The 70,524-nt window shown below is 33.6% G+C and overlaps 9 protein-coding genes across 13 annotated transcripts in view; 3 read left to right on the forward strand and 6 right to left on the reverse strand.

Annotated features, from left to right (window-relative positions):
- LOC125223919 (lysophospholipid acyltransferase LPEAT2) overlaps positions 1-4,499 on the forward strand; it is a 6,110-nt gene extending 1,611 nt beyond the window's left edge. The window contains exons 5-14 of the mRNA XM_048127229.1: positions 1-55; positions 351-419; positions 777-872; positions 1,504-1,548; positions 2,235-2,305; positions 2,692-2,758; positions 2,974-3,024; positions 3,443-3,553; positions 3,649-3,696; positions 4,181-4,499. The exon at positions 1-55 is cut by the window's left edge and continues 9 nt beyond it. Of these exons, the coding sequence (XP_047983186.1) occupies positions 1-55; positions 351-419; positions 777-872; positions 1,504-1,548; positions 2,235-2,305; positions 2,692-2,758; positions 2,974-3,024; positions 3,443-3,553; positions 3,649-3,696; positions 4,181-4,354 (787 nt within the window). The 3' untranslated portion in view covers positions 4,355-4,499. The remainder of the gene's footprint in view (positions 56-350; positions 420-776; positions 873-1,503; positions 1,549-2,234; positions 2,306-2,691; positions 2,759-2,973; positions 3,025-3,442; positions 3,554-3,648; positions 3,697-4,180) is intronic.
- A 5,701-nt stretch (positions 4,500-10,200) lies between these two features.
- On the forward strand, positions 10,201-14,425 carry LOC125224411 (MADS-box protein SOC1). 3 transcript variants are annotated; one of them, XM_048127807.1, is made up of 8 exons: positions 10,201-10,507; positions 10,695-10,885; positions 13,102-13,183; positions 13,272-13,333; positions 13,427-13,526; positions 13,608-13,649; positions 13,764-13,805; positions 14,019-14,425. In XM_048127807.1, the coding sequence occupies exons 2-8, from the start codon at positions 10,704-10,706 to the stop codon at positions 14,181-14,183; spliced, it is 675 nt and encodes a 224-aa protein (XP_047983764.1). In that variant the 5' UTR covers positions 10,201-10,507; positions 10,695-10,703; the 3' UTR covers positions 14,184-14,425. The 3 variants fall into 3 exon arrangements, with proteins under 3 accessions (XP_047983764.1, XP_047983766.1, XP_047983765.1); XM_048127809.1 differs by having other exon boundaries at positions 10,223-10,507; positions 14,028-14,425; XM_048127808.1 differs by having other exon boundaries at positions 10,471-10,589.
- A 4,060-nt stretch (positions 14,426-18,485) lies between these two features.
- LOC125223738 (agamous-like MADS-box protein MADS3) lies at positions 18,486-21,723 on the reverse strand. 3 transcript variants are annotated; one of them, XM_048127020.1, is made up of 8 exons: positions 21,457-21,723; positions 20,183-20,258; positions 20,018-20,067; positions 19,824-19,923; positions 19,554-19,595; positions 19,324-19,386; positions 18,854-19,002; positions 18,486-18,781 (listed from the first exon to the last, which is right to left on the reverse strand). In XM_048127020.1, exons 1-8 carry the CDS (start codon positions 21,636-21,638, stop codon positions 18,706-18,708), a joined length of 738 nt encoding a protein of 245 aa, XP_047982977.1. In that variant the 5' UTR covers positions 21,639-21,723; the 3' UTR covers positions 18,486-18,705. The 3 variants fall into 3 exon arrangements, with proteins under 3 accessions (XP_047982977.1, XP_047982976.1, XP_047982978.1); XM_048127019.1 differs by having other exon boundaries at positions 20,018-20,079; XM_048127021.1 differs by lacking the exon at positions 19,554-19,595 and having other exon boundaries at positions 20,018-20,079.
- Positions 21,724-27,397: 5,674 nt separating this feature from the next.
- LOC125222403 (UTP:RNA uridylyltransferase 1) lies at positions 27,398-31,655 on the reverse strand. Its single transcript, XM_048124983.1, has 6 exons — positions 30,595-31,655; positions 29,192-29,560; positions 28,755-28,978; positions 28,608-28,671; positions 28,022-28,218; positions 27,398-27,785 (listed from the first exon to the last, which is right to left on the reverse strand). Exons 1-6 carry the CDS (start codon positions 31,600-31,602, stop codon positions 27,575-27,577), a joined length of 2,073 nt encoding a protein of 690 aa, XP_047980940.1. The 5' UTR covers positions 31,603-31,655; the 3' UTR covers positions 27,398-27,574.
- Positions 31,656-33,172: 1,517 nt separating this feature from the next.
- Positions 33,173-34,722, reverse strand: LOC125185371 (probable carboxylesterase 9). The gene is made up of 2 exons (XM_048081898.1): positions 34,057-34,722; positions 33,173-33,659 (listed from the first exon to the last, which is right to left on the reverse strand). The coding sequence occupies exons 1-2, from the start codon at positions 34,591-34,593 to the stop codon at positions 33,252-33,254; spliced, it is 945 nt and encodes a 314-aa protein (XP_047937855.1). The 5' UTR covers positions 34,594-34,722; the 3' UTR covers positions 33,173-33,251.
- A 2,033-nt stretch (positions 34,723-36,755) lies between these two features.
- LOC125219596 (probable carboxylesterase 8) lies at positions 36,756-37,943 on the reverse strand. Its single transcript, XM_048121612.1, has one exon. It carries the CDS (start codon positions 37,868-37,870, stop codon positions 36,872-36,874), a length of 999 nt encoding a protein of 332 aa, XP_047977569.1. The 5' UTR covers positions 37,871-37,943; the 3' UTR covers positions 36,756-36,871.
- A 1,862-nt stretch (positions 37,944-39,805) lies between these two features.
- On the reverse strand, positions 39,806-42,131 carry LOC125223787 (receptor-like serine/threonine-protein kinase At2g45590). Its single transcript, XM_048127081.1, has one exon. It carries the CDS (start codon positions 41,914-41,916, stop codon positions 39,952-39,954), a length of 1,965 nt encoding a protein of 654 aa, XP_047983038.1. The 5' UTR covers positions 41,917-42,131; the 3' UTR covers positions 39,806-39,951.
- Positions 42,132-50,528: 8,397 nt separating this feature from the next.
- LOC125222685 (calcium-dependent lipid-binding protein-like) lies at positions 50,529-56,194 on the reverse strand. The gene is made up of 11 exons (XM_048125435.1): positions 55,757-56,194; positions 55,377-55,478; positions 54,348-54,398; positions 53,459-53,579; positions 52,709-52,830; positions 52,509-52,607; positions 52,352-52,432; positions 52,177-52,262; positions 51,557-51,782; positions 51,209-51,373; positions 50,529-51,050 (listed from the first exon to the last, which is right to left on the reverse strand). Exons 1-11 carry the CDS (start codon positions 55,859-55,861, stop codon positions 50,694-50,696), a joined length of 1,515 nt encoding a protein of 504 aa, XP_047981392.1. The 5' UTR covers positions 55,862-56,194; the 3' UTR covers positions 50,529-50,693.
- A 5,415-nt stretch (positions 56,195-61,609) lies between these two features.
- Positions 61,610-63,767, forward strand: LOC125185595 (WAT1-related protein At3g30340-like). Its single transcript, XM_048082158.1, has 6 exons — positions 61,610-61,826; positions 61,978-62,040; positions 62,139-62,255; positions 62,523-62,913; positions 62,998-63,149; positions 63,513-63,767. The coding sequence occupies exons 1-6, from the start codon at positions 61,660-61,662 to the stop codon at positions 63,634-63,636; spliced, it is 1,014 nt and encodes a 337-aa protein (XP_047938115.1). The 5' UTR covers positions 61,610-61,659; the 3' UTR covers positions 63,637-63,767.
- The last annotated feature ends 6,757 nt before the right edge of the window (positions 63,768-70,524 follow it).

The raw sequence follows: 70,524 nt of genomic DNA on the forward strand, positions 1-70,524 counted from the left end.
CACACTTACAGCGTTAATGTTCAGAATGTTTACGCAGTTCCACAATTTCATGGAGGTAAGTTGTAGTATGTGATTTCATTCAGTATGCATTGATTGGTAAGATTGAACTACTAAACTTGACTACATGTATATATCCTATCATGGTCGAGCTGCTGTCACATTTATCATTAATAGGAAACTCAAATTATCATGTGAAATATAAAGGGAGTGTATATGGCATTTTGTTCATGTAACATTTTTTTCGTAATATAAGGAGCTTCCCTATCAACTGTGGAGTGATTTATACAGCATGTTTAAAGTTACTACAACATACTGATACTGTCATACCATTCTCTTGTCACTATTCACAGGTGGAATATCTTCCGCTTGCTTATCCTAATGAGTGTCGGAAGGAAAATGCAGTTCATTTTGCTCAGAGGGTGAGCTACGTCTTAATTTTTCTATATGGATATGCTACTTCTCATTTATGTTAAGAAGAAGTAACATTGAATCCTTTCTATTGCTCTAATTTCAATCATAACACACTCCAATGGCCTGCAATAAACTATCAATTTTGTTTTTCCAATCCTCTGAAACTTTGTGGATGTTTAATGTATGTCTATATACTAGAACACTCAGCATGACCCCCAATGTGCTTTTGACACAACAAAGGGTAGAAGTAGTAGTATTTAGTATGTAGCTAATTGATTACAATTATTTTAGATTTTAGGCAAATTTATTTGTAGCTCCTTTATCTTTACTTTTTCTTATTCTTAAGTTTGCTTGACCTAATGCAGACTGGTCGTGCCATTGCAAGTGCCCTCAATGTGGTACAGACAGCTTACTCATATGGAGACTTTATGCTTTTTGCCAAGGCAGCTGAATTAAAGCAGGTTGCATATTATTTTCAGTCGCCACTAAAATAGTTACAATCGTTTTTGTCTATGGCTTTTTCTATCACTATATTTTCCTTCATTTCTTCCTTATTATCATCTTATTTGTTAGATATGACTGAAGAAACAGTGTTAACCTGCTCATTGATCTAGTATATAAAACAAAGAACTTGTACCCATACCATATATAAAAGTTAGAAGCTCTTTGCTGGATCTTTTAATGTTCCTAAACTATGTTTGCCTTCAATTTAAAAGAGAATATGTTAGAACTTCAATAAGATTGTGTCACGTGTGCCCTTTGTTTCTTTGAATTCAGGATTGCTTGTAGAACTTGTGGTGCCTTAAATAATAAACATGTTTTAAGGGAAGTTGACCTGTAGCAATAATATGTTGTTCTGTGGTTTTGTTATATCTGGTTCAGGAGTCCAGGTTTCTGAATTTGTGTTTTGACCATTGATTTTTGGGCATTTGTGTTAATCAAATTTATTCTTCTGCCTTTACATGTATCATGTGTATTTATTATTCAATACATTTGTTCTTTTTGTTCTCCATCTAGTCTAATCATGATTGATCAAATGGAATGTATCCCCATATGGATGTTTGCTCACTTTATTCTATTTTCTTTTATCAGGAAAACCCGTCTCTGTACATGGTAGAACTGGGCTGGGTACAATCGGTAGGTTAAATTCTCTTTTACTAAAGTTTTAAAGAAATTTGAATATCCTTTGATGTCTCTTTTTGCTTGCTATAATTGTTTGACATATTGGGTCCACTCTCAGTGTCATCCCATTTAACAAAACACTTCTCACAATTAGTCAAATAGGTAATGATATATAGAGCTTGTTTGATTACTTAGAATCAAAGTTTTCATCATTGAATTTCTCTTGCTGTAATGCTGTTGTGTTTAAAGAAGGAATCTGGCATTTCACAATAATGGAGGCAATGTACGATTCCAATTATGCGTTTGATGAATGACTACTACATATTCATTTCAATGATTTTTCATAGAAGTTGGTTGCAGCATTTCCAAAACAGATGGAAACATTATCCTAAGTAATTAGAAAAGAACAAGAACTGAAAGAGGAATATAATTTATATGCCATTTTAGTAGATTGTTTTGAACTTTGATCAGCAAAGAATTGTCTCCAAATTGCAGAAGTCTCGTGACAATGTGTACTTGCTGTAGTGGTGGTTCTACACATGACCTTTTGTTTTGCTAAATGGCTTTGGTAAAGCTTAGTAACCATAAAACAGATATATCTGAGTTACAAAGTGAATTCTATTTACCTCAATATCTGGATCATGCAGAAATTTTGTTAAGTAAATGCAATTCTTTTGATTTATCGCATCACTTAACTGCAGTCATTGCGTCTGAGTGCTCTGGAAGCAGTTGAGTTTTTGGAGATATTTCTGTCAATGAATCCAGATCCAAGGTATTTTGAAATTTTGTTCTGTTGCATTAAATATACAATGTTAGAATTGCTTCAGTAAGACAAGTGATTTCTGGGTATACCCTCTAACAAACCTTGTAATGCACTAATCATGACTAAGAAACGATAAATCATTTTATTATTGTACCTAGCTTTCAAATCTGGCATTTGATATTGGGCTTAGTAACTAAGTCTTATCTATGCTGTACTTAAAATTCAAAACATAGGTCACTGTCTGGATAACCATTGATTTTTTCTGTACTCACTTACTAAAGAAGAGGGAATGATTTCTCATAAAGCTCAACCATTTGCATGTTCTAGTAAAATTAAGATGACCATGCAACATTTTAAAACTTGCTTCAGTTCTAATACAATTTCATTTATCTCAGTGGGCTTGTTGAATTCCATTATTTTCTCAGAGCTCTGAGACTGAAACCTTGTGGCCTTTCTGAGAAGGTTAGTTCTAATTGTTTCTGTGTTTCAATCTCCTTAATGAACTGTTTACCTCTTTCAATGGTGACTTGGTGTCTCTGAATGCATCCAAAATGATTATGACGGATGTCACAATTGTGTATGCAATTGCAATTACAGCTTGGGTGATACCTCCCGGAATTTCAGTTTTACCCAGATTCTCATGGATTTTACTGAACATTTTTCTTCTTATTCCGCAGATGTTTGAATTTATTGATGTGCAGAAGATGGGTAAAATATCATTTAAGCAGGTAAGTTTGTTATTCTGTATTAATATAATTCTATATAGATATTTGCAACACAACCAATACTAGAGGTTTTATCCAACCACATGTATCTCAAGACCTACTGGGGATTCATTCTGGATTCTAATATCATATGGTTAAATAATTCAAATATACTCATTTTGTAAAATCTTGTAGTATTATATTTTCAATCTCCTGATTTTCTTTTCCTTCCACTCTTATCTTTTGTGAGCCAATGCCTCCTTACTGACTCGGGCTTTCTAGTTGTACTGCTCAACAAGATGAAGTTAGGCCTTTTAACATTAGAAAGAAATAAGCATAATTCTGCTCTGTAGAATCTCAACCAGATGTGTGCTTTAGGGATGTTAATATGATATATCATGTTCAAGATGTTCCTCACAGTTGAAATGTTACGTCATTTCAGTTCTTGCTTGGTTCAGCCCACATTTTGAAGCAGCCTCTATTTCGACGCACATGTGATGCAGCATTTGGTGAATGCGATATTAATGGGAAAGGTCACATTTCGAAGCAAGAGGTTTATAACTATATCTGGCTCTTGATGCTGATTCTGAATATTGGCCGTGACTGTTAGTCTAAGATTCACCCCGCCCCCCCTTTTTTCTTTGACAGTTACAAGATGCAGTTTCGCTATCAATTCCAAGTTTAAATTCTGACGAGGTTAGTTCGCTAGTATCAACAAAATCTTCCACTTAATTTCTTACCTTATCTCCTAATCTGCCACTTAATTAACTCATCTTATCTGAGAGTTGAGAGTATTTTTAATATGGACAATATGCTGCTTAACTAGACACATTTCTTATAGTTTGTGGCATATGTTGATGCTCGATTATAATTTGCTCTCGTGGATTAAATAATTAGCTTGTACGAATTCATGTACACATGTACTGATGTACATATGATAAATTTTACATTAGATTTTAAAATTTATGTATGTGTACGTAGTATGTTTTCTGACTCGTGCAGTCTGTATAGCTGGATACCTGAAATGTTGTCATTAATGATCGTAGATGCTAATATCTGCTTCGAACACTTAGTTTCGTTTCGCTGTAATCTGTTAGGACCAAAGAATGCAGATGTATATCACATGTTTTACTTGCTTATTATCTTATTTTCTCAGACTTGTTTCTTGTGGTGTATACAGATTCACGGGCTCTTTAGTTTGTTTGATGTGGATAATGACAGTATGATCAGCTGCGACGATTTCATCTCCTGCTTGAGACGGCACCCTTTGCTCATAGCACTTTTTGCACCCATATTGTTCCACAGAGGTTTGTCCTTATTAGATGATCGAAATTTAGTAGAGGAAATCTTGTAACGATTCACCCCGACAGTAATGCTATTGTTTTATTAGATGTTACGATCTACATAGAAGGTTACTCCTCTTATAGTGCATTTTCCTAAAATTTTGTAACATTTACTTGTGAAAGCTATTTTGTTAGTATTTATTAGTGGGGGCATCATTGAGAGTGTTTGTATGTGAATTTGAATTTTGACATGTGCGCTATGGAATTTTAAGTTTATTTTGGTAAATTTGTAGAAAAAGATGGTAGTACAATTTAGGCCTTGGATCATTCATTGCAACGAAATGCCATCAATTATGTTTTGTCCAAAATGGACCTACTACCTATTTATATACCAAACCTATTTAATTTTATAGTACTATTATTGGCTGGGCCTATCGTCGTTTTTTGGGGTCAATATCAACAATGCTGTTTATTCAACGGAAAATTAATCCCGAATTATAGAGATGTGGCACAATTATACCCGGATGAACAAAGTTGACGCAAATTACATTAAATTTTACCAAGTGCTAAAATATCTTTTAGCTGACTCAATAATGTTAAAGGGATTATCGAGTTATGTTTTTCAAAAAATTTAAATGAGGATTGGTTCAATTATTATGAATCTATACTGTAGTATATGACTTAAATAACTGATTGTACTAAACGATGGGACTAAGTACAAGCGAAGCATTATCATTTCATAGTAAAAAAGTTACTTTTGTCATCAATTCTAATTTCATAAATAATACAATTAAGTGACTTGTGAATTCAGTATAAATTATTTGTAGATACAAAGCAACAATTGTTATATTTTTACATAACACTATTATTTGAACCTTATCATTTACATATTCTACTGTATTATCATAATTATAATCCCACTGAAATTGATTCCACTTAATTTTATCCAATGTGAAACTCATGATTATATTTATGACAAAAAAAAAATTCTTAGTGCACAATCCAATTTAAAAAAGAAAAAGAAAAAGAAAAAATGGATTGGGCAGATTTCACTTATTGGAATCACACACACTCACAACGTCCACGTAAGTATGCAATAATTGCGGCACTTCTAAACAAGGAAATATAACTAGGTAAGTTTGGTATGTACAAATCAAGGTTTCTACATTTGTTAATTCATCTTCATAAACTTTACCAAAACGGTATGAAAATGATCTCCAATCAAAATCTCCACGTAGAAAATTCACAAAATGTTGAATAATGATAGGTCAAGAGACGATCCTAAAGATCAAATTAATATCGAAATATTAAATTCTAGGAGTATTCAAGAAAATATAATAATTTGTTTAAGTGATTTGCTAGATCGACAAAATCCCAGATCTTGTGATGTAGCACAACAAACCCCATATTTAATAAGCATACAAAAAAACTTTTCAATATATTTGTACAGAATAGAGAAAAGAATTTAAATTGTTTATACGATAAAATTACAAGAAGTGTCAGAAAATTAACTAATATATCATGTTGTTAGTTTTTATATTTTGATATTTTGCTTGCACTCCTCTATCTACCAAATTGCCTAAGTTTTTTTTTTTTTTTTTTTTTTTTTTTTTTTTTTTTTTTTTTTTTTTTTTTTTTTTTTTTTTTTTTTCTCTGTCCACCAGATTACTCTCATTTCTATTTATAAAACTTACTTATTTACTAGTAGTACTTTTTTTTTTATTTGATCCATATTTACTCCTTTTCCTCAGCTAATAGTTTACCATTGAAATTTATGACATTCACAAATGAAGCTATTATTTTTATAAAAATGTTGTACTCCACATATGATGTTGCAGTTATCTATAGTTGATGTTATTTTTATTAGTATTATTAATGATTTAAACTGCAATTTCCGACAAACCTAGATTTGGAAAGTAAATAAGAGACGCATTTGCCACACCCTAAGAAGAGTGGTCCCCTCCCACGTAGAATGGCATACATTTTCTTAATATTTGTACCCAAAATTCTTAAAAATACCAAAAAGAGTTCGAAGAAACCTATAAACATCACACCCAACCCACTTGCCGACATGTGTCGGCACCACAACTTTTGGGTTTAGGGCATTTTAATATCACCTACTTTGATTATTATAACACTTTCTCAGAGTTTGAACTTAATTCTAGACTAGTTTTGAAGAATTGATTGAATGTGCATTAGTGGAATAATTAAGAGACTAAAAACAAGTTATTTGAATTTCATTTTTATATATTAGCTTTATAAAGAGCTTTATAAAGAGTTGTAAATAAAACGAATTAATAAATTGTGAGGTCTATTTTTCAATAATAGTAGTAAATATGGATTGGGACTTTTAAGTTAAATGAACTAAAATAACAAATTAAAACTTTTTATTTGAGATGAGAGAATAGTACCTTTTTTGGGGATTCCCATGTAAAATATTGTAATTACAATACTTATTGCAAATATCTCCACGAGAATCAACTCATCCACTTGTTCATGTCTTTGCCTCCACATTTCTTTCTCTCACCGGGACCATTCCCATTTTGTGAACCCTAAATCAAAAGTTCAATCTTTTTAGGTGGTGAGAAATATTATTTCCCATTAGTTAAGGTCTCTAAATCAAAATTATAAAGGTTTTAGTGGGATACAGATATCGATTAGTGTTTGATTTTGACTATTAATTAATCATATCGTCCGCGATTGGTGTGAAATGACACGCATAACGCTGTCGATATATGCATATTTTAATGTAAAAGGGTGACCACCATCATGTGCGATCATCATAGCTATCTGCATACATCTCACAGTTGTAGTGTTAAAATCGGGTATGACTTAGCATTATTAGTATGCATAAGGTACACATGAAGCATGGAATCCATCCTATCTTTAGTTTGCTACGATTATAGATGGAATATCAAATAAAATGTATTAAAAGGTAATCATTGATCTTAATTTATTTTAAAGTTAGATGACATTCTAGATTATTCATGTACTAATTATATATGGGATCTTTATTTACTATAAGTGGGAATAAATTACAAAGTCCACTTTTAGGAGGATGGATATATAGACACATCAAGTTAATTTATTTTATTTTATCACTATAGTGTATGTCAAATCATAGGGAGAAACTATTAAAGGGCTTAGGCGAGCTTTAGTTGGACTTAAATAGAAAATGGAATGTCTAATATTAGAAAGTGGGAACATAAAGAGGTAACAACAAAGTTAAGTTGCTTCTTTCATTTATCTTTAAAATAAAACGAGTGCCAATGGGAGCATTAGCATAAAAGGGGTAACAAAAAAAAAGTTAAGTTGTTTCTTATACTCCATTTATCTTCAAAATAAAACGAGTGCGATCATATCCGTTTGGTTTCTACCGTTACATGATGCAAAAGTAATTGTTTTTTTTTTGAATGTTGACTATTTACCTCATTTTTGTAATATGAAATTTTTTCCGAAAAAAATAAAGATTATAACCATCTAGCTAAACAAAACCTTGGACTTTGCGCAAATAGAGTTATATATATAGGTCCGTCATCTAATGGCGAATATTAATTAACAGAGTACGATATACAACTATAGATATTAATTGGACGTAGACTTGCCAACATTTTTGGTTAATTAGTTCGATATTTTTTTGTAGTGTAGTGATAGTATATATATACCATTGGTAACTTTATATTATGATGGAGTATTATATGCTAACGGTATCATTAATTTTTCATCTAATTATATTCTATTGTCAATATTAATTAACATAAATATTTGGATAATACCCAAATAGATAGCATAAATTATTTATTATGTTGAACAAATTAGAGTGATAAGGAATTACTAATAAAATAGTTTAATTTACTTTAAACAAATATTTGATTTATATGATTCCAACCGTATGAATGATTCGACCCACACTCTAATGATTCAATTGGACCCCAAAGTTAACTAGTATTATATATAGACTGTCTGATTTTATTGCTTAATAATACGAAATGCATTAATTTTATTTAAGGGTAACTCTAAGGTTTAGGTTGTTTTACAAACCTAACAAAAAAGTCTTCTTAAAATGTAAACACATGTTACATGTAATTTAAGAAAAATGTTGCCTAATTGATAGATGTGGTTTGAGTAAATAAAAAATATTATCAAGAATCCCTCTATATTTGACGAAATATGAATCTATGATAGGACTAGCTAGGCCATCGTCTAAATGGAAATTTACCATATTGTGGAATACGTACTTGTTTGAAAGATATACGAAACATACGTGGGGAACTCGCATATTGACTTATTGTCCAAGATACCATTACCATTTTGAAAGTAATTTTGTCGATTTATCAAACGAATATCACATTCCTTTTTATGGGTCATTCACTTAAAACTTATATTCTTGATTCATTGTTAACGGGGTATAGAAACACTTGAAGACGCAATACAATCTATAATATAAAAGAATTAGAAATTTATAAGAATCAAGCCAAGTTGAGGATGATCTCTTCTTGCAAATTGAGGTACAACTTGGTAATGCTCTCGATTTGCGTGTCATCTCAAAAGATGAAACAATTTTTTATCTATGGTGTAGGAGAACCACAGACAGATGAGCTCTGATGAACTGAAGGAGGCATGAAATGAGTTATGCGGTATGTAAAATAGCTTTCGACAATAGAAAACGATGCAAAGCTTTGTTGTATAATGAGTTATGTGGTATGTAAAATAGCTTTCGACAATAGAAAACGATGCAAAGCTTTGTTGTATAATGAGTTATGTGGTATGTAAAATTAATGGAATGACTACCTTAGTTATAGGCGTAGCCCATTGTAGAAAGAGACTATATGAATCAATGTTGCATGATACATATTCAAATGTTTCAGTTTGAATGGGCAGCTCCTTCGTATCACCTCATCATGGCTGTTGTAACAACCGTAGTTATAGACATGTGTTGACCAGGAGACGCACCTGGAAGACCTTATGTGCATACATGAGTCCAATGCATAAATTCACATGTGTCTAAATTGGTTTGTTACTGTCACAATGGGCACGATGCCCGACACCCGGCAAGACGTGTGGGTCAATCATTATATCCAACTAACTTTGGCTAAATTGGTATTTCCACAAATCTAAAATTAGTCTAAAATATCATAAACTTTATGTTTTGTTTATTATTTCTCACGGCGGGTCAATCACCACATCTGACCAACATACATGACCTTTTTAATTCTATTTAGTACTAATAAATCAACTTGACTTCTCATCCTACTTGCCACGAACTTAAAAACTTATCTAGAATATCATGAATGTTTCATGGTTGCCCACGAAGAATAAGTTTTTACCAAAAATATCTTATTAGGTCAGGTTGGAAAGTAAAAGTACTCCAATGTAAAGTTTGTGATACTTTAAAATAATTTTAAAATTCATAAGTGCCATAATTTGGCCAAATTCATATATCAACATCCCTGTTTTATAAGTCAAACTATACAAATAGAAATGGAAACGCTCTAAAGAAAAGTGTAGATGTGGGTTAAGTAAGTTACTATTATAGTAAAAGACACGTCCAAGAAATACATAGTACTAATATTAGTGGATAGTATTTGAAAATAATTTAGTGACAAATTAAGAAAGATTAGGCTAGAATAGAAAGGGCCCATTTTGTAGTGAGAGGGTCTCACACTGTCAGTTAATTCCATAATAAAAGTTTTTTGCGTTTTCGGCCTGTGATTGGCTGCTTTGTCTATCCTCACACACTACACATGTTGACGTTTTTCTTATTGTGTACGGACGCCTCCAATTTCCTCACCAAATAGAGAGATGACTCATTTTGCAATCTCTCTCTATTCTCTCTCTTCATTATTGGCTGTGTTTACTTTTGGTGTGGGGTATCCCCAAACTAGCAAGGATGAGGTTTTTGGTGATAAATTAGGATTCCCAGTTTCCTTTTCTTGCCTTGGTTTGAAGTGGAAAAAAAGAAGGGACTATTTTCTTTACCGTGTGAAACTATTTTTTGCCATTTTAATTTCCCCAATTTTGATTGATACATTTCCCATTCCCATAAAAGGGTTACTGTGAATATTACTCCTAGTACTACTACTACTATCCTCTCTGTAAAACCATTATTATTATTTTTCTCTCTCTCTCTCTCTCTCTCTCTCATAAACATAAACACACCATATTTGTTTCTTCCCTTTTTTAGAACCTCAAACCAAAAGTCTCTCTGGGTGTTTGCCATATTTGTAAGCATCCCTTCTTGTTTCCTCAAAAAACCCACTTATTTTTGGAAATTCTTTGCAAGACCTTTCTTTTTTGCAGAAGAGAGTAATCCAAATACTTTCTACATATTCACTCTCACACAGCAACATTCCTCTCAAAGATTTGATTTTTTTCCACTTGCTCTTCATAAAAATTTATTTCTTTGACAAGGGCTTGAAGATGGTGAGAGGGAAGACTCAGATGCGGCGTATTGAGAACGCCACAAGCAGGCAAGTGACCTTCTCCAAGAGGAGAAATGGGCTGCTCAAGAAGGCCTTTGAGCTCTCAGTTCTCTGCGATGCTGAGGTGGCCCTCATCATCTTCTCCCCTAGGGGCAAGCTCCATGAATTTGCAAGCTCAAGGTAATTCTTGATTTCACACGTGTGGGGGTGGTGGGTTTTGTGGGATCATGGATTCTTCTTGAGCAAGTTTAGGTTTTTACCTAGGCTTGCCCAGATCTTTCCATTTCTGGGAGGAATTGAAGGAGGGGTGATTTTGTCCGTACAGTCTGTTTCATGGCCAAAAAAAAATTCTCTTTCATTAATTGCTACTGATTTGATTGCCCTTTAAGAGCTGAATCCGTTCTTCAATTCTTTTGTTTATTGTGCATCAAATCTAGTGATTTATTCATTCTGTGGTTTTGCCTCTTGAATTTGAAGCGAATTGGGGTTTCAAAGATTGGATTTTTATCATAGTATGTGTGAGTTTCTATGTGTATACATGTATCTATCATTTCATTTAATGCTGCTTGTTTTTGGTTGAGGAAGAAATGAACTATGTTATCATATGTACGGAAAATTTTGGGAAAATTATGTGAAATTTTCAATTAAAATTTGGGGTTAATTTGTGTTACCACTATATGTAAACGGATTCAATGATTACAATCATAACATTCTTCTTTTTTCCTCTACGGAAAAGGTGTTTGATTTTTCGGTTGATTTCTGTTGGATAATTTCCTTAGCTTTTCATCAAATTATAGTAGTACTACATCATTTCTTGATTCAAAACAAACTAATACTAGTATCTTGTTTTTAGTTTCTTGATCGCATCAAATTTATTTAAAAGAAGTCGACTTTTTAGTTTTCTTGAATAAATACAAAGCCAAGTGTTATCATCTCATACAATTCTGAGCTTTAAATCTAGAGTAGCTAGCTAGAGACTAGAGTAGAGGGCTATATAATGAGATGCAAATCTTGATATAAAAATGTGATACATCTGCAAGTAAAGCTTAGAGATTGATTCCCACTAAGCATCATAGAAAAATGTGATGATGGCAAAGATAGAAAAGATAATAGAGTAGTACTAGCTAAATTGGTGTTTAGTGGAGCAGGAGTGATGGAGAGTGGTTATATGTACATTTAGTTTTTTGAAGGATAAATATGGAAAAGGCCAGTTGTCAAGATTGTAGTACACTCATATTGTTGCAAGAGCATCTATCTTGTCTTTGATGAAGAGGCCATGGTCTTGATATGTTCCCTTTACATCACACTCATGGAATCCTTTATTGTGCACCAAATGCTTGTACGGATTTCCATATACAATGTTGCAGATACCAATAACACTTGACACACATTTCTTTATTTAGCTATGCCACATCTCTTACCTCCTTTTTTAGTACTTAAATCACATAATGTGCTTAAAGATTCTCTCTTTACTAGCTCAGAGACATGCATATATACATATATGTGTGTATGTAATTGTGTTTGTGTAGTTTTATGCAGTCAGTCACACTCAAGTATCATCACATGCGTGTGTTGTGTGTGTATGCTTACAAGATTTACAATTGATATGATAAGATTAATTTTTGTAATGTTCAAAAAGAAGAAGAGAAAACCCTCTTTGGAGGTGAGTGAAATTGTTGAAATTGGTGATGAAAGGACATCAATTTATAAGAAATAGAGTCGAGAGTAAAAAAATGATTCCCTATTCACCTTGGTCATTGTTATGTCAATTAAAATAAGAGTAATGGCACTTGAAGAAAATTGTTACCACAATCAATGCAGCCTTGCATTCTACTAGAAACTACTTAAGTGTATTGGTGAGTACTTGATTTTTAGGGGATAATTTATTGGCTATGAAATTAGATGTATATGATATTCAAATATAAGTTTGCCATTGCTATATGTATCAATTTTCATATCACTATATTTAGTGGTGTCATACTTAAAGATTCTGACTAATGCTTAACAGAAGTAAATGCATGGGACCTCATTTCAAATGTGACTGTTTTTCACTAATATCTAGCCTTAACAAACTTGAAGATTTTGACATTGAAAATGCTTATGATTGATGATTTGTCATTGACTTGAATATAGTAGTTATCCAAAAGTTAGATATTGCTCTAGTTAATCTTCAAAATATCATGTAACTAAAAATCGAAGCATTTTGTTGCACTCATGTTATGTATGCACAATATCAATTTATATTTATTGAAAATTGATTAATTTTTTTCCAACACCACTTTATTAGAAATAACTTAGTTAAGTCAATTGCTAGCAGGGAATATCTCTAATCTCAAATTTTATGCTACCTATATGAATCAACCTGATTTATTTGATTTGATGTGTAAACTTGTTAGCATGCACGAGACGATCGAGCGTTACCAGAAGTATACTAAAGATAGCCAAGCCAACAATCCACCTTCGGAGCATAATATGCAGGTTTTTCATCAAATGTTTCTTGATTGTCAAAAATATTGCAAATTTCATTAGCCTTGTATTTATTGACAAGTTTCTCATCAAACTGCAGCAATTGAAGCACGAAGCTGCAAGCATGATCAAAAAAATCGAGCAGCTGGAATCATCAAAGCGGTTTGAGTTTCTTGATTCCAATATATATATATGTGTGTTGTCTACAAATTCTTAGAATAAATTTTGATTTATAGTTCACTTTTCCCTATCCAGGAGGCTACTTGGTGAAGGGTTAGGGCCGTGCACCATCGAGGAGCTGCAGCAGCTCGAGCAGCAGCTTGAGCGCAGTGTCACCACCATTCGTGCACGAAAGGTACTTATGATTTATACGTATATAGGGTTGCTTGCACAAGACCGGATATCTTATTTTTTTATTTTATTTTTATGTAAATAGATGCAAGTGTACAAGCAGCAGATCGAGCATTTAAAGGAAAAGGTACATCAATTAATCCTTACAAAAAAAATCATTTGATGTGCTTTTGTTAGTAAATTACTTGGTTTGAAAATTAAATAAAGAATTAATATATTTGCATGCATATTTTAAATATAGGAGAAAGCCCTAGCTGCTGAAAATGCAATGCTGTGTGAGAAGGTAATTTCAATTACTACTTTTATTATTATTATTATTATTATTATTATTATTATTAGTATTATTATTATTATTATTATTATTATTATTATTATTATTATGTGACACCCTCCAAAATCATAAGTATAATATGATCATGGATATAGTCTTATATCAATCAATGCCAATTTTGAGATGTTTTTGGAATTCTAAGACAAAATTGCAACTAATTATAAGGGGTTGCAGTTTGGACTTCAAACACAAGGTGGAGGGGGAGGAGGAGGATCGAACGAGGAGAGAGCAGTGGTGCCATCTGCGGAGATCAGTGAGGTGTCGGATGTGGAGACGGAGTTGTTCATAGGGCTGCCTGAGACGAGGCATAAGCGCCCCTACCAGAAATAGTATGTGAATAAAGTTAATTAAAGCTAGCCAACTTCCTAGCTTTAGTAACTTATGTCTGTTTATATACATATTATTGCTTATTTTATTTTTTATGTTTGCACCTAGAAACTGCAAATAATTCGTGCCTACTGCATCTGTTAAACCACATTTGTTTCGTTTTGGCTGTTGATGGAATGTGGTATTTTTCAGATCATGGTTCTGATGAATTATTTATTAACTAATGACAACTTTTTTATGCATTACTCATTTTATGTATATATAGGGATCGTTCGATTGTCGTGTCTATTTGTAACTAAAGGTCATATCTAATTTTGTCTCTTGTTCGGTTGTTTTTTTCTCACAAGCTCGGCCCATAACAACGTATCTTTTTCAGTTACTACAATGCCAAGTTCAAAGGCAAAGTTAAGTGGGAGAGTGGGGGGCCATGGTTCTCCCAACATTTTTAAATACACATATAAGGAGTAGTATAGTATTGTACTAAGACTATGTTTGCTGCATTACAAAGGCTAAATAATATGGCTTAGTTGATGCCTTATGAAGCCTTGCATGCTCTAGGTCATGAGTTTAAGACCTCATTTTCCAACAGTCCTATTTTTATTGCATTTTACTTAGTATTATATTGTTTTATTACCTCCATTTAGAGTGCTAACGTATATCCAATCTCGTGCTACCACGTGACACGAAAATGCAATATTGGAGTAAACACTAAATTGCAATATATATTTGTAAAGCGTGTAAAGCTGTATATGCATTTATGCAAATTGCATTTTAGTTATAGGCAAATTGCATTTTTATATTGTTGAGTTTTGTATTTTAACATAAATTGTGTAAATGCAAAATAAACTATATAAACGCAATCCGTCTATATATAAAATGCAAATTAAATAGTCTATATCTAAAATGCAAAACTCAACAATAAAAAATGAAATCTGTCGAAATTCATCTATCACTTTTACAAATATATAATGCATTTTAGTGTTTACAATATTGCATGTTTCGTGCTACGTGGCAACACGAGAACGAGATTGGATGTATGTTAGTACTTTAAAATTAGTTAGCATATTAGTATATCTCTAAATATATATTAGTACTTTTCATTTTCTCTCATTACTTTTCTATCTAATGCAAACCCTACAGAAAATGCTACAATTATTTTTGGCTACAACGAAAAATATCTCATAATTTTTAGTTATAGTTTGGGCCCTCCAATTTTAAATTTCCGGCTTCACCTCCAGTCAAAATTACATTGTATCTCATGATTATTCATCCCATCCTTACTCTTATGACTAATTTAGTCCTAGATAATCCTTGTTTTGGCTTGTCTCATATTGTCTCTTATAATAATATTCTCTAACGAATCGAACGGTACCATAAAAAATTATTTTGAGGCGTTGAATCTAAGTGGATCTAGCAGACAAGTAGTATAAGGAATAACTGAAGTTGCACAGTGTATAAACGAGATTGATGACAAATGAAAGATGATGGTAGTTTGTAGTAGCCAGTAGGCATGAGATCATTGGTAGTGATGTGCGTATAGCAAGGCATGACAGTGCTCAATATCTTGAGCACGTCGTTGCAGATGAAATAGCTCGCCCATGCGCATGCATAATTGTAGCATGCCATCGATGTTGTCAATTTTGATTTTCTTATTTGGTAATAATATTAAATTTTTATCTATAATACTCACTTATAATTTTATTCATCTTCCAAGTTTCTCTCTATATTTATTTCTATACATTATTGGATATATTACATATAAAAATTCATTAATGTAGTAATTTGAATTTTAGTAATCACATGCACGAATACAAACAAATAAAATCGAGTAGTTTTAATTAGGTAAGATTGTCAAGTGAGCCGGATCGGCCCATTTCAACTCGAGCCGTGTGAGGCCCATACAATAGCTAGGTCCAGACTCATGATTAAAGTGGGTAAGGTTGGGCTTTTTTTTATATCTGAGCCCAACCTACATTCATTTGGTAAATGCTGAATTGTGCATAAAATAATTTGTTTCATATATTTTTAAAATTTCTTATGTATATTTTGAAAAATAGTGACAATCTGAGGATTTTTATATAAGATTTTTATGAGCATTAGTTGGTTAGTTCTTACATGAAATTGTTGGATGGTTTTATAAGCATAGTATAATTATATTAGTTATTAAATAAATATGATTATTCAAGTTCATCGTATTGCAATTATTTGTTAGGAAATTCGTTTGAACAAGAGGAAATTTAAAGAATATAATGGATAGAACTAAATAGAGTAGAAACAATAAAAATTATATTTAGGATACAAATAATTACTAGTATGAGTCTTAATGGGTCAGTCTAAGGTGTGGCTGGGTTGGGCCCAAATTGGGCCTTTATTGAGAAAAAACTCAATTGGTGTCTGTTTTTTTTTTTAAAAAAAAAAGAAAAAGAAAAAGAAAAAGATATATGTAGATATTGAGATAGGTCTGTGTTAAAATGACAACACCTCTTAAAGTAACACCATACTATAATTCCTAGCCAATCATTTGTACACGTGGATGAATAATCAGCTGCCATGTGGCAATCATAAAAAATTCGCAAGGGTAAATTTACGCGGACTGCAACATCCAATACTGTAGACTGCAATATCCAATACTTTAGACTGCAAGGTGACGCGGCCTGCAATATCCAATACGCTAGACTGCAATCTATAGATTGTTGTAGATTGTTGTCTAGCGCTTATACTATTGCAGTCTATCATATATAATATTGCAGTCTAGCGTGATAGTGTCACAGTGTCATTTTAAGAGTGTTATCATTTTAACACACCCCAATTGAGATATCTTCTTAATATGGCAGGATCCATACTAGATCCAAGGCACATGCCAAATTATTTTAAATAGAATTTTTCCATGAAGAATTCTTTGGGTTACCTAGAAGTTATTTTTTTTTTTATAAATAAAATGCTTGAACCGTAATGACGAGCAAAAGTTCGTGATACGGAGCAACATGAATGACTACACAAGAGTAAAGTTTTAGCCTATGATAGTACTAGACTATAGTTTTAGCCTCTGATAGTATCTAAATTCTATTTAAAACAAATAATAAAACGTTACACAAATTTTATGCTGGTTATCTATCAAATAAGTCCCGTTGAGCCAAATATTTAATCCTTAGCAAAAATTACTCCTACTAGCCTAAGTGGGCCGAGGTTGCCTCAACTTATCATATTGGGCATAAATATAATTTACAACAGGCCCATGAATCTAATGTAGGCCCATAAATTTTACGATTCGGGGGAGTGATCAATTGCTAACTCATCATTTAATTGCTAACTACAGCTAATTTAAGGTCATAGGATTTTAGAAAACGTGTGGTCTACAATTTGCCACGTGTAATTTTCGTTTTTATTAATTAAATCGAAAAAGATAAAAAAAAACTCCAAATTAGGGTTTTGGATGAAAATGTCAATATAGTGTTCCGAAAATATCAACTCAATGCTTTGAGAATGTCAACACAATGTTTTAAGAATGTTAACCCATTGCTTATATTGACATTCTACATGTATTATATTGACAATTTTATTTAGTATGTTGACATTTCTTGCTTGTACGAAAAAATTAAAAATTTCGATTTTTTTTTCAAATTTTGACGTTGGAACATATGCATTGTGATATCGTTGGAATCCTTATGAAATTATCTTTAATTTGATATATGTTATATGAATTTTAAAGTTTTGGGATTTCTTTTAAAAGTTAGTTATAACTAAACATGTAGTTAATTGACATTAATACCCCTATTGATATTTTCTGGATTAATCCTATGGTCTTATTGACGTTTTTCGTTGATCGTATTGACATTTAGGGATTAATGATCTAAACCCTTAATTTGAATATCTAATGGCTATTATTTAGTTGTAGTTACCAATTATGTTATGAGTTAGCAATATAACACTCCCCTAGTAAAAGGTCCATCAAATAGGATTTTAAATTCCCAATTCAATTAAACTTAGGTGGCGTTCCGTTGCCATGACTTAGTATCATGAGACTATCCATCTAAGATTAAGTTGTGGAATTATTTTAGTTGGAGAGGGGAGACTATGACTAATTATCATGAGACTATCTATCTAGAATTAAGTTGTAGGGCTTAATCTTATAAACCAAACATGATACATATTTAATCATAAGATTTAGTCTTGACAACCGAACACCCCCTTAGTATAGATATCAGTCCGGACACAATGCAGACGTTGTTTAACAAATCAAAATTGGAGATTTCACTCCGGACTACATGGACAGGAAGCACTGATTACCATAAAAAAGATAATCAATTAGCAATAATTACTCACATAACGAAAAGGTTATTGAAACAAGTACAAACCCGAACTTAATCACATTATATCTCCCAATCTCACTTAGATTCATAAACATCTATCTTTCTCTCGCTATATATATATAATATTAATTGCATGACAAAAACACAAGCACATAAAAGTAATGTAACAACTAAACATTATATGGAAATGGAGATAGGAGTAGTTTGGAAGAAATTCAAAGAGTCCATCCTTGGATGAAATTAGTGTCCACAGCAGCAGATGAACCTTCTCCAACATTGTAGTGATTATACCTGCAATTTTACCAATTTAATTATCTACTCCATATATAATACATAGCTAGTGTGTGTGTAGTATATATATACCCTATCTGTAAAATAGGTTCTGGTTCAACTTCCGGAGGTGTTGCAAGGAGGGGAAAGCCACTGGTTCCAGCTGATGTGGCGGCGGCGGCGCCACCTTCGTTCCATGGCAGCGAAAGGGCTCCCGTACGTTGTTGGTCTTCTGCCTCTACCTGCATTATAGCAAAAATGCCATCTCTATTAAAATTAAGCAATTTAAGCATTATAGTAACAATATTTATTATTATCATTATTTAAAGTTTTAAGAAATAGTACTATCTTATTTTTAATTGTTTGGTTATGCATTTTTGTTTAAATAAAAATAGCTTATTAGTTATTAGTTACTACTAACATAGTTTCACAGTTAGACTAAAACAAAACCTTGTACTATTTCAAATAAAGAGTATATTACATTTAATAGTCTATGATTAGATACACAGTTTAATTTTAAAAGTTCATGAAAATTTTGGGACAAAATAAATAAATAAACCTACCGAGGACATTTCAAGTGACACTCTAATCTTGAGCTGCTTGTTCATGTCTCCTAGTTGCCTTTCCTGCCACCATATATTTAACCATCAAATTTCATCAACAAAATTAATCAATTTGACCTTTTTTTTCATATCGATCTCATAATATTTTAGTCTTTTCCACCCCAGGGCATTAATAATATGTATGAGATTGGTGTAATTAATTAATCTCCAAATGAATTTTAATGATTTACCTTTCTGCCTAACTCCAACATTTCTTCCATCAAAATATGTTTCTGAAATAACACGAGGGGGAAAAAAAAGGTTATCATTTGGAATTTTGTTATAATTTGAAATAACCGATTGAAGCATGTATGCAATGTATAATATCCAGTATATATTTTGCAAAGATTAAGATTAAACTAAAAAAGTCAAGGAATAAACACTTCATAATATATTCCAACGAAACAAGTAAAATATGTTGGGAAAATTAATTTCTTAAGAGTAAATTTGAAAACCAATACCTTCCTTTGCCTGGCTTGGACAAGAGCTCCTTCAAGTTGTTTTTCAAGATTTTGCAACTCCTTGGGGCTCAATGTTCCCAGATTTTCACCGAGCAGATGCCTTTAATATCCAAATATACTAAGATCTCTCCCAACCATTTATATATTATATATAATGTATTAAAACATAATTGAGATTGAATTGTGTGAATGACCTTTGAGTTCTTTGAAGAGATTCATACTTGGCCTTCAATTTTGAAAATTCCTGGTACCAACTCTATTTTGATACCACAAAAAAAACATATATTGTACTCCACTAAATATAACAAAATTATTTGTCACCCAAAATGAAAATATTACTCCATAAGAACTAATTAAACCTGTGTTTCTCCTTCCCCACTATTTTCTTGATGATTTAAAGAGCAACGATGGTAACGTTCAAGGGTCTCGGTCGTGCTGCAAAAATAGATACTCCTATTTTAAACTAATTGAATATACTACAATTTTAGTAGTAGTAATAAGTGAAGGGAGGCTAAACCATGTCATCATTAAATAAAAAGGTGTCACGCAGAAGAAGAAGAAATACTATGGCCTCCCCAATCAAATCCAAAAAGGTAAGATCTTAAGGGGGGAAAAGGGAAATTTCAATAAATAATTATTAAATTAATTCACAGTTAGTGCAAGGTACTACATAATTTCTAGCAGTAAACAGATCAATGAGAGCTAAAGTAATGGAAATTAATTTTATTTCAAATAAAAATCAACTATCCTTAATTAATTTCTCAGCTACCTAAAAATACTAATTATTCACTACTACTACAATATTTTGAAAACGAAATTGTTGACTGAAAGTGTGAGTGTTTGATTACTCAAGAACAAAAAAGTTTTCCCTAGAATATCCCACTGCCAAATAGGCCTACAAAAATTTGGAGAGGCTGCTACTTGTGTAGACTGCAAAAAATCAAGAGAGGGGGGGTAAAAAATGGGGGTAAAAACCAGTGAAAAACAGAGACCAGAAGATCTAAGAATGTGATGATGATTAAAACAGACAAAAGTTGAAGCTTTTTATCCTCACGGTCTGTGCTGTGCAGTTGCATCAAATTTTTTTGGTACCCCACTCAATATTAGTATCAAGCAAGCAAGAATATATGTGTGCATGTACACTCACAAATATATACATAGAGAGAGAGGGTTGAAGTAAAAAAAAAAAAAAAGGAGAGAAAACCCTAGATCTTGCACAGAGGTCCAAGAAGGGTCAACAAACCTAGTCAGTAATTCTTTCTTCTTTCATGACTCTCTTACAAATTATGAAACGTGTCGGCCCCTCTGTCCGAGTCATCAATTCTTAATCCAAATACAAAAGCATCATTCTTGAACCAATACAAATTTGATGGAAAAATTTATTAATTCCAGATTTCCAGTTTAGTATATAGCTGAGCTAAAGACCAAAAAATAAACTAATTGCAACTCAAATTATAGAAAAAGATATCTGTGTATCCTTTCCTAAAGCATGCCTGTAATAATTGTCTGAATTTTGTAAGATTTTTCAGGATAAGAATACAAGAAACAACAAATTCATACAGTATATAAAGATAGGGTTTCATTTGTGAAAATAAAAATTATACATGGATAATTAATTAAATAGTAGTAGTACCTAGTAGTAGCAAACTCATAGAGCTTGCCTCTGCTGGAGAAGATAATGAGGGCAACCTCAGCTTCACAAAGCACAGAAAGCTCATAAGCTTTCTTGAGAAGCCCATTTCTTCTCTTTGAAAATGTCACCTGTCTGTTTATCTTGTTCTCAATTCTCTTCAATTCCACTCTCCCTCTCCCCATTCTCTTCTTTTCTATTCTCTTCTTTTCAAGGTGTGTGTATATATCTATGAGAAAGAGAGGGAGAGAGAAGAGAGGCGTGGTGCAAATGAATAATTTTGTTGGGGGGGCCGCTCATACTGCAATGATCCTTGCCTTTATGAATGCGTACAAAACTAATTAGTTAAAATTCAATGAAAACGGTGGTTTGATCATTTGAATAATTCCCTCCTCTTTGCCTTTATTATTGCTATCTGTCATGTTTAATTTCTTACCATTTTCTGCTTTATTCGGCAACGTCTATGTGCCCTAATGTGGCTCTCCTCTTTGCACAACTCAATTCACTTTTCTCCTCATATCACTTCCAAATTTGGTTAGATGTTTCATCTAGGGTATAAGGAAATGTAAAGTATAAATAGATCAACTTAAATAAATCACTAATTAATGAAACCTTACTAGGTTTGGTCAGAAAGAAGTGATATAAAAATTCAAAAATTCGAATAGCTTTGTGAAGGCCCCTTATTCAGTCGGTTTGGTTATAAGCGAATCTGATTTGACATATGGACCATCGGTCCATTTATACTCCCTCCGTTCCATAGTAATGGAGACGTTTCTTTTCGGCACGAAGATTAAGAAAAAATGTGTTAGGTGAGTTAAGTAAATAGAGAATAAAGTGAAAAATGGAAAAGGTAGAATGATGAAGAGAGAGAAAAAGTAAGAGAGAGTAAAGTATGTGTGGAGAAATGTGTTGACTTTTACTAAAAAGGAAAAATGACTATATTATTATGGAACGTACCAAAATGGCAAAATGACTCTATTACTATGGAATAAATGGAGTATATAATTTTCTCTCTCCTCCTTTAAACAAATTGGTTAATAATTTTTTTTGGTTTAACTAGATCGCATCCGAAACTAATAACCAAAACCAAAAGAATAATATTTACAACTCAATTATCTAATCCATTTTGTTGCTAAATAATTGACGCATATTATTGTTCAGTTGTTTGAAATAAAACAAGGTTATTAATTTCCAATAATTATGTAGAAACAGTTGTAGATCCATCAAATTAATGGATCGATGTCCCAACTCCAATATCTTGCAAGTAAATGCAATAACCGGATAAAACATTTTTTTTCAAATAGAAGAACTTCTGTTTGCTACTGATAGTAACACCCTAACACAGGAGAGTAAACGTTTACTATTCAACTGACATATACTTTATTTACTGAAAAATAGTTATAATACTATTATAAAGTCTGCATTTGAATACATCTCAAGAACGTAATTACATAGAAAACCCTAGTGCGAATGAACACAAAATAAGTCTGACTCCACGTCCTTGTAATTATACATTATTGCCCTTAATCTTTTTATCCTTGAAATTGGGATCAATAATAATGGAAATAGCAGTGAAGCCCAATTTTCATTAGATGATGTAGTATGTAACAACTAACCGTCACATTTATAGAAGGCAAATATTACCCGAAAAAAATATAAAGTTTGATCAAATTCTGATCAATTTTGCAGATGAAAAAGTTCACTTTGTAACTTTCATATTTTTTCATTCGTCCCATTTATTTGTATTTGAAAGAAATTGTGTGTACCGTGGAAGCCGAAATCCATGAATTTTTTGCAATACTCACAAAAACCATTAGTTTTAGTAAGAAAATTATAAAATACTTCTATAAGATTAGGCTTGAGTATTTTGGCTTTCAAATCATACGTATATTATTTCCCCTCAAATCTAAATCAATGGTAAAATTGAGAAACTGTCAAATTTATGATATACTCCTATTTGGCTATTTTTGAAAATTGCATGATTGACCACAATTTGACAAAAAAATCATGATTTTTGTGGCAATTTTCTTCACAACAATACAACTATATATGTGCAATTATTTCTTCACAATAATACAACTAAGAATAAAAACAACCGCCTTATCATGAGAGAAATAAATACACTTAATTGCAATTTATATAATTGAGGGTCAGACTGGAGTAATTATGTTAAATCGCGATTCTTGATGTGAAATTGACTAATTGACGGAGTACTAGAATTAATGGTGTTTCCACATAAGGATATTCACGTGCATTTTTATAAATGTGCGTATTATAAATTTGTTTATATTTAATAAGGGGCATGTTAGGGTGTCACCACCCCTTAAAATAACACCATACCACCATTCCTAGCCAATCATTTGTACACGTGGATGAATAATAAGCTGACACGTGGCAAAAAAAACCCCAAAAAAGACGGGCAAAGAATATGCTGGCCTTTAAACAACAATTTTTTTCTTGAACAGCAATATCCAACACGTTAGACAGCAATCTATAAATTGCTGTCTAACGTGTTGGATATTGCTGTGTAACGTTTATAATATTGTTGTATAAGCGTTGTCACGTTGTCATGTTAAGAGGGGTTGTCATTTTAACACAAACCTATATAATAATGCATATATATATATATTATCTTGTGTACTATTACATCTTAAATTGTGCAAGTAATTAACTATAGACAACCAATTCGTATGTTTGCATGGCTAATTGCCTAATTATATTATCCAACTTTGTATAAGGTAAAAAAAATTAGTTTATTTATTCATTTCTTGTTTATTTTTGTGATAAGGACATGAGAGAAAAACATGTACATTTGTAGATAGGCATCGACATCAATCAACCTCTAATTGTTTCTTGTTAATTACTCCCGACATATTAAGTCGGAATGACCAAAATTCATATATAAATAAAATCTAGCAAGCTCAAACATGAACATGTGCAATCAATATTGCAATTTACATCACTTATAAATCAATGGCTTCTAATAAGTAGTTGGATTTATAAACCCATCAAAATACTACCTAAAAATCACGGTTTCCATGTAGAGTAATTACTTAGTAATCATGCTTCATAGACAATAAAAATTGGGACTATATATAAGCACATTAGACTAAGAATAAAAGGGAAATTTTAGTCTAATATAAACCCTAATATATTACCAAATGGGCTAGAATTGGCTCATTGAGTCCATTCTGATCATTTGACTTATGTCAACTATTTATCCTACATCAACTTCATTGTTATTACCATAAATACCATAGGAAAGATAAATTATGAAGGTACATTTCTCATGTACCTTCTCAAAAAGTACAAAATTTTAAGAGAAGACGGTAAATTTAAAAATGCAAAAAAGAAATAGCTAACTTTTTATCTTTTGTGGGAATAAAATGTAAAGATACCTTTTCGAAATTGAAGAAGATATAATACCTTCTCAAATACTCTTCCAATACAGAATAAATTTTCATAAAAAAAAATATACTATATGTTATTTATCTTTATTTTACCATTTACTTCTTCCCTTGGATATACTCAAACTAGATAAACAAGATTAATGGATTTGAAATATTGCACACTACCTAGCTAGTTAAAGATGTCAAAATCGTAATAAATCATTACAACAAATAATTCCTATGTCGGGCCCGCGGATCTAGGTGAGGTCGGATGGTTCGACTGACTCCACCTTCGGCCCATAGGGGCTGGAAAATGCTACTCCCTCCGTTCCACAATAATAGAGACATTTCATTTTCTGCAATCTTTTTGAAAAAATGATATTAAATAGTTAAAGTGGAGAGAGAGTAAAGTAAGAGAGAAAATAATATAGAGAAGAGTCTTATCTACAATATTCTCTCTCTTACTTTACTTTTTCTCCACTTAAACTATTTATAATTATTTTTTCAAAATGAGTGCGCAAAATGAAATGTCTCTATTACTGTGGAACAGAGGGAGTACTAAGTTCAGCATTTGGAGTTGTCGTCGACCTCACAGTGTGTCAAGTCCGGCCAATCCTTCAGGGATTGTGGATCACTCCATTTTCATTTGTTGGCAAAGGCTCCGCACATTGCCTCTGCTTTTTGACAGTGGTGACATATTTCTTTATTGTGTCTGACTCTAAGAGTTTCGTTTTCAGTATACGCCATCACTCTACCGTACGATCAAATGCAGCTAGCGGTGCCTGTTCAGGAGAATAAATAATGAGATTGGTAAGAAGTCTTTATCTTTGATCTAATAAAAGCCCCCAATAAAATAAATAGCCTAATAGCAATTAATAAAAACCTGCCCATAAGAGGAAGATTGGAAGTGGAAAGAAACAACAATTTAAATACTGTAATAAGTATAAAAACTGACCCACAAAAATATTTGGTGTGGTGGCATTTAATTTAAGTGTGGTGAGGTAGTTGGCACGACAATTGGGCCCTCTATCTCTCGTGTAAAAATTTGCAAGTTTTGGAATTTTTTGGTACATATTTAGAAATTTAAATCATACTACTCGTTTTTACTAAAAAATTGTCCCATTAATTGCCCTATCCGAATTTGAATTTGTTTCACCTTTTAAGCCTCTAATTATGAATTTTGAGGCCACATATATACGTGATTTTCTTCTCTTTATTTATTAATTTAAAAAAAAAATTATATATGTAGCATAGGATTGGAAGATATTCAGTGAGATAAAGGCAATTGTGGTGGTTAAAGCATACCATAAATGGAAAATAATGGGGTGGTCCAAGTTTGAAGGTTAGATTGGCCTTTTTACAATTTTAAGTAACCCTTCTTTATTAAATTGCTTTTACATTTTCAACAAACAAGATGCCCTAAATATTTTGTACTGCCCTATTACAATTAGGGTAGGGGACCAAAATCATCATCATCATTGAGTTGGATTGAAAAAAAAACACTGCGTCCTTTTTCCACTGTCACACACTATCATTTTATTTGCCATGAAACAAAATTGGTTGGTTCGGACACAAGAATAAATCTTCACTTACTTCGGAAGTCAGAGACATGCATCGACAGAAGTTTCCAGGAACTTATGATATGATGAATTCCACTCGGATCCACATATTTTTATATATATAATCACGTTTAAGAATTCTGATTTTGAACCAATTAACTAGTTCAAAAATCAAGGTACATGGTACTCCTATTCAGTTGTAATTGATTCAAAACTTTCAATTTGGAGATGTGATACATGATTTTAGCGACTTGAAATTTCAAAATTCGAAGTCGCTGGAAAAAAGGAGTCAACAGCTAATGTTTTTTAACTTTCTTTCTTCTCTTTATTTTACTCTCAATTAGCATATCCTTATTTATTTTCAAGTTTTTCTATTGATAATAGATTTTTGGCTTAACTTAATATGGCAAAAGCTTAAATGGCATGATAGAACTTTACTATAAATAGACTGACTATACCAAAATTAATTTATTTTTTACTATTAGTTTAAGGATATATAATTAGATGTATAATAAGTTCAAAAAGTATATATACAGTTATACAATAGTCAATAAATTTAAAGTTTCATTAGCTGTTAGTATACCAAGGAAATAAGCATATTGTTTGAGAATGTTGTTGTAAGAATAACTCGTATGAATTGAAATCAGAAGACAGATTTAATATGTTGTAATAATAGGTCGAGTAGCCTAAAGCAGGCAAGGGCACATGTAATATTGAAGACACATGCTTTGACAGACATGGAGATTTTGGTCTATTGCATAAATAGGAATATTGTACAGCTTTTAAAAGATTTTCAGAAAGGAATGAAATTTACAAGCAAGTGAACATGGTAGCACACTGCATTCAATAACCAAATATTAAATGCTGCGAGGGGGAAAAAGTAAATAATATGGTGGGAGTGATAAACTACACATTATATATTCAACAAATAATGCCAATTGAAACAAAATAATCATATAAATTAAAATCCTTGGACAAAAAAAAAATACAAAGGGCTGACAAAAAATGCATGATATACATACAGGAGGAAAGCATACATTTCTAAGGTCCACTGACAAAAGGAATAAATAAGCTTAGATACTGCACCTCATAAATATGAGGATATCTGAAGATAAGGAATTTACAACTTAACTGAACCATAAACTAAAGCAAATTCTACAAAACAATAGCACACTAGTTAGGATTATAAGGCTCAAACAAAGTTACACAAGGATTAGGATTGTATTGCATGATTTCTGCAGCACGTTCGAACTCCTCGCGCAGGACCCTAATACTGTGTTTGTCCACCACCCTGCCGAGATCATGAGACACCTCAAATGGATCCTCAATGCATATCAAGTGACGGTCGTTCCCAACCCTCCTAGTCCAGTCCTTGTCTCTCTTGCTGTAGTAATGCACAAAGTTATTTTCTTAGTTATTTAACTAACGAAAGTCGCTTACGTTGCCCAGCCCAGCCCAACCCCTCAAACTGTTTCCCTTCTAAAAAGCATAAGAAAGTAATACAGCTCTAGTATAAATCTAGTGATCAATGGATGTAAAAGATTACTTTACTCGAACGTGACAAGAAGAATAAATGATGCAGCCATCATGTGAGATATGTCGAGAGTGAATGTTTCTCACCTGATCATGCTTCCTGTGCGAACTGATATAACATCATTTGCATAATCATGACAATAAGCCCAGTAATGGAAAAAGCCCCATACTAGCTGAGCAACACTTTCCCGATTCTGTGCCCCGAAATTTTGAAGCTTCTCCACTTTGTCAAAATATGCACATTCCACGTCCTCCACTTTTACAGAATGTGTAACCTGCATTCTCTGTATAAGATGAAAAAGCAGAAGAAAATGAATTTTCAAATTTATTTATCCTCAAACGCAAAAGAAAATTAAGAGCGAATGCAATATCCAGAATAGACAAGTCATAGGTGTAAGCTGAGGCATGTTATCAAAGAGGGGGCCATTCAACAAAACAATACACATCCCATCCACAGTTGCATTGAGATTAAGAAAAAATTGATGTGGACCGTGTTAGTGTTTAGTGGGCTTATAGTCTCAAAATAACTATCTACAGACTACACAACATGCTAATGTCTGACACTGTCACATGCATGGGACAAAGGTTTTTATTTCCTAAATATATGTAACATAATAATTCAAAAGATGCAGGGAGCACAAGTGATAGTAATAGAAGCTTATTACTAAGTTACCTGCAAGCATGGAAGAATGGAAGGTCTGCGCTGTTGTAAGAAATGAATGCACATCAACACATACCTGTAAAACAAAGTTCGTATATTTAACAAGTAAAACTGAATTATATAAACCTGGAAATATGAGGGTTGTTTAAGATGACTCACGCATAACTCGAGAGTGTTCCTTGGTAAGTCACATTGACTCCTCGTGATTTAGCCCAGTGTTTCACAATGAATGCCAACTGACGAAGTCTTATATCTATCCGCGCATAATCATAAAGCAGCTTAGTATTTACAACAGCCAGCACGTTGTTTATACAAATGTCACAGGATAAACCCGTGACTGGTTCCATGAGCTTCACTATAGGAACTCTGGCACGTGTAAGTGCCTGAAAAAATCATTAAAAATGGAAAGAACTTAATTTATATTCCAGCAGGGACACCCAAAAAGCAAGAACAAAGAGGTAAATTATGTTGGAGTAATTCATTAAGTCTCCCAAATGTAATTCTTATGCCAACATGAATACTTAACTTACAAGTTACAACAGCTGAACAAAACTGAAATCAGTAAAATAAACAGCATAACCCGAGGCATCACTAACCTGTACATTCTGCAGATTGCCTGACTCGAATATTTTTGCCAGCTTTAGCAAGACCTCAGACTTTTCAAAATCCCCAAGATCCATTTGAAGGCAAACATCAACATCACTTTTTGGAAAACCAAATGAGTTGGCACATGATCCATAAAGGAACAAGCGGGCATTAGGCCACTCTTTGCAAACAAGGCTCTCCAATAGAGCTATCAATTGATTTTGCTTCAGCTTTTCTTCATCAGATGGGATCAAAGATTCAAACAATGCCAAAAGTGGAGCATTAAGCATGTTTATGTCATTTCGACAGGTTGTATGCCTTTTCTGAATCCTCACTCTCTGTGGCATTATCCACTTTCCTCTGTCATCAGATCGATAATCCTGATCATATGAGAAAATTGTGAGTCTCAAAATCCAAGTATTTGTAGAAACATTTTCAACATAATATGAATCTTAAAATACTCAAACAAGAATCAGAATCCAATACTTACTAGATTGAATCAAATGATATTTTTCTATACTAATATTACGAAAAAATACTACTAATTCTTAGGAAGGAAGCAATACAACTTTTGATATCAAATACTCAGAATCCAATACTTACTTGATTGGATGTCAATTGATATTTAACTTATGCAAAAATACTAATTCATAGAAAGGAAGCAATACGACTTCTGATATCAAATAAATAAGAGTATTAACCAACGTTCACATGAATGAGTACTAGAATGCCATCAAGGATTAATAAAGAGACTAAGCAGCCACACACAGCCAGCAAAAGGTAGATATACAACCAAAGGCACCTAACTGTTGAAGTTAGGTAATCCTAAACGTAATGAGTTTGATGACATATTTTCAGATGACAGGGGATTCAGTCTCATTTCTAATTTCACCTAATAGCAATCCTAAATGCAAAGAGTATAACACTCCAATAGATGCTGTATCAAATATTAGAGCATAAAGTACAGTGCAACAGAAAAGGATAATGAAATTGTTCTGTAATCACATATGTTATGCAACATAATGTTACTCTTTGTAGTCATTTATCCACATGCCCAAACCCAAAACAACAAGTTTTATCAGTTCTCAAATGCTACACGAATCCTCTGAAGAATTTGGGATATGATGTTTACACATAAACCATCTCTATCAGAGTTTTAGGAGCAGAACGTTGTAAAGTGGGAAGTGGATTACTTATTCCAGACGGGCGGGCATAAAGAATAGATACCAGGAAGAGAGTTAAATTTCTCCAACAAAACTAATAGGTTGCATATAAGATGCCATTGGTGGTGATTTGTTCTGTTTAAATCAAAAACAGATATAACGAGATTTAGAAAAGTGCAAAGCATATGAAACTACTTTTACATTCAATAGCCAATATCAAACGACACAAATGCGCAGAAAAAAGATGTTACCTTGTCACGGATATGCTTCTTTTTACCATTCTTCTCACTGGATTGATCTTCAATTCCTAAAGAATCCACTAGATCCTCCAAAACCTCTATCTCAGAACCATCGTTGTTAGCCTTATCCTCCCCACTGTGTCTAGATTCTTCACCATCCCCAGCACTGCGTTGCTTCATAGACTCCTCGATATCGAAATTCGAGGCAGAGTGGAGGCTGCTGCCCGCTGGCAAACCAGGCGAATCGAGCTGATTGATTAACCTATCAGTCTTATAGGAATGAGCAGCATTACCCTTACCCTTATCCCCATTCAGATCAAGAGCCCTCCTCCCATAACCATGCTCCATCGGCCTCACATTTTTGAAATTACTCGAAAAACCGGGAGGAGGAGCCGCCACCCTTCCAGAATCTCCCTGCTGCAGCCTGTCATTACTATTCCTGCTCCTTTCTAGCGCCTGAGCTCTCAATACATTACTATTCGCCTCAATTGAACTCTGCGGAAACCTATTCTCAGCCGCTCTATAAAAGGACGGCTCTAAATCATTGACGGCACCATTTTTCAGAACGTCCTCATTCAGAGACCCAAATATCAGATTCGGCGCGCTTGGCTTCGAATTATCCCCGTAGAGCCCTAGATTCCTCGCTCCATCGCCCGGCGAGACGCGCCTCAGCTGAAGATCGAATTGAGATGGGCGAGACGGCGCGGAGAAATTAGGGTTCGGATTAGGGTTTTGCTGGAAGTAATTGTGCTGAGCGAAAGGCAGGGGCGGGAGGTGGCTCCACGGAGGGAAGGCGAAATCGGCGCCGTTCGAGGGAGGGAAGGCGGCGTGCGGCGGCGGAGGAAAGGTGGGGATTGTGGGGCCGACCGCGGCGACGGCAGGGTCCTGCGAGAAAGTCTGGTGGTGGTGAGGCGGTGGCGGGAAAATAGGATGTGCGGAATCGGATTGGTTATTACGCAGTAGTTGGAGGAGGAACTCCCCGCCATTCGGCAGCGGCGCGTCGCCTCCTCGACCGCTCATGGTGGAAGTTTTTGGACGCCGACACACACACACACACACACAAAGTGGGGTTTGTTTTACCTTAATCTTTTTCTCGTCTATTTATAAAACGCATCTATTGTTAAATCCTATTCGTCAAACAAGTACTAATTGATTCCTTTCTTCGATTGGGTATCATTGTACCAAAAATAATTACTCCTATTGGACTCTACTAATATTTTTATCCAAAGTTTATGTCTGTTTTTAATTTACTTGAATCCGTTTTATTTGGATTAGCTATATTAAAAGGAAATAATCAATCATAAATAAAAACATACTCTTGTGATAAACTCTATAGTAATATGCATGTTAATTTGGAAACTTAATCTCTTAGTTATACACATTGCAACTTTATTATTTTCAGATAATATTTATATCACGTCAATATATCAATATTATCTAAATCTTTCAATTTATCGTTTATATCCAAATATTTTGAACGTGTGTCATTTTTATCATTCAAACGTTACTTAAAAAAATATTAAATCATGACACTATGCAGTTGGAAGAAAATCTAGTATTTTGCTCTAAACGTAAGTTGAATACGAGAATATTGAATTCCAATTAACTTTTTATTTTATGGGAATAATTAGGGCTTCGGTGTTTGCTAAATGGGCAGAATTGGTGTGAAAACAGGTGAATAATGATGGTTTGGTGTTCCGCATATTTTTATGCATTGCCCTCGATATGACCAGGGGCCTGCACTGTTGGCCACGATTTTCGGCGTATATAATTATGGCCTCCTACTTGATATTTGAAGACTGCTCTGCTACAGTGCATCGATAATTGTGTGTCAGATTATCAATTTGGCCCATGAAATTTGACATTTTGATGTTGGCATGGTTTTTAGGATTGGGTAGTCGGTGAAATTTGTGTGAAATGACATGAGCAATATTGGTCAATCACGCCTTACAATAGTAGTCAATCAAACCCCATCACACCAAATTTTGGCACTCATTTCCTGTTCACCAATCGATGCAATTGACTTTCATTGTGGTGGGGTCATCAACATTTAAATATGACCACATTTATTTCTTCCAAGTGGAAATATGAAAGATCGAACAGGCCCTTAGACTAATACTCCCTCCGTCTCATATTTGAAGTCACTTATTGTTATGGCTCGGGTTTTAAGAAAGAGTAGAAGTGTGTAATAAATGAAGTGAGATGGTGGAGTGTCTAATAAATGAAGTGAGATGATGGAGTTGGTTGAAGGTGGGTCTCTTTTGACTTTTGACTTTTGATTTTTGTTTTGATTTATTTAAATGTAGATTATGACATTTTTATATAATTTTGATGAAGAATGGAGTAAAATTGTATGACCAAATATGAAAAATTCTAATAGTGACTCTTAAACTGGGACGAACTTTTATGGCAAAAAGTGACTCTTAATCTAGGACGGAGGGAGTATTAAAATTTATATACTCGATCGTTAATCCTATGTTTAATTGTGGCATAACTATCAAGTTTGACCATACACTGCACAAACTACATACTATCAATCATCCAACAAATATTCGGTAATTGGAAAGTAAGAGTTTATTTAATGTATCCTGCAAAGACCAATCAATAAAAATCTGTATAGTAGATTATAGAGTCACATCTACAAATTATCTCATGAATAACTTAATATATCAAACAAAAGTTTTGATGTAATTGAGAACCGTCGTCGCCCTCTTGGAGTCCACCATATCGACGCCGTGGAACCCGCCGTCTTCGAAATGCGCCTCCACCGCCACCCCCTCCTCCGCCAGCATTTTAACCAAATCTTGCTGCCGGTCAATCAACGGGTCCCCGCCAAACCCTATAACCAAACACCTCCCTAAATTCTTCACCTCCTCCTTTGCCACGAACGGATTACTGAACCGGTGATCCCTATCCGTCCCAACTGGCAGCGCCAGCTCCCACAGTAAGTCTTGCACGGGCAGCGGCAAATTATCATCCGCGGCCCGCTCTAGCTCACTCTTTGTCCGCTGCTTCCCCCCGAAAAACGGCTGGTTCAAAATGGTTCCCGCCATTTTCAGCGGATGCAGCTTCGCGTCCTGCATCCGCAAGTTATTTGATACTCGACTCGATAACATAATAAATAATAAATTTGAACATAACATTGCATCAAGTTGTGTATGTACCCCAAATTTTATTGATACTAAACAAAGTTGTGTGCCTATCCAAATTATTTGACACTTGACTCCATAATTTTAACATTAGTATTTGTTACGAAATATAATGTCCCACTTCGATTGTGAAGAATAATTCACAATCGATATGTGGTCTATGACTAAATGAGCACGTTCTCTTAATAAGCTTAGTATTATGATTTATGAGTTATTTTATTTGGTCTATAAAATATAAAAACTATATGCAATGCAAAATACTACTATGTTGGTCAAGTAGTCGAGAATGAAAAACTATTATTGATCCTCTTAAAAAACTACCAACCTGCAGCCGCAGGGCGGTGTGGTACGCTACGTTAGCGCCACAGCCGGCGCCGTAGAGGTAGCACCGCGATAAATCGGCGTAGTCTCTGATCCACTGATCGCCACCGCCATCCGCGGCCTGGTCCCGGACCCAGGCAACAGCGTGGGCCGCGTCCTCGTACTGCGCGGGGAGGCGGTTCTCAGGGGCGAGGCGGAGCTCGGCGGCGACGAGGACGGCGGGGACCTCGGCGGAGATGCGGTTGCAGCAGTCGTGGGTGGCGGCGTCGGCGACGGCGGCGCGGATCCATCCGGCGGCGTGGAAGAAGAAGATGAGGGGGAGGCGGGCGACGGTGTTGTCGTTGGAAGGGAGGCGGGCGGGGAGGTAGATCCGCAGCCACGTGTTCTTGGCGGCGTCGAGGGTTATGTCTTTGCTGAGGACGGCGTGGCCGGAGGTTTCGCCGGTTGCGGCGGAGGTGGGGAGGCTGAGGTGGTGGCGGGTCAGTGAGCCGTCGGGGTTGAGGGAGATTTTGAGGTGTGTGTAGGGATCCACTTTGGACATGGTTTTGCTCTTTATTTTTTTATTTTGGATGTGTAGAGGATATTAGAGAGTTAACTTTTGTGGTTTTTATTTTTTATTGGGTTATAAATGGCTAGCCTTAAATTTCGCACTTAATAACAAAGTTGAGTTGTATGATTCGTTTTGGGATTTTTTAAAAATCAAATTTGGCTCATATAAATTTTATTAACAAACGGAAGATATATATAATCATATAAGCTACTAGTACTATATACTCCTATGTTGTTTCAATCGAATAATTTAGTATGCCTAATTAATTAATTAATTACTCCACTATTTACGAGTGTGGCTATGTATAAGTTATGAATTAAATTCAAATGTTAGTAGTCTAATAAATACTAAAAAACAATGATTTGGATTTAAATGTAAGTATATGGAATATTTTGATTCAAATTTCTTAATATTAGCATATCATACAAATTTCTATATAAACTCAGTAGACATCACCACATACAATTACTACGCATAATTTTTTGCCAAATTTCTATGATTTGACATTTAAAAATATCTCTCAAATTAGTGTTAGTATTTATTGTATTCTCATTTTAAAAAACAATTTTCTTAGATATATCTTCATTTTCCCAACCTATTTACAACTTTAATTTATCCTATTTGACCTACCATTATTATACTCGGAGAGTAATATAGGGATTAAATAATTTAAAACGACATTTTATTGCTTTATTATAAAAATAAATTTTAATATTGAGAGGCATGGCATACGCCACATGGCACTCAGCATCTTGGAACTCATTAAACATAGTACTCCATTTTCCGATAAATATTGAATGGAGTACTTGGTATTGCCCCCATTTGTATCCGAATTTTTTATTTTATTGAATTTTGTATTTTGTATGAAACTATAATAAACATGACATAATTTGGGCCTCTCTGTTTAGGGACTCTTATATGCAGCCCAAATATGGAGGACTATGAACGAGACATAATTTGGGCCGGTATTACGGCCCAATATTATATTGTTGGACGTAAATTTACAATGTTTATACTAGTAACACAATTATTGTAATTTGTAATGTTAATTATTACTGAATTACTACTCTTAAGAACTTACTGTAATTTAAAAATTTGTAAAAAGGATTGTGTCAATATGGACGATTAATTAACCATTCATTTACTTTTAAGCACTAGTAGCTTTTTCTGCGTTATTTTCAATTATTGATGCTCCATCTATTAATTAAACAACGACTAATCGAGTTTACGCAATAATTGACATCTAATTACCTGGGGCCATTCCCTCATGGCTAAATCAATCTCCCTACATAATCACGAGAAGCTCTCAGCAAGAATTTAACACAACACGCAGAGTCCGAGAGGTAACGAATTTAAGTGCCTTCAATTATGGGTCCAAAAATTGGTGCACTTACAGATATCAGCTCATTGGGAAGAATTCATTTACGCAAATAGTGAGGACCTACCGTAATTCTAGGGCCACCAAGAATTATAACTTATACATTGAACACCCATAATTACATACGGAGTAGATTTAGCCCAAATTTTACTACTACTAGTATATAACCTAATAGTGAACAGAGGGGAGAACAAAATATTATTACTCGCACCATCCCGAAATAAACTTCTCATTTTGCCATTTTCATCCGTCCACAAATAAACTTCTCATTTGTCTTTTACTACTTTTGTTAATGGACCCAAAGTTCCACTAATTTTATCTCACTCACGTATTATTTTAAAACTAAAGCTCATTTCGTCCCAACAAAATTGAGACTTTTGGGGCGACACGAGTTTCAATATGAAATTGGTGAAGTATGAGAAATGTAGAAAGAATAAAGTGATTGAAGTACTTTTAGTGTATAAAAGATTTGCCAAAAATAGAAAGAGACTATTTTTGTGAGACATACAAAAATGTAAAAAGAAAACTATTTTTATAGAAGTATTTAAAAATTAAAAGCATGACTCACATTTTATAACATTTTCAACCAACTTTCTCCTATATGGAGTACATTTTTTTAAAATTCGTGCGGGCGGAGCCAATGTAGAATAAAGGGCTACGGCTGTACCCCAAGCTTGACTCCTTAATCTTATATTGAGACAAACTTATCATTGAATTGTTAGTGGCGCAGCGGCTGTGTACAATGTACATGCTAAATTACGTGTTGAGATCCAGGTTTGACCCTTAAGACTTATTGAGCATTTTATTGGCGGTTTAGTACAACACAAAAGCAGAAGAAATTGCAATAGATAATCCACCACCACATTATTTAAATTTTAACAAAACGATAAATCATATGCATGCGCCGACAAAGTCTCTGATGGCATCATACAAAGCATCGGCGAACCTGGAATCGAAAAGCTCGACGCCATGGTGTCCTCCATCGACGAACTGCGCCACCACGCGCCCCCCACGCGCCTCCAGCATCTCGCCGAACTCCTTCTGCTTGTCCACCAGGGGATCCCCCGAGTAGCCCCGCACCATGCTCACCGGCAGCCGCCGGATCCTCTCCTCCCCGGGCCCGCCGCCGGCCATCGGGTCGCAGTACTCGTGCGCCCGGTCCGCACCGTGCGGCAGCGCCAGCGACCAAAGCAGGTCCGCACCGTGCAGCGGTATGATGCGGTCGTTGTAGTACTTGATCTCCGATCCCGTCCTTCGCACCCCACCGAAAAACGGCTGGTTCATTATCAGCCCCACGATCTTCATCGGACGGACGTCCTCATCGAGGAGGCGCAATCCGGTGCGGTACGCTATGTTCCCGCCCGCGCTGCTCCCCATCAGAAAAACCCTAGAGAAATCGGCCAGCTCTTCCAGCCATGGATCGGCGGCGGAATCGGCAGCAGCTTGATCCCTGGCCCACGCGACCGCGTCCATGGCGTCTCGGTAGGCGGCGGGGAGGCGGTGCTCCGGCGCGAGGCGGTACTCGACGGAGGCGATCAGCGCGGGGAGGTGAGCCGACATGCGGCCGCAGGAGGCGTGGAACGGCGCGCTGGCGGCGCTGCCGAAGACGAAGCCGCCGCCGTGGAAGTAGATGAGGAGCGGGAGCTTGGCGCTGGGAGGGGGGTTTAATTGCGGGCGGAAGAGGCGGATGAAGGATTTGGCGGCGGCGTTGAGGGGAATGTCTTTGGAGAGGGGGGAGTTCGGGTTGTTCGGGTCGGGTTCGGGCGATGCAGGTAGGGTCGGGAGTTCGTTGCGCCGTGTGAGGGAGCCGTCCGGGTTGAGCTCGATGTTGAAGAATTTGTAAGCATCTTCAGCGGGTGGAATTTGTGGGGTGTTTTGTGTATTTGTCATTTTTGGTTTTGTTGATGAAATTATGCAATGCGTGACATAAGTTTATAGAGTTTTCATGTGAAATGAAAGGGGGCATTGAATGTAGTGTACCGATCATTGGTTCATTTCTCATCTTATTTTTTTATGATTTCGTACAATCATATAAATATCCAACAACTATATTTATTGGGTGTGTAATAATATGGGTGGTTAGTCTATTTCTAGGAAATAGTTTGAAAAATAATTGGACGATAAGAAGTCACAGTATAACATTTTATTTAATTCTCTGTAGAAACGCTAATATGAATGTTAAAAAGGGTAATAAGGGTGCGTTAAAATGACAACACCTTAAAGTAACACTATCACACTCATTCCTAGTCAATCATTTGTACATGTGGACGAATAATCAATTGCCATGTGGCAATCATAAAAAATGCTCAAGGGTAAATTTTCTCGGCCAACAATATCCAATACACTGTACAACAATTTTTCTCGGTCAGCAATATCCAATACGCTAGATAGCAATCTAGCAATCTAACGTTTATACTATTGCTGTGTAGCGTTTATAATATTGCTGGATACGTGGTGTCACAGTATAATTTTAAGAAGTGTTGTCATTTTAACACAAACCAAGGGTAATAGGTAGCAATGTCGGTTCAAAAAATAAAATTTGTGGGATTGAACACATTAATAAAAAGATCCCATTCTCCATTGATAGAAGGAGATTTTTGTTTCTTGAGGTCACTAGACTCACTACAAGGTGTAGACTTTTCCTTTAAAATTCAAGAAAAAAAAGCGGACACAAAATTTAAAAGAAATGCTTCCAATTTATACCAAAACTCAATATTTCCAACAGTAATTACTGTTTTATGTTGTTGGTAGCGTTTAAGGGCTTCGTTACAAAAATACATTTAGGCACAATTGGGCCTAATCGTAGTTTTTGGGCCAAAAATAATTTTCCATAGTTTATCCAAGGCTAAGCCCACCTTTATAAATTATAATATAGGTTAGTGAAATGCCATAGCCCATAGGAATATTATGATAGTAACTAATTGAAAATACAAATATTTATTTTGGGTTAAAATGTTGAACGACATTAAGTCAATGTGGCTCTGTGTTTGAAAATGCCATTTTCAAAAGGAAGGTAACGACATGAAGTCGATATGGGTATTATAAGTCTGAAATTGCCATTTTTAAAGGTCACACCACTGGACGCAGTCAAAAATAGTTCCAGACATCCGATAACACCGGATAAAATTGAAACGATATATAGAAGATTAGCCTACTACAAGGATGTCACACATAAATTGAGAAAATGATCGTTGATGGAATAAACATCACCCTCATTCCACAAAAAGTAAACATAATCCCTACATGATATTGTTTAACCAACACAAGACATACAAATTAGAGGTCCCATGCAGTTAGTTAGTAGATGATCTAATATCAATCAATGAGCAGGAAAAACATAATGCTAGATCATGGAAGGTCAAAATGACAATCAATCTCAAAAGCAAAGCATGTCATGTGTGAGTGAGTGAGTGAGTGAGCTACCAATCATATCTTCACTTTTCTTTCTTTTCTTTATGGAGTGACATCAATTTGGATCTTTACTTTGTGGCATCACATGAGATATGTCAAAGGGGCCATGAAGAAAAGCACTCAAAAAGAAAGTTGAATAAAAATGCCAATCACTTTTTTCAGATGATATTGCACATTGGGACCTAGTTTTGCTTCTCCCTCTACGCTGAAATCAATGACTCTTTGCTAGAAAACAATGCCTCTTTTCATTCCCATTAAAAGAGCTTTAAAAGCAAAGATCAACCAAGCTAGTGGCACTAAATTCTTGGTGCAAATATCCCATCTTTTATCAATGAAATAAGTCAGCTAAAGTGGTCAAAAGATAGTTCAATTTTCAGACCAAAGCCAAGCTCATGTAGTAAGACCAAAGGGAAATGAAAAGTCTTAACCCATTTTCCTATTAATCAAGTAAGAAGAAACTGCACAGGAACAAGTAAAAGTGTAAATATCAAAAAGCTTGAAACATTTCTCTGCTGAGAAATGAGATCTAATGCATTAATTAGCCTTAAACGACCTCAATTTCACCGGCCCTTTTTCCTCGACCTGAAAGGGAAACTTGAAGGTGGCGATGGAGAGAACTCGAATGGCAAGTGGGGTGGCTCCGACTTGCCAGAGAGCATCTCCACGATCTCCTTCATAGACGGACGCTTATTAGGCGCCCGTTGCAAGCAGAGAAGGGCAATGGTGATGCACAACGTCGCCTCTTCTCTGTCCAACGACTGTATACTCGAATCCACGAGATCCAAGAGCTTCCCGTTCAAGGCTAACTGCCTCGCCCATGATATCAGATTAGCCCTCTCAAACTCCGACATGGGCGAGGCCGTGACCTGCAAGGGCCTCCTCCCCGACACCACCACCAACACCAGCACCCCGAAGCTATAGACGTCGCACTTATCCGAGACCTGCGCTCCGCCCCCATACTCGGGAGCAATGTAGCACACAGTACCCCTCATACTAGGTGTGCTACTAATCCCACCACTCTTTGGGATGTCACCATTAGTCCAATCTTGACTGTTCCTCCTCCCTGCACGAAACTCTCCGCTGAAACCGTCGAGCCACCGGTCAATGCTGGTACGGCTGCCACGACTCCGCCGCCTCTTCTTCTCCGGCACTCCATCATCATCCCTCTGCCACCACATTTCGCCCTCATTGTTATCCGATTTTAGCCCCCTTTTCTTCTTCTTTTTCTTCTTGGATAGCTCGTCGCAAAACTCCTCCTTCCACCATTCCCGTGGCTTCCTATTCTTTCTCTCCTTCCTCATTGCATCCCTATCTAATGAAGCCCACCATTCGAGCTTCTTCCCCGGCTTCTTTGTCTCTGCTTTCGATTCTTCGTTTATCGAGCTTTTCGACCTGATCCACTCCTTCTTTGGCCTCTCCTTACTGATCTCGCTCCCAATCCACTCCATTACGTAGTCCTTTACCCTGCCGGAATCCGATAAACCGCCCACATTTTCCTGCTTCCACCACCAATCTCCGGCGGCGTCACTCTTGCCTGCTCCAATTGCTCCTTTTCTGTTTCCACTCTCAACACTAATCCGATCTAAAATCCCTTCCGAAACACTGCCCTCCTTCTCCACAAGCTCAGATGGGGACGCCGCAGCATCAATTATCCTCACACAATAGGAATCCGGCGATTGCTCCACATTCACAACCACGGCATCCTCCGTCACGAAACTCTCGTTTTCCTCGATTATCGAGCAGTAATCATCGCCTTTCTTATGAATCTTCTTCTCCTCGTCCTCATCCTCCTCGACGAACATCTCCTCCGATTTGCTCAGCACCTGCGCCAATCCGAAATCGGCGATCTTCGCGTCGAAATTGGAGTCGAGCAGTATGTTGGAAGGCTTGATATCGCCGTGAATGATAGGCGGATCGCAGGAGAAATGCAGATAATCGAGGCCTTTTGCGATTGAAAGTATAATCGAAAACCGTTTCCCCCAATTCATGAGCTCCGCGCATTTCCGATCCAGCAGCGCATCCTGCAAGCTTCCGTTCTGCATGTACTCGTACACGAGGACTAGCTTCTTCTCTCTCCTCTTTTTCCGGCGGACGAATTGAAGAAAACCGCAGGATGCGGCGGCGTCGGAGGTGGAGAATCCGAGCGCGCAGACGACGTTAGGGCAGCAGGCGGCGTCGATGCGCGAGGCGAGGGAGAGCTCGTTCTGGAACTCGCGGTCGCCCTGGATGGAGGCCTCGCTCATGAGCTTGACCGCGATTTCCTGGCCGGAGGGGAGGATGCCTTTGAAGACGGAGCCGAAGCCGCCCTGGCCGAGGCGGTTGGCAGCGGCGAACGAGTCGGTGGAGGCGCGGAGGAGCGAGTAGGAGAAGCGCTGCGGCGGAAACGGAGGCTTCATCAGATCTGCCGGAACGGTCCTCTTGCGGGTGATCTTCCGGTAGAGAACGACGGATGCGAAGATAAGCGCCAGCGCGGAGGCGGCGGCGAGCAGCGGCGTGAGGAGGCGGTGGTGCGGCGGCGGCGGCATTGTCGTGAATCTGGATACAATCGGATAGAAGCAAAAGAGTATATAGAGGTTGTAGACAGAGACTAGTGAGAGAAGGAAGATGGCAGAGAGAGAAGGTGACGATCGTTATGGAGCTTGGTCGTCGTCTTCTTCTTCTTCTTCGTTTCTTTCTCAGCTGTGTTTTGTCACACTGCTAACGCTACAGTGTTGTGACGGAACAACTGTCACAAATCTGAGTTTTTATTTATTCCAATATTTAACTACTAATTCAACTTAGATGCTCACAAATTGTGAAATATTTTACAATTATACATTTTCATTATCTGCACAAATTTACTAATCAACCCACTAAAGTAATCGCATATATGCCATATCAAGGTCAACTTATGCCCCACTTTACATAGCATCTCATATTCGTTTATTTCATATTTTTATTAGTATTATTATAAGTACGTAAATTGGCTATTTATCATTGAAGTTAGTTTGATAGTACTAGTAATATTTCTATGAATTTAAATTTAATAAAATCATGAATTTACGTACATAGCATTTATTACGATTTAAAATTCTGGTAACATATAGTACTAGCAACCAAGTTTAAAATTTGTAGAAAATTAACTAAAATTTATGATTTTAGAAATATACATAGAATCAACTAATACAACTCATTCTTTAATTTATATTGTTTGAGATAATAAGTCATCATGGATAATGCACATATTTTAAAGCCAAGCTAGCTATTGAAATATTCTGGCATTTTGATTTATGCATATGTAGTGTGTGAAAAGAATAAATGAGGCAATTATTATTCTTGATTGCAAAATATCGAAGAAAATAAGAACAAGAAACATTAAATAGGTGGAATCGAAATTATTGTATAAGTTGTAGAGGAGTTGTGTGGGGTCTATGGTTTTTGTAGATGAATATGTAAACTGCAAGATAGGTCTATGTCACATTGACTATCCCTAAACTGTAAACATCAATCAATTCTTATTCTCATACAGTTTGCATTTACAATTTAATATTTCTCGTTCCTGATTAAGAATCACATTTTGACTAGACACAAGTTTTAAGAAATATAAAGAAAAGTTAATTGAAAAAGTTAGTGAAAGGTGAGACCCATTTTTTTGTATTGGTTTTATAATAAAATATGAGTGAAGAGAGTTAGTGGAATGTAGGACCTACTTAACATTTATTATATAGTAAAAATGAAGTGTGACTTTTAATTGGGGACGGACTGAAATAAAAAAGTGTGACTCTTAATCAGGACGGAGGGAGTAACAAATAATTTAACGATTCTTGAAATTGTTGCCTGTCTCATTCAAGTATTTTACTCTTGTAACTAAGTAGTACCAGTAACTACTCCCTCCGTCCCCTCATTCAAGTATTTTACTCTTGTAACTAAGTAGTACTAGTAACTACTCCCTCCGTCCTCTCATTCAAGTATTTTACTCTTGTAACTAAGTAGTACTAGTAACTACTCCCCGTCCTGCTTAAGATGACACATTTTCCTTTTTAGTTTGTCCCAACTAAGATGACACATTTTTTTTTTGGAAACTTTCTCTCTCCAATTAATACACTCAACTACTTTTTCTCATTCATATTAAAATATTCATTTTTCTTTATCTCTCTACTTGAATACTTACACCACCTTTTCTCTCTCAAATTAAACACTTTAACCAATAACTCCTAAAATCTCGTGCCGGCTAAGCAATGTGTCATTTTAAGCGGGACGGAGGGAGTATAAGACTCTAGAATCCTTATCAAATCAATGTGGGCATTCAGTTTATACTGTTTACTGCAATAGTAGGATGACACCATTGAGTTACTAATAATTCAAAATTTTAATCATAAAGATTTCGGATTTTCTGCTAATCTGATGGTCGATCAGGCTAGAATGCTACTCCTACTTTCTCCGTCCTGGCTAAGATACACATTTTTTAGTCGGCACGGAATTTTAGAAGTTGTTGGTTAATGCGTTTAATTGAAGAGAGAAAATGTGAGTGTAAATATTAAATAGAGAGAGTATTTAATTGAAGAGAGAAAAAAATGGTTGGGTGTATTAATTGGAAAGAGAAAATTACCAAAAATAGATATGTGTCATTTTGGTTGAGACAAACTAAAAAGAAAAGTGTGTTAATCTTAAGTGGAACAGAGAGAATATAGTTTATTAGCACTAAAGTTTGGAGATAATAAATCTGATTTGATTCTAATAGTACTTGAAAAGTTTATTATTACTGTTATTAATTTGACAAATTATACAAAATTCAAGTTCAATTTATTATTTTATTTTTTATTCAAAATTATACTCGAAAAAATGGATTGATCATTAAAATTTTTGAGTGACTTATAAAGTTAAAAAGCATCAATTATAAATTTTAAGGTACTGAAATTAAATTAAATGGATAAAATGAAAATAATAGTTTTAGCGTGACGTTTCTCACGCTCCTTAATGTGTTGCTACTTGCTAATATTTCTGTGTTAATATTGCTTAAAAACACAAATAGGAACAGACGATGTTGCAAATGAAAAGGACACAATTGACTATTGGCATAAAAAATAAAATTAGGTAACTTTATGAAAGAAGATAAAATTTTGAAAAATTGGTGACAAAAGGGCAATAGAAAAGATAATTCATCTGAACAAAGGTGTTGACTTTTTCTTCTAGGGTTGCAATTGATTCTTCGACCATGTCTATTTTTTAATAGAATTAAAATATCTGTTGTAAGTTTTTCATTCAATTTTACAATAAATTAAACTTTCAACAAGGATTAAACAATCTTGTAACTTGTCAGAAAAGCTCACCTTGATAAAGAAAGGTACAGTTTAAAACTTTTAATTCCACTAAATTATAAAAGTATTTTCATAACTCGTGAAACTGGCATCAACTCTCATAAATAAAGTAGTAGGACTGTAGGAGTAGTACTACTATTATAACAGTAAAAAAAAAAAAAAAACTAATTTTAGTATTATTATTTTGAAGTCTTCACTAAAATTAGACTAATTCTATATAAATTTTTTTTAAACAAATACTATAAACTATATACATTATTCTAAATGTGACCCCATAATCAACTGATAATACTGTCACCACTTTTTCCCTTCCTTTATTTTATGTTACTCCTCCGTCCCACAAAAGATGTCACACTTTCCTTTTTAGTTTGTCAAATGTCACATTTCCTCTTTTGGAAAAAGTTCCTTCTCACATTAATTATAAAATTATATTTTCTCTCACCACTTAAAATACAAAATAACATCTCCTAAAATCCTGTGCCATTTTCCAAGTGTGACATCTTCTCTGGGATGGAGGGAGTACCAATTATGCATCAAAACTCATTCATTTATAACTTTTTCTATTTTTTTTATTGGAGGTACAATTTTTTTTTTCATTTTTAGTAGCCATTTATTCTATTCAATATGAAATTATGTTTTTATATAATAATTCCTCGAAGTCAAAATTGGTAAGCAACTAAATGATAGTATAACATAAATAATAGAAATGATAAAACAAAAACAACGAAATCGAAGGCATAGTGGGTGAACATGAGAAAAATATTGCAAATGGACAACACACATCTTAATATTATCTGTCAATCTCATCCATCATAAAAGAATCGTCTTAAACGATATAAACCACAAAAAATACAACAAATAGACTGTCAAGTAAAATAAAAAATAAATTTGAACTTAATAGGTAAGCAACAAAATAGTACTCCATTGTTTTGCATACTAAAAATAGAAAAAGAAATAATAACATAAAAACAACGATATCAAAAGTGTAGTGGACGAACACGAGAAAAACATTGCAAACGGACAACACACATCTCAACATTATCTGTCGACCTCATCCATCATAAAAAATCGTCTCAAACGATATAAACTACAAAACATATGATAAATAGACCGTCAAGTAAAATAAAAGTAAATTTGAACTTAATTGGTAAGCAACAAAATAATATGTTGTTGTACATACAAAAATAGAAAAAGAAATAATAACATAAAAACAACGAAATCGAAAATGTAATAGACGAACACGAGAAAAACATTTCAAATGGACAACGCATATCTCAGCATTATCTGTAGACCCCATCCATCATAAAAGAATCGTCTCAAACGATATAAACCACAAAACATATGATAAATAGACTGTCAACTAAAATAAAAGTGAATTTGAACTTAATTGGTAATATGATAAATAGAATGTCAAGTTAAAGAAATATGAGACTCATTTTTTTATATTAGTTTTATAATAAAATATGAGTAAAGCGAGTTAGTAGAATGTGAGATCTACCTATTATTTATGGTAAAAATGATAAAGTGTGACTCTTATTCTAAGACTAAGGAAATACTCCTAATAATTAGCTATTCATAAGAAAATAAAAATAAAAACAAGAGTGAACTACAAAAATGGTCCCTGGACTATGGGTTTATCTCGCCCATAGTCCCTGGACTTTAAAAATATCGCTCAGTGGTCCCTGGACTAAGGGTTTATCTCGAATTGGTCCTTTTGGCTTTTTTTTTCGTACGAAAATACCCTTTGATATTATTTTGGGGTTTGGCAATTTGATCTTTTTACACTTTTAACATTTTAAATCTGATATTATTTTAGTTATGTACTAACTTTGATATTATTTCAAAATTATCATTCTTCTTCCATTTTGTTATCCTTCACTGAATTTGGTTTTTTTTATTTCAATATTAGATTTAAATTTACAAAATTTTAAATTTTAATTTTTAAATATCAATAAATTTTTTTAATTAAAAAAATTATTAAATAGCAAAAATTAATAGTTATAATCAATATTTGATAGTGTATAGTACTATGTCAATAAAGTATGACAACGCCTTAGTTTTAATCAATGTTTAATATAACTTTAATCATAAATAGATTATATAATACAATTTATTCTGAAATAAATATACATCTAATGCAAGACTAATATAATTTTCGTTTATTAATTTGAAAACAATCAAAATTTACTAGAAAATTTCAACAAAAATACTCCTATATAAAATTTTAAGTATGATCAAATTTTTAGTCAACTTCATAATATTTAACCACAAGCAATTATAACAACCAAACGGAGGCTAAATAGAATAACTCTTATTTTTCCATCATGATTAATATTATTTTTCTGTACTTCTTCAATTCAATTGAATATTATATTAAATAACAAAAATTAATAGTTTTAATCAATATTTATAGTGTCCATGAATTAATAGTTTTCATTAAAAAAATTTATTGATATTTAAAAATCTAAATATAAAATTAAATTTAATATTGAAAAAAAAAAAATAAACAAATTCAATGAAGGATAACAAAATGGAAGAAGAATGATAATTTTGAAATAATATCAAAGTTAGTACATAACTAAAATAATATCATATTTAAAATGTTAAAAGTGTAAAAAGACCAAATTGCCTAAACCCCCCAAAATAATATCAAAGGGTATTTTCGTACCAAAAAAAGCCAAAAGGACCAATTTCGAGATAAACCTATAGTCCAGGGACTACTGACGATATTTTTAAAGTCCAGAGACTATGGGCGAGATAAACCCATAGTTCAAGAACCATTTTTGTAGTTCCCTCTAAAAACAAAAAAACATCGAAGTCGAAAATGTAAAGAGCAAACACAAGGAAAATATCACAAATAGACAACACACGTCGTAGCAATATGCGGTAATCTCATATATTTATAAAAGAATAGTCTCAGGCCATATAGACCTCAAAACATACAATTATGTAGCCATTCTAGAGAAGTAAAAGTAAATTTCAACTTTTTCATATGCAAAGTTCAAGATATGTCTTGGGCAAAATGTAAATTGAAAATACACCTCGTTAGCAACAATTGATGTATACAAAACAATTTTTTCACACACGCCAAATCCAGGGACTACTGACGATATTTTTAAAGTCCAGAGACTATGGGCGAGATAAACCCATAGTTCAAGAACCATTTTTGTAGTTCCCTCTAAAAACAAAAAAACATCGAAGTCGAAAATGTAAAGAGCAAACACAAGGAAAATATCACAAATAGACAACACACGTCGTAGCAATATGCGGTAATCTCATATATTTATAAAAGAATAGTCTCAGGCCATATAGACCTCAAAACATACAATTATGTAGCCATTCTAGAGAAGTAAAAGTAAATTTCAACTTTTTCATATGCAAAGTTCAAGATATGTCTTGGGCAAAATGTAAATTGAAAATACACCTCGTTAGCAACAATTGATGTATACAAAACAATTTTTTCACACACGCCAAAGTAGCGCATTTTATTGTCCAAAATATGTTTCACTATCAGATGTGATATGCTACTCATTTTGGAATGATGTAATTTAATAATCTTCCTTCTCACCATAACATAATTTTCAGTATTTAATAAAAATATCAATTCATCAAATATCACATTTTGAAATTTAAAAATTGATAATTAATTACTGGCTAATTAAATTATACAATGACCAGCATATTGATGATTGGAGAGCAAAATTAATTATTTTGTGGGAGGTGCTCGACATTATAATAAAATTTAGACACTATTCATCTGTGGTTAAAATGAAATGATACCCTTGACTTATATCTCTTGACTTTCTCTGTGTAATTTTAAATGGATTCAGTTAAAAGAGAGAAAATTTGGCCTTGTAAAATGCAAAATAAAATCGAAATAAAGATGAATGTCACGTGAGCCCAACCAACCTATCTTTATAAATGAGTATAAAATATTTTATTTTCCTTTCTAGTATCGGGAGAAGTAGCAAAATTGCATACTAATTATGCAAATGCGTATTATTTAATCTATCTTTTTTACAACGAATTATGCGTGTGGGTTGGTTTGTTACCATGAACTACGAAATTTTACAATATTTTAGAATTTATATAAAACAAAAATTACTTCTACTAAAAACTAGTGCTCAACCTATTCACTGAGTTAGGGTAGAATTTCAATATTAAATCTTCTTATAATAATAATAATATGGTTTAAATGGTGCTATCATATCTATAGTTTAAATGATGCTATTATATCTATAGTCTAAAGCATTGTCAAGCTTATATTACTAAACAACGCATATTTAGTTACTCCCATAATTAATGAACCAAATCTGGTTTGATGATCTGAATTACTATACAGTAGTAGTATATATTACTATTAATCAAACCCTAAATAGCATCTTTTGAGACTCTAATTACGAGGCAAGTTTTCAAAGTTCAAACTTTATTGTTTGTTGAGTTCCCTTTGTGTCTTGCTCGTTGTCTCTATCCTAATCAATGTCTTAGTGGAAATTATAATCATGATTAGTGTTTTTTAGGGAAATAATGATTAGTTAATCGATCAATTATTCTTATTTTAGATCTGGATTTGGGGCCGTTGATTCCAACACAAAAGGGCAAGAACTAAGATTTATGATTTTGAAAATGATAAAACATGATGTGATTATGAATCACAAGATTCACAACAAACATATGGTGATTTATTGTCTATTTCATATTTATTGTAAGAATATCTAGCTGTATATATAATTCATGTATAGTCCATACAAGAATCACTCACTAAAATATTGTAAGGTTCATGAACAAAAAAAGAGAATCTATTGGCTCTTTCTTTTCCTACCATATAAATCGCCTTTTGAGAATGTTGTAAAGTTAAATCAGATAAAACTGGTCGTGTATTTTTCTTTTTCTTTTTCTTTTTCAATATTTTGGATGAAAAGGATATTTCTTACTGTCTATTGTACTCATAGCTGAATGGAATATATTTTACAAAAGATATTAGTGGAATATGACTTGAGATTCATAATTCGTGGAAATTTCTATATTCTATTTAAAAGTTTTAAGATAATAAATAAAAAACATTCACATATTTGATCGACTCTGTCAAATGGGTCTACCAAAACTTTTCGTAATAGAGGAAAATTTTCAAAGATTATGTATGTAATGATCATAAGATAATAAAGATTTATGAGTAAAATCTGCTTGTATATACACAAGTGAAGACAAATTACACTATTCAAGTCCATGTGCCTAGCTTTGTATAGCAAAAAATCAAAATTGGGTTGATTACACTATTACATTTTGGAGAATCTTGCACCAGAGCATCTCATCGGTCAAAACCGTGAGAGAAGTCAAGATTCGGATTTAAACACCTTCACATAAACTTAAATATGTCATTGGCATAGGTAAATTTGATTTATGTTTATTAATCTAAATCTTGATCATTTGCATCTTAATCACATTTCCTGAACTCCAAAAATATTTCAACTTTTTGGAGGAATATTATGAAGAAATAAAAATAATACTAGTAGTCTACAAAATGGAGTATATACATGTGTATGTATTCATATGGAAAACACATTGCCACGTTGTTCCTTCACGGGCTCAAAATCTGCCTTTCAAAAATGTCATCATTCAGATCACGAGACTCTTCTAGTTATTCATTTGCCAAAATAAAACCATATATATCGATTATATAAATAAAGTTATGTTTGAACATGCACCCCCCTTTTATCTTTTCAAGAGAATGTCAAAAGTGAAACTACAGTGTTCATAACGAAAACCTGTGTGTGTGTGTGAGAGAGAGAGAGAGAGAGAGGGCACGTTTCAAATCTCGTTACAAAGCAAAGAGGAGAGAGTGAAAGAATTTTAAAACTTACAAAGATGGCAGTGCTAATGTCTAACCAATTCAGTGAAACTTTACATCACAAACACAATCAAAATCTACGTGAACATACATTCAAACTCATCAAACCCAAAGGTATTTAAACACAAAATAACACAGTTTGAGTTTTGAGGGGTTGTCAAACTGGCTTTGCGCCTCCATTTTCTTGAGGGTTCGTTGGCGTTGAAGCTCCATTCCTCCTAGTTGTGGAAGATCCAGTGATGGTCCTGCCCATGAACTTTCCAGCTTTCGACAGACCGCTGCCAACAGCTCCAAAACCACCAGTGACCAAGCTCGCACCAGCCCCTATGCCGCTTCCCACAAGCCCTGCTCCACCAGTAATACCAGAACCAACTAGTGAGGCTGCACCGTCGAGGGCATCCATAGTGCTCCCTATCACTCCAGCTTCTTTCAGTTTCTTCCTCTCCTCTAAGATCCTCTTCTCTTCTTCCAGGGCAGCGATCTGCTCTTCCTTGGTAAATTCATGATAGAACACCTGAAATCAAGAAACCCAAACCAATGAGTCGGAAATACAAGTTTAAAACCATAATGACACAAACCCCCACCGCGAAAAAAAAAAACAGAACGAAAAGACAGTGTTGAGATCACAAAGTGGATCTTATATGACTATAATAGCATATACTCGGTAAATACCTGAACCGTTATGGTTCCTCTGTCCTTCTTGTCCTTAATTTTGAGCATATCAAGAGATGGGTACAGCCTCAGTTCCAGTTCTTTTGAGGTTTCAGCTTCCAGTTCGATCAGAGGCATCTTTGCAATGCCCAATCGCTTGTCTTGCCCAATGTCTTGATCAAACACCTATTTTTAGAAGAGATTGTTTAAATTGTTTTAAGTTTAGACATTAAGCGAATATAATTAAAAACTAAAACAATCATATATATGTATGGTAAAGGGATGAGAAAGATGCTCAGTGTTTGGAAACTCATAAGCACGCTTCATAAAGTGAAATGGACGGAAACTGGGAAAGTATAAAGTAGAAACCTCGAGAATGAGTGACTGTGTCTCCTTATCTTCTGCAATCAAATCGAATGTTTGATTCCAAGTAGGATTCAAGTTGTTATTAACAACCTTCGTCTTAACTTTAAAGAGAGGACGAATGTGTACTGTAACATAGGGATCAGATTTTCCAATCAGTTCCATGTTTTTCAGATCATTTGCCTTTACAACAGTAACTTTGAGCAGTCCCACTGGCTTAAGCTCCAATTCACTGCAAAGTATCAGAAGAATGTAAGCCACTCAAGACCGCATCTATATATTCACATGGTTGTAATTGCAGAAATTAAGTCGAGCATACATAACTGCCTCACGTTATTCTCTAAATTAACAAATTACTAATCACCACATTGACAAACATTAGCGTTGGCAGAACATTAATTATTGTAGAAAGCAGAACTACTTGGCTATTTAAACATCAACCTTTATTGACAGGCAAAAATATCTAATAAATTAAAACTATTTAAAATCAGGTACAGGGAATCATATTCAGAAAGTTGCTGAACTATCTAGTATACTTTAAAAAGGTTAGACTATGTACGGAACATAAGAAACTAATAAAAGGATAAGTCCAAAAGGCAAAGAGAATAGGTAGGTATTGGAATTACCTTGTATCCACAGGAATTCCACCAATAGGGACAACTATCCTGTGAGGCCATTGTAGCATATCCATAACAATAGTATTAACAGTGTCCTTGTACAAGTAAAAAATAGCTAGTCAGTCCGAATAATATAAGCTAGATTACTTGACTAAGATCATTAAAGTATCATATTAAAACTTACATCAATCATATCAGAAAGCCCGGGAATAGCTGTTAAACTTCCACCCACAGCCTTAAGAGTATAATCAATTCGTGGTTTTGGCTGGATGACATGGAAAAACACAAATGATTTACACATTGATAATTACTCTAGAAAGTTTGATGTGTGCTTTATATACCTCCGCAAGAAGCGCTACAACTACTGCAGATATGCAAGGAATTTCATCAGTTAGTTGAAAGATAGCACGAACCACCGTAAAAACCTTGAGATCCTTCAACTGCAAAAAGAAACATAATGGTAGATATTCCTTTTCAGTACAGAATACTATAATATAGATATAGCAACAGTGAAAGGGGGTAAAATATTTAGTGCACCAACCTGAATAGGAATAGAAGCAACAAGTGCAGCCTCAACAGCTAAAATAATGCTAGGATCGCCACCCCAGCGTAAGTCAATATCCATTGTGATTTGACCTTCTTTAAGACTCTGAACTCGAATCCCTGCAAGGTTTGAACTATGCAGACAATGAGGTTGGATCTTACACATGCAAATTCATAGTAAGAAGCCTGAATCGATGTAAACAGCAAACAATCCAAAACCATTCATTATCAAGCACAACCAATAATCAATATCTGGAAAAAGGTATTCAGTGAAAATCTTAGTATTTCAGTATATGGTAGAGTGCTTATGGCATATTTTTAAGTTTGTCTGAATATAACTTTTCATCTTAAAAGTGAGGACCAAAAATTCAGCAGATGTGTTAGATATGTCTATATATATATAAGCAGTTGTATAAGTTTCAGCTTAGTATAGGTTATAACTTATAACATAAGAAGCATTCACAGAAAAAAAAAAGAAAAGGAATCTCTAAGACTCCTCAACTAAGAAGTGCTTATAAAGTTCATATTGGTACACCTTTATCATCACACTAAGTACACTAACAGAACCTATTGCATAAAGTGATACTGATAGCAATGCTCAGCAGCAATGTATGTAATGAAGCCAAATGAGAAGATAGGATATTTTATCAAAGGACCATAACTGCAAACACTTTGAATGATGCCATAACAAGAATGCAAAAACTAAGTGGACAACATGCACTGATAAATAAGATGCTAGTTTTTCAACCTTCAATCTTGGGAGCCACAGTTCCAAGGGAGAGTTTGCTAAATTTCAAAGAAGTGATCCCAGTAGGACGATATTCCTCCAATAATGGTTCCACAGATTCTTTTATGACAGCCTCTGCTGCCTGAGATAGCAAACATTGAATAATTTAGCAATTTAGCAGCAACTTGACTCTAACTGGAAGCATAGAATCAGTAAGCCTACATAGTCAACCTTCATTAACCAACTCAAATATCACCGTATGGATAGTAAAACATAAAAACATGTGAACCCTAACAAATTGTTGATTAAAGAATCACAAAAAGTACAACTTAAAGTCTTAAACCAATAAATAGACAGTTCCAACGTTCAATAAAAATTCCATGATTGTCCTTGTCAATTCAATATTTACACATGACCACCAGTGTACTGAAATCTTCGTGCTGCAGTCTTTCCTTCTCTGGATATGTAATTTATAAGGAATTTCTGAATGAGGGTTAAATGACTATCATTTTCATGCGAAGAAACTACAGAGGAAGGTGCATATAACTATCATGTGGAATGCATGAATCTTAGCATGTATTTATGCAAGGAAGAATTACTAATCTTCTTGACAATGTAAACTATTAGCATCTCTTGAACTACTATATAGCATGGAGATGAGGTTTTTATACTACTTAATCAAAACCAGTTCAAAATACGAACAAATATACAGATATGTGGTGCCTCGGACATGTCATAAAGAGAAGCCTCAAGACTCAAGGTCAGTACTTCCTATTTCAGGTCAATAGTGATATATTTAAAGCTTCTTCATGTCGTACTTAGAAGCAGGATGAGGCAGGTTAAAAATAAGTAAAATCAAATGAATTGCACGAGCCAAAAGCCAAAAACAGAAAGAGAAGAAGAAGCTTACATCTGCTACAAATGGCCACAACTTGCTTAGCTGTTTGTTTAGCCATTTCACCTGAAAGAAAAACGGAGCAGCAAAAGGTTAATGTGATGACTTATAGGCATGAAGGAGAAGAAACAAATCATGTGTTCACATAAGCTTGTATTATAAACAGAAAATTGTAAACGTAGAGGAGAAAAGGAAATTCCTCAAGACAATCCTAAAATTTGATTATTGCAAAATAATTACATAGTCCTAAAGCTCTCATAATACAAAAGGATATAGGTCAATCGAATAATGCACCTCTATTGTCCCTTACTTAGTGCATAATCTAATGCTAAATTGGACCAGACACCTCCAAAAGGGTTGCTACAGCTGAGGTCAATAGTTTAACTAAGCGAAGAAAATTGAGTGGTGAAGCAAGATTAGGGGTCAAACCACTCTAAAACTCTTACTTTCTTTTCTAAACACTTTTGCTGAAACAATAGATTATTTTAACAGATGACCTAGCTTTTGGAAATAGGACATGGATTGCAGAGGTCTGTTCGGTTCTCTATTAGCTATTACTGAGCGGTGTGTGCGCGTGTGTTGGGGGATGGTGGTGGCGAGGGGTGAGAGTGTTTTCTAACTGATAGCTTTCACCTGTTTTATCAGTCCAAGGAATACATCCACCAACACAAAGCATACTCAATAAAGTAAGTCACAATCCAAGCTAATATGGAGGCAATCTCTAGAACAACTAACAAAATGCTTTTCTAGAATCACTGAATCACATGGAAACTAAATATTCATGAGGAAGTAACTAGGTTAATACTACAATGCACCCCCAGAACAATCTCCAGCAATTAAGGTGCAGGAGTTGAAGCCAGTAGTTATAACAAAGGAACATAGAAACTAACCGAAAATGAAAGACTAGCTACAATCCTACAATTCTAACAACACAATAATGAAAGGGCATCGACACAGACATCAATCAATTAATATCACCAATCGATATCTAAACCTAACGCATTCTTCCAGCACTTGAATCCAACTAAACGAAAATAACCTAACCTGCTCGAACACAGGAAACGATATCCACTCTGGGCAGTTCTCTCCACATATTTTCTTCATATCATCCCTGTTCAGTGAGCTTAGCAGCTTGATATCTACTGCCTGTTGACCATAGAAGACCAAAATTTCAAATTCCTCATAAATCTCAAGGAAATTCACACATCAACAAGCTAACCGACAGCAATGGAAAGAAACCCCAAGGCACGAAAGCCGAATTTCCAGCAAGATCATACAAAATCAAATCCAACTAGCTGAAATAACAACCTAAACTGATACAATCCAAGTCCGCATAATTTCAACATCAATTCCGCTCGAGGTTTTCAACGAACACACACACAATTTAATTGAAATGGTATAAGAAAACAGTGAACAAAATAAACCTTAGCAACACGCTTCCTGCTCCGATGCTCCATCATGTATTTCCAGCCCGCCATCAGCGCGATCCCAAACACCATCCCCATCACCATTCCCGATACCAGCCCCATCTTCGTCACCGAGAAATTGCCTAATTCTTCCCCCCAAAAAAACGAAACGAATGTGGAATTTTACGTTACAGGTAGTCGACCGACTACTTCAACGATTGCAGCTGATGTTTACTGTTTTACTATTTTACTGTTACTGATCTGAATATATGCAAATTACTAGTAAAACAGCAATAAATCCTCAATTATTTCATTCAGTCGTTATCGAAAAAAGTGTGATATGCGAAATGGGTAACATCTACAAGATAGGAATTTCTTGTTGAACAGAGCAAGCAGAGAGCGTGCTGTGTGTGTGGGGGAAACGTAAATTTTATTTCGCCCTTTTTTTTAAAAAAGAGAGCGATAATATCTGAGGGCGTGTTGATTGTGTGTATCCTGTAATAAAGAGAGGGTAGTTGAGACTCTTCCAAGTCAATTCACTCCCTCGTCTTTCTCCTTTTGGCTTATTTGTGAAATTAAAAATTCAATTTTTTTGTTGTAGTATATTTTTTAATTTTTATGTGGAGTTGTAAATTCAACTGGATTCTAAGTCCAATCATCAATAAAATAAGATGAACTAGAATTCAATCTTAGTAAAGTCTAGTCTAACTTGATTCAGTCATAGGTTTAGGTAAATCGAACCTTAAATCGGACTTGAACTGGATTTGAGAACTAGACAACTTTAAGTTAATCACTTAATATTCAATTAGAGTAATAGTCAAATAAGCTGTAGACAAAAGTGAATTTGTCCAAATATATCGTAGAAATAAAATTTCAATGATAGAAATGTGAATTATCAACATCTTAATAGATCCTTCAAAGAATCGATTGCAAATTTGAACTATAACAACTTGTAAAAAGTTAAATAGCGTTGATCTAAAATAAAAGACGCATACATATCGATATATTCATCGACATGATAATAGTTTGTGATACCAATGTTCATTTAGAAGCATCAAGATTATTAGAGGTTCGATCGTAATAATATAAATGCATAACACCCTATTTATTAGCTCAATTTCTATATAGATCTCAATAGCTGAGTTGTTAAAAATAACAACTTTTTATTACCGAATACTATCATTTTATCCACGGAATTGCTAAATACTTCTAGATAGACATAGGTATGTGCATGGTTGAAAACATAATTAACCATCTAAGAAAAATTGTAATGTTAAAGTTATTCTTAATTTTATTTTTGGTGAATCCTAATTCTTTTTAAGAGCAAACTAAAGTTACGTACGATTAAAAAATTGGAGTTAACAAAATCTCCAATATTGCTATTTTTAGTGAAAGCATACAATTCTAATTCCCTCAAATTATATACCCAAAAGTAACTTTGCCTGCTTGACTAGTATGTGAAAAAATAAAATATAGGAAGAACTTAATTATTAAGTAAGGATTGTAGGCCACTGTGGCACTGTTTCATGTGACATGGAAGTCATGTTATTATCACAATTATGAATGTTTCATGGCCTTCATTGTCATAAAAAATATCTATAAAAATAATAGAAAAATCATCAAACAATTCAATCACTTGCTAGCATAATTCTTGTCCACGCAATGATCCTCACACACTAGCAAACACACACATACATGATCTCATAAAACAACCACAATTTATCACATACGTACATATTGATATTGCTATTATGCCAAATTCATTGTTAAAATTGTTTTAATTTGTCATTTTAATTTTAAGATAATTAAATACTTCTTCAGTCCCAACTCTCAAGGTAGTTGGCACATTTCTTTTAATCACGCCATTTAAGAAATTAATGTGATAAAGGTTAAAGTGAGAGATTATAGTAAAAGAGATAAAAAAAAATAGTAAAATATGAGAGAAGATAAAATTTTTACTAGTATAAAAGAAAATGATTCAACTATCTTGTAATAATACAAAAAAAGAATACGACTCAACTACCTTAGAATAGAAGGAATACAAATATATACAATACTATCAATTAAAATATTACAATGCGCATCTGAGACCATTAAGAGTTTCGTAGTGTCTTCATTTTTCCATTTTCATCATATAAGTAGGGAAAATTAAACCCAAAACTGCTCGTCAAAGAGAGTGTTGCGATATCTTAACTTTTCTAAGTAAAATGATCTTTTTTCTATTACTCAATATGAACAATATTATTGACTTAAATTCACTTTAATATCATATTAGAAATGAATCATTTATTATTCGTCTTCTTAAAAGGCTTTGTAAAAGAGTGAGTTAGAGATTACTATAATTGATATTTTTTTCATTTCTTTTTGTTTGAATAAGCGGTTATCCGGAGTATGTATATGTATGCCATTTTAGTGGAGAATTTCTTAAATGATTGGATATTATTCGTATTGTTGCTATATGAATCATGCTATATGAATCATAATTGATGGTGGCCACTCCTCTCTGGAATTTCCAAGCCATATTAATTAATAATTAAAAAGATTTAATACACAGATATATTGAGACGACAGGCGCGTGTTCCACACGTTGCCGACATCATGTTTTATCCAAATATTGATGATTTATATAGAAGTAAAAATTATTAGGGGAGTATAATATTTTATTATACATAGGTGAACAAAAAACACTTCATTATTTACAAAATTGGTTCGATCTATCGTTTAGTGTACTCGATTTGTCGGATTTGCATCATTAAATCTTTGTTTCATACCTTTATATTTTTTTATATATTGTGTTGTATAAATTGTGTTATTATTAGTACACATATATTAATATAGTTGTAATTAGTAATTACTATTTATTATTGGAGTAAGTATCTTTGAGTGAGTGGCACTCCTCTACGCGCAGCGCCCATAGTGCGCTCGAGTTAAATCAGTTCGACACTATTTTGTACTAATAATAAATTTTATTAATGAAAATACTAAACTTTTTTATAGAAAACAACAGTCATTTCTGTAATTGTCATTCTGATCCAAAAAAGTGTCACTCTATATTTAAAAACTGGAGTATCATTTTATTCTTAAGGACGAGTATTTTTATTCATAACAATGATCACTTTTAAATGTAAGAATCATTCTTTAACACATTAACTAGTTATTATGGAGTACAATATACCCTAAGATAATATATTTCTTAATTGACAGTAAATTTTAAGAGTTAGTTGATTAATATGGTTAATTGTAAAGAGAAATAGTAAGTGTAAGTATTAAATGAAAGAGAGTTGAATATTTTATTAAAAAGATGTAATTTTCTATACATGGAGAATTCACACTCGATGTTTCTCGGTACACAATATAAGTAACTTTGTCCGGTATTTTTCACAAAACAAATCTCCTCATGTAAAATCAATGAGATAAAAAAAAAGTACAATCATATGGAGTATATAATTATACATCCCACCTCCAATTCGAGCAAGAAAATGTTAGAAAAATATTATTCTTATCGTTCTATTTAAGATGATACATTTTCTTTTTTAGTTTATCTAGTATTCTCTCCGTTCCACAGTAATAGAGGCATTTTATTTTGCACACTCATTTTGAAAAAATAATTATAAATAGTTAAAGTGAAGAAAAAGTAAAGTAAGAGAGACAATATTGTAGATAAGACTCTTCTCTACATTATTTTCTTCTTACTTTATTCTCTCTTTACTTTAACTATTTAATATCATTTTTTTAAAACAAGTGCAGAAAATGAAATGCCTCTATTACTGTGGAACGGAGGGAGTATATAATAGTACATTTTTTTTTTATTATTAGTAGCTTTCTCTCTTCAATTAATACACTCAACCATTTTTTTTCTTTTCAATTAAATATTCAACTTTCTTTCTCACTCATTTACTCCTTCCGTCTACTAATATAAGGTCAAGTTTGATCCAACACGGGTTTTCAGAAATATAGTAGAAAGTGGGTGGGAAAAAGATTAGTGGAAGGTGAGTCATACTTTTACATACTTTAATAATAAAATGTGAGTGAGATAAAGTTAGAGGAATGTGAAGTCCATTACTAAAAATGGTAAAAAGTAAAAGAGACTTTTTTTGGTGGATTGATGAAAATTAAATGAAAAAATGAGACGTTTATTGGTGGACGGAGGAGTAAGACTTACACGCACATTTTCCCTCTCCAATTAATCACATTAACTAACAACTCCTAAAATATCGTGCTGACTAAGAAATGTGTCATCTTAGCCGAGACGAAGGGGGTATCATCATTAAGGTAAATTGATGTTTGTCTACTTCGCCTGAAAATACAATTACTACTACCTCCGTCCTATAATAAAAGTCACATTTCTAGTCCATTGTTTTTTATACATTTCTTAAAACTCATGCTCACAGGGAATACAATTTATTAAGGAAACAATCTCTATAATTAAAAAGTGCAATTCGAAGCGTGCTAAATTATGGATACCCTAGATTGAAATTATTCGGTCTTAGCATTATTTCAATATAATAGAACCATACGTTTGCAAGCGATCGTAACATATTCCAATAATCCAATTGCTGATGAATTTTATGATTTGATACAACGATTACGGAGATTAGACACATTTGTTCTACCTCCAACTTACCAAAAATGATTAAAAAAATTCACCTACATTAAGAAAAGTATAAGATGCTGTCTCAACAAGCATATCAAAAGGATGCATGCATCAAAATCAACCGCTTTATATTGATGCTTAGTTTTTTTCATCACCTCCATAACTTATGGTACGAATGGTGTTCGAAGAATTATTTTTTTATGAATTATGTATTTCTAATTTTAAATTTGAGATATTGACAAGTTAATTTTCCTACAATTTCGATTTTACAGAAAATTTGCAACAATAAACTAGGTACTAGTATAATGGGGAAATGAGAGTAATTTAAGTAAAAATGTACTGTAGTAGTGTTTTTTAGCAAGGGCGTAATACCACCCCTCTCTTCAGTGATGGCCCCAGCAATTTAAAATATTTATAGAGGTGTTTTGATAATTTTATGTTATATACGTATAGATTTTTTAAACAAATATTATTGTTAAATTGGCTAAATTTTAGAATTAGAATTTTTTTAAAGAATTTAAACCCATGGTTAGTTTTTTTTTTATTTTTGTTATTCTTTTTACTCTAAATTAATATTTGAGTTGTATTAAAAAAATAAAACTTCTTGAGGTTTATTAAATTTTATTAAGGGCAAATCGCTAAAAAACCATCAAGTTTGGTCAAGTTCTAGCCAGTTCCACAACTTTAGAAAATAGCCGACTATCATAATTTTAACATTTTTCTCAATTGCCATATAATCTCCTATTTGAGAGAAATTATGTATGATGCGGCAAACGGAAAATTAAATAATACTACTATGTAGACAAAACATTCGGCTACTTAAACGATGTTGGTAATACACTTACTCAGTCACATCTTTAGTTTTTACCTATGTAGCGGCATGTCAATAAATTATGACATGTATGATGTCAGGAATTTTTTCTCATGTGACAATTAAGAAAGCCAAACTTGGAGTATTTTTTTGGCAATTTGCCCTATAAGTAAATTTGAGTTCAATATAATTAAAGAAAACTTTATCGAAAAAAATTGTGAAATGCGGAACTGAGCCCCCAACGTGAAATGTCTAGCTCTGTCACCTAGTGTCCTCTCATCCCTTCTTAGTGGTTGCGCCACTGTTCTTAGTCGTAGCCACTAGTATGATCGACAACAACATTGCGTATAATACTTTATTTCAAATCATGTTAAAATGCAATATTCGGTTACATGGCGGCAATGAGTTGTTACAAAGTTGAGTGAATTAAAATTCCAAAATAAAACATTGAATAAAAAATGTGGTGAAGCACTATAAATGGTGGTCGATGTGACGTCGTTTTTGAGTGGCTGAAAAATGTGGAAGGATGTGTGTGCGATGGTGAGCGTGGAGCTGAGCTTGTCTGTCGTCAACATACTGCTCAAGAAGGCCATGAACGGAGGTCTGGGCCACGTCATCATCGTCCTGTACCGGCAATCCGTTGCCACCGTCTTCTTGATCCCCTTCGCCTTCTTCCGCGAAAGGTTAGATTTTACGAAGATTAGGTGCATTGAAGTGTACTTGATACGTGAATGAGAGACTATAATTTTGGTTGGTCTTTGTTTCATGTGTGAAGAAGTACGCTTCAATAAATGAGACCGCACCTGACCCTCGTTTCGGTGATTAATGTTGCAGGAGTAGCTGGACCAAGCTGACTGCCAGTATGATTTGTCAAATATTTATCTGCGCTTTGTTAGGGTAATTAAGATGATTTTGGGAATTTTTTTTGCAATTTATTTACTCCTTTATGGAAATAAGTTGTTTTAAATTGAATCAAATCCTTTATGGAAATGTAGGTTGACACTCACTCAATATCTCTTCTTGGTGGGACTTGATTACACATCAGCAACATTCACTTGTGCTTTCATTAACTTAGTTCCAGTTGTCACATTCCTCCTCGCATTGCCACTTAGGTAAAACCATCTCCGCTTCAATTTATATAACTTCAATTTTGTTATTCAAAATGTGATCGGCACATAATTAGTATTGATGATTGTTCGAAATTGCATTTATATATGCTTAGTGGAGTAGATCACTTAATTATATAGTCATGTTTAGACAATTATATTGGACTATATTATAATGTTCCAATAGGAAATAATTTGCACAATTTGTTGAGGGGGCCGGAGCTCCCCCTAGATCAGCTCTGATACCGTGTTCTTTTTTTCAATGTCGTGCAGGATGGAGAGGGTCGACATAAAGAGGAGAAGTGGCAAGGCTAAGGTGGTGGGCACGGTGGTATGCATCATGGGAGCCTTGTTGCTCTCGCTCTACAAGGGCGAGCTTATCATCATCAGCCCCCAACATGGTGTAGTAGGTGATCCCCGGGTTGTTAGGGCAAAGAAGTTCGGGTTGGGTGCAGCGTTTCTTGGTGTGGGAAGTGTGGCTTGGTCGTCATGGTTCCTTATGCAGTCGAGGATCGGGCAGTACTTCCCACATCGTTACTCTAGCACGTTGATCATGTCGTCGTTCAGCTCATTCCAGTCCATGTTGCTGTGCTTGGTCACGGAGAGGGACTTTTCCAAGTGGATTGTTCGAGGGGGGCTAGACATAATAGCTGTTTTGTTTAGTGTGAGTGTTGATCATATTGAGTTTGGTATTTATGTTAATTCAATTAATTTTTATTTACTTTGGTATATTGTGTTGTTGCGTTAGGGAATCGTGGGATCAGGGCTATGTTATGTGGTGATGTCTTGGTGTGTGAAGCGACGTGGCCCGGTTTTTACCGCTGCGTTTAGCCCTTTGATTCAGGTTTTCGCGGCTGTTTTGGATGTTTTGGTGCTGCGTGAAGAGATTTACCTTGGGAGGTAATTTTGACTATACTTCGTAATTTTTCGTCAATTTATTATTTACTTCATTGAGCATATTTGTCAGATTTTACGTGAAATATTAGTAGTTCTGGACATATTGTTATATGGTGTGATCAACCAATCACAATTGCATCGAGAGAGAAAAAAAAAATTGTGATTGACTGGACACATCACGAGAGAAATATAAGGAATTGTGAATTCGTTGTTCATCGTTGAATGGTGTTTTTCATGCATGTAGAGTGATAGAGCCAAAAATTTCACTCAACATTTCTTATTGCATGTAGACTTATACTACTTAACTAATTTGATTTTCTAGTATTGTATAATTCAATTGATCAAATTGTGCAATGATTTGAACAGCGTTTTGGGATCGATTGTGGTAGTCGTGGGAATGTATGTTTTGCTGTGGGGCAAAAGCAAAGATGTTCAAGAAGCTCTTCCTAAGACAGTAGATGTACCACAACACCAAGACATTGCCAATTAGTCACATTTATTTCACAATTTAGGTAGAATGAATGTATTTTCAACTATTTGAAATATCTTAATGATAAATTTATCTGGAAAATAATATAGGAGTAAATGTTACTATCAATTGTACTGTGTAGTGTGTAATATGCACGAAATTAGAACTATGTACTGCAAAAAATTCTTCATTACAATGCTAAAGCGAGAAAATAAATATTGAATGCAATTAAGTTAAAAATAGTATAGGATCATTCAACATACCAATAGAAACGTGAAACGTTGAAGGTTTTTAATATTAAATGTAACGTTATTTTGATATAAAAAAACAAAGGAAAGAAAAAACACATAATCTGCCATTATGAATGATTTTGGGCCTTAGCTTGGCCCAAAGAAAACGATGTATTCGCCTATAGTAGTTTTCAGTTTCATGCCTTTTATAGTTTTCGTCATTCTAAAGCTTGGGGCCCATAGCCCTCTAATTTATTTTTTGTAAGTATTTCATTATTTTTTATAATTAATACTACTTTTTTCAAAATATTTTTATTGAATTAATAATATTTCGTGTGATAAAAATAATACTACACATTAATTTTTTTTTTGAGAAATTAGGGGCTCAAACTGAAAATTGGTGAGCAGGAGTCCAACAATATTATCACACTAAGAATACAATCTAGTCAAGTTCACCAAAGAAAACCTAGTACTCACCCAAGACCAAAAGACAAAAGAAGGCACACAAACCCTCATCCAAAGCCCAAATCACAAAGTAAACATGACTAAGGTCATAAGACCATTAAACAACAAATTGAAGGCAATAGAAGGTAATCTCTCTGGTAGTCTGATTGTGCCCTTGGTCCTATGTTTGTTATTAGTCCATCTTCTAATCTTTATCGACTCTTCATACATTTGTCCTTGTGAAAAAAAAAGAGAAAATTCTAGACACCACCCTTTAACCCTTGATCCTAATATTCCTAATAAAAGCCTCTTCTCAACCTCACAATTTGGGATAATCTTCTTAAAGAGGGAGCTCCAAAGTTGTTTTTTTTTTTTTTTTTACGAAGCATAAGTCTGGCTCTTTTTTGGATAAACAAAGAGATAAATTCCACCCGCAAATGACATGATTAACAATCTCAGATTCCTCTTTGGAAAAGATACATAGGACATCTCCAAATAATAATAACGGTTTTTTTGGAGTAGTTTCTTGCCTTGAAATATCGCCACTTACAAATTTAAAATATACTTTTCTAATCCCAGTATTATTAATTAATGACTCGAATTCTATGCAATTACGGTCGTCAAAGATATTAGGAGAGACATTATTGAGAAATTTGACAATAATAATCACCTCTCTCAGTCTCTCTCTTGTAATTGTGTTGTTTACTTGACTAATTCTAATTATCTATAATTTGAAGTCATCGATCAAAGTTAAACTGTTTGAATTCTGTAATTTTTGAATTGATCTGCAGTCAAAGTAAATCTATTTGAATTTAAATTAAACACAGTGAGGATGCCGTTTCAACTGTCCCGGACTAATTAAATTCGTCCGACCATATAACTAATTAAATTCGTCCGACCATATAACACGGTTTTTAAACTTCAATTTATAACAAAAGCAGTTAAGGAACTTAAATATTAAATTATTATGCACTAAAAGCAGAAAATTATAAAAATATAAATTGGAGATAACTCATTTTCCTTTTTAGTTTATTTCACTTAAGATGACACATTACTAAAACTAAAAACAACTTTTATTTTTACTTTATTCACTCTCTCTTACTTTATCTCTCCATTCAACACACAAAATAAAGTTATATAAAATCTTGTGTCACCCAAGTAAGGGGTCATTTTTCTTGGAACGGAACTAATATTTATTAAAGTTAGCTCATACATGTTGATGAAAATCCAATCGATATGGAGTACAAAAACTGTAAACCCTCATCGAAAAATTAGAAATTTAAACTAAATCTAGAATATGCATGATAAAGTGAAATATAGTTTCATTTGATAACTGAATCTAAACTTCCGATAGAACCTCAGATTAACACACCACATATCGAAAAATGAAATAAATTAAACTAAATCTAGAATCATGCTAATTGAACTAATCGATTAAAATATCAGAACTCTAAATAAAAAATATGAAAAATTAATTAGAGCTCATACCTGAAAGATCACACTAATCTTTAGATCTCATATAAATAGAAAAAGGATGTTAGACCTCATCTGTATCTCGTTGCAATTCATGCTCTAAGAAATTAAAAAAGCACACTGATAAAGCTTTGAAATATTAATAATTTTATATATGCATTTTAAAGTATCACAATGAAATTTTTGTTATATTTTTTTTTCAAAACTCTCCTTTTACATATGGATACATAAAAATGAGTCCTTATGAGTCCCATCTGTCTAGGGAAAAGGATATTTCCGGGGTTTTTCATAGAATTCACTATAAAACGTATATAATAGAATTAGTTAATAATAATTACAATTACTTTTAAATAAATAAAATTTTCATCACAATTGGAACTAATTACAGACTCATAATAACTTAATGATCTTATATTATACTTATAATGTTTTACTCCCTAAACTATCTTTAGAAGTTAAAAGGACTAAGAATAAAAGATTCCATGTAATATCAAACTTTTATAAGGATAAGTTTTGAAATACTACTTCTTCTTCTATTGTGTCCACTTAATCATATTCAATATTCATAAGTATATCGTTAACACTATCAAAATTAATATTGATATGATATGGTTGTTAACGATGGGGACGTAATGAATTGCTAATTAATTATCAATTCAAAATTGGGACCAATTTTTAACCATTAGATTAGAAGATCTTGGGTTGATATAATGACAAGTGTAAAATATTTTAAATTTAAATAATTATTAATTAAATTAAAAGGGTATTAATGTCAAATCCTATATGTAGTAATTATAACTACTTTCTCTCTCCTCAAAATCATCTCAAATCTTTAAATTTACGTAACTCTCTCAATTTAAATTATTTTTATAAAAAATATATCAAATTAAAGATAATTTAATAAGGATTCCAACGAGATCTCAATTGCATATGTTCCGACGATGTTCGGGTGATGAAATTTGATAAATTATAATTTTTCGTACATGTTGATAAGCGAGCTTTTATCAACAAATGCAATAAAAAATCTCAATATATCATAGGCAAAATCTCAATATTATGCATGTCCAATCTCAATAAAAATGTGTTGATATTTTCTTGTCATTGTGTTGATTTCTAATGTCATATTTGTTGATATTTGTAATACACAATGTTGATATAAAAAAACACTCACGAAAATTATCATATGATAACATAATGATGATATTACCCTTTTTTGTTGATATTTTGTCTACTATTTATTGAGATTTGTGAGCTTTAATCTCATCCACTCATTTTAAAATCTAAGAGTGGAGATTTAGTCTTAATTTTGAATTATGATGCTGTAAGCATTAGAATAGGACCCGTTAACAATATACTTATGATTTTCTTTAACCATTGTTAGAGTTCTCAAAACAATTCACTTCACCAAAAGTCATAATCGACGAGTAACTACCATTAATGATACTCAGCCTTTACAAGGCTATAATATTATTTTAACATTACAATTATTCAAAAAAATTAATTAGAATTTATCAATATAAACAACAATGATATATACTAGTACACTTAAATTATGATCAGCATTGAAGCCAAAAAATATAAAAATAGTTAATAATGTAAGTCAAGTGTGCTTATGTGTTGCTATTTTGTTGCCATAATATTTCTTTCTATACTAATCTCTATGTCCCATGTTACTAGTATTTTTCTATTTTGATTAGTCCTAAGTTATTATATTATTTCTATTTTAAGTAAGAATTAAGATAATTAATTAATATATTAGAGTTAATTAAGTATTTTTTTTATTAAGTGATTTTAATTACACTTAAAATGCTAATTTAAATACACTAAAAAATCAATTCCTAATTTATGAGTATTTGTTAAGATAATGTGTTTAACGTGTGAACGATGATGATAATTTAAATACACTAAATAATGTGTTTAACGTGTGAACGATGGTGATTGGATGATAGTGAATCATTTCAATGTGACCGATTGTTATGATTTGATGGCGCGCGGTGAATCATTTCATTAAGTTTGGTGCATATTGAATAGTATATCACGTGATCTTCTGTAGTCATAATATTCGACACAATATTATTACTGGACATGTCATTCTATATATGTCGTTTACTATCCAGTTAATTTTATATAGTACTACATGACAGAGGAAGTACAAAAATTATTTTTTAACTCTCCGAAATAAGCAAAAGAGTAAAATACTTTTTATTGATAATGATTTTTCCAATCATTATAGTTATAGATCTTACAAATCTGGAGAGTACAGAACAGTATGGAAGCATTACATAATTCCATCATTCTAACCAGGATCAATCGTTTGGGGTTTTACCTAAAATTTGTCTACTGTTTAGAAAATTACTACTCCCATTTAGAGTTCATCGTTTCAATTTTAAAAATAAAATGCCTCCTAAAAAAGTTCTTTGATCAAAAATTGGAATATTACTTCAAAACACGTTTTATTTCGTTGATTAATTTTTGTTTCGAGGCAGTTTATATTTAAAGAGCAAACTGACTGAGTACTAAATAGTGAAACGTGTTTAGTAAATGTCGCATCACTACAGCAAAAAAATTCGTTAAAGACATTTTTAATACATTTAAGGACGCTAATTTGTACATGGTTTTAAATACTATACCATCAACATTTCAAAAAAATTTTATTGGTGTCTCAACTAAAATTTAAAAGCACAGACAATAGCGTACTGGAAAAAAAATAAAAGATCAAGTTAATTTATTAATTTAAGGACACTTTTCTTTAATTATGTCTCAATTTTTTAATCCTTAAAAAAATTGTTTTTAGTGTATGGATAAAATCATAAAATGGACCATTTACATTCTAATCAATCCAAACGCTGATTAATTTAAAGACTTTCCATTGTTAATAGTTGTTGATATTATTAGATTAGTGCAGGTGTCTGATTGGGTAAACAAACTGATAACGTTACATGCTACCGTGACCACTAAAAGATTGTGCAAAATCATGAAAGGAGAACACGTTAAATGGTACTGTACAATTGGACCACAACAAAAGAAAGATAAAGAGCTCATGAATTTCCAGCCGGAAAAAGGAAAAAAAACATTTTAAATGAAGTTGCAAACCCCTGCTGATATATCGAATCTTTGATATTTCACTGTCAAATTCAAAATTTTAACTATACACATATTTGTTTTATTGCAATGATATACTTCCTTTTGTATAAAAAATAATAGGGTAAAACTTATGTAGCATACATCTCAGCAATTGGACGAGACACATCAACTTTCAGGTGCCACAAAATAACGTGTTAAAATTGAAAAATGAAAAATATATTGTTTAGAATTTTATTAGCTAGTTTGGCTTTTATTCTCAGCCTATATATATAAAGTAGGAGTAATGTATTATTGTAAGTTGTTAACACTTTTCAAGACATAGTCAATAATGTGCGACCGTTTTTTCCTTCTCCATGGCAGTTTCTTTTCCTTCTTCGATGGATTTCTCTATATCTTTTATCTTCAAATTTTAGAGGTACAATTTTTTAAAATCAATTGTGTCTCAGTAATTGATAAAATTGGCCTACAAAGGAAAATAAAGAAAAGTAGCTAAAACGAAAAGAACATTTTAAATGAAGTTGCTATATGCCAATTAAGTTGCAAAGTCTACGGTACTAGCTAGCTGGTGCATTCATTAATTGTGAAAATTAAAAATTTTAATTACACACATTTTTAGTAAATAATTTTTATTTCAATGATAACATTATGTCATTTTATACAAAAGTAAAAAAAATTAATAGGGTAAAACTTATGTGGCATACATCGTGCAATCGGATGAAACGAGTTGAATTTTCTGGAGTTTAAAACATTTGTTATAATGAGGTGAGAAAATTTTAGTTCAAGTCTAGTCTAACTTAAACAATTGATTAGATTAGCAATTTTAGTCCTAAAAGGCCACAAGTTCAAGTCATGTTTCAATCCTTTAAACTTTAATATTGTCATGAATCCTGGCAAAATTTCCGAGAAATTATCACTAATAATATTGACCAAACGTATACTCAAATTAGTTTTAAGTCAATAGTCAAATATGTTGGGTTGATTGAATCTAAATATATAGCTAGCACTGGAATATTTCGAGAAAAAACCCAACAAACTTTATAGAAACTATCATTATTTCAGGCTCGATCGTACGAGATTAAAATGCATTTTCATTATGATGCAATTTCCGATAGCTACTCTAGAGATCAATAATTATTGGCCCAATTGCACCAAAAGTCGTTGCTATTTGAAACATGATTTGTATTTGCACCAAAAGTGTCGCTATTTGAAACATGATTTGTATGTTGAGTGTAAAAACTATACTAGCAGTAGTATTTTATTATATGGATATACACCATTGATTGGCTATAAAATAGGAAGAGGGTGGTCATTCTATTCCATGGGAAAAAGATTAAAATATACCATATATCAATGACTTTTGGTGCCTTCATCGAGAAAAATAGTATAGTGGACAAAATTCTTACACAATATCTTTTGAGTGTTAAATGCATAACATTTTAGTTGAACAAAAATTCTTACACTAATATGATACTCCTTCCGTTACACAAGAATATGCACTCTTTCCATTTTAGTCTGTTTCACAAGAATATGCATTTTTCAATCATGGAAACTCTTTTTTCTCTATTAAGGTGAGACCCATTCTTCATTAACCATATTTAAATTAATTTTTCATTCTATAACTCTCTTACTTTTTCAATTATACATTAAAATTCGTGCTCAACCCAAAGTGTATATTCTT

This window comes from Salvia hispanica, chromosome 4 (genome assembly GCF_023119035.1).
Source record: "Salvia hispanica cultivar TCC Black 2014 chromosome 4, UniMelb_Shisp_WGS_1.0, whole genome shotgun sequence".
NCBI classification, from domain to species: domain Eukaryota; kingdom Viridiplantae; phylum Streptophyta; class Magnoliopsida; order Lamiales; family Lamiaceae; genus Salvia; species Salvia hispanica.

Coding starts and splice junctions, on each gene's coding strand:
- LOC125224411 (XM_048127807.1), top strand. CDS start 10,704: ATGGTGAGAGGGAAGACTCAGATGCGGCGTATTGAGAACGCCACAAGC. Junction 10,886..13,101: donor CATGAATTTGCAAGCTCAAG/GTAATTCTTGAT, acceptor TAAACTTGTTAG/CATGCACGAGACGATCGAGC. Junction 13,806..14,018: donor ATGCAATGCTGTGTGAGAAG/GTAATTTCAATT, acceptor ACTAATTATAAG/GGGTTGCAGTTTGGACTTCA.
- LOC125222403 (XM_048124983.1), bottom strand. CDS start 31,602: ATGAGCGGTCGAGGAGGCGACGCGCCGCTGCCGAATGGCGGGGAGTTC. Junction 28,979..29,191: donor GCAATCTGCAGAATGTACAG/GTTAGTGATGCC, acceptor TGATTTTTTCAG/GCACTTACACGTGCCAGAGT. Junction 27,786..28,021: donor CGCACAGGAAGCATGATCAG/GTGAGAAACATT, acceptor GCATTACTACAG/CAAGAGAGACAAGGACTGGA.
- LOC125185371 (XM_048081898.1), bottom strand. CDS start 34,593: ATGTCCAAAGTGGATCCCTACACACACCTCAAAATCTCCCTCAACCCC. Junction 33,660..34,056: donor ACACCGCCCTGCGGCTGCAG/GTTGGTAGTTTT, acceptor TTGCGGATGCAG/GACGCGAAGCTGCATCCGCT.
- LOC125223738 (XM_048127019.1), bottom strand. CDS start 21,638: ATGGGGAGAGGGAGAGTGGAATTGAAGAGAATTGAGAACAAGATAAAC. Junction 19,003..19,323: donor TGTCACTTGAAATGTCCTCG/GTAGGTTTATTT, acceptor GCTATAATGCAG/GTAGAGGCAGAAGACCAACA. Junction 18,782..18,853: donor GAACCTATTTTACAGATAGG/GTATATATATAC, acceptor GTAAAATTGCAG/GTATAATCACTACAATGTTG.
- LOC125185595 (XM_048082158.1), top strand. CDS start 61,660: ATGTGGAAGGATGTGTGTGCGATGGTGAGCGTGGAGCTGAGCTTGTCT. Junction 62,256..62,522: donor CTCCTCGCATTGCCACTTAG/GTAAAACCATCT, acceptor AATGTCGTGCAG/GATGGAGAGGGTCGACATAA. Junction 62,914..62,997: donor TAATAGCTGTTTTGTTTAGT/GTGAGTGTTGAT, acceptor TTGTTGCGTTAG/GGAATCGTGGGATCAGGGCT.
- LOC125222685 (XM_048125435.1), bottom strand. CDS start 55,861: ATGGGGCTGGTATCGGGAATGGTGATGGGGATGGTGTTTGGGATCGCG. Junction 52,433..52,508: donor TTGTAGCGCTTCTTGCGGAG/GTATATAAAGCA, acceptor CATGTCATCCAG/CCAAAACCACGAATTGATTA. Junction 51,374..51,556: donor CACAGTCACTCATTCTCGAG/GTTTCTACTTTA, acceptor TTCTAAAAATAG/GTGTTTGATCAAGACATTGG.
- LOC125219596 (XM_048121612.1), bottom strand. CDS start 37,870: ATGACAAATACACAAAACACCCCACAAATTCCACCCGCTGAAGATGCT.
- LOC125223787 (XM_048127081.1), bottom strand. CDS start 41,916: ATGCCGCCGCCGCCGCACCACCGCCTCCTCACGCCGCTGCTCGCCGCC.